Below are 72089 nucleotides of genomic sequence, written 5' to 3'. Positions count from 1 at the left end.
TTTAATGTATTTTTGGATTGTATTAGCTAGGATTTTGTTGAGGATTTTGGAATCCAAATTCATCAGGGATATCGGTCTGAAATTCTCCTTTTTGATGGGGTCTTTGCCTGGTTTGGGGATTAAGGTAATGTTGGCCTCATAGAATGAGTTTGGAAGTTTTCCTTCTGTTTCTCTTTTTTGAAACAGCTTCAGTAGAATAGGTATTATTTCTTCTTTGAATGTTTGATAGAATTCCCCAGGGAATCCATCAGGCCCTTGACTCTTGTTTTTTGGGAGGTTTTTGATCAGTGCTTCAATCTCGTTAGTGGTTATTGGCCTATTCACATTGTCAATGTCTTCCTGTTTCAGTCTTGGCAGCTTATAGGTTTCCAGGAAGGCCTCCATTTCACCCAGATTGCTCAGTTTATTGACATATAGTTGTTGATAATAATTTCTAATAATTGTTTCTATTTCCTTGGTGTTAGTCGTGATCTCTCCCCTTTCATTCATAATTTTATTAATTTGGGTCCTTTCTCTTTTCTTTTGGATAAGTCTGGCCAGTGGTTTATCGATCGTATTAATTCTTTCAAAGAACCAACTTCTAGTTTTGTTCATCTGATGTACTGTGTTTCTGGTTTCTAATTCATTGATTTCTGCTCTAATTTTAATTATTTCTCTTCTAATGCATGGCTTAGGCATCATTTGTTGCTTTTTCTCTAGTTCTTAAAGTGTAGAGTTAGTTGGTGAATTTGGGATTTTTCTATTTTTTTTTTTTAAGATTTTATTTATTTATTTGACAGAGTGAGACACAGTGAGAGAGGGAACACAAGCAGGGGCAGTGCGAGAGGGAGAAGCAGGCCTCCCGCTGAGCAGGGAGCCCGATGTGGGGCTCGATCCCAGGACCCTGAGAACATGACCAGAGCTGAAGGCAGACGCTTAACGACTGAGCCACCCAGGCGCCCCTGGGATTTTTCTATTTTTCTGATTGAGGCTTGGATGGCTATGTATTTCCCCCTTAGGACTGCCTTTGCAGTATCCCATAGGTTTTGGACCGATGTGTTTTTGTTCTCATTGATTTACATGAATTGTTTAAGTTCTTCTTTGATTTCCTGGTTGACCCAAACATTCTTGAGCAGAGTGGTCTTTAGCTTCCAAGTGTTTGAATTTCTACCAAATTTTTTCTTGTGATTGAGTTCCAGTTTTATAGCATTGTGGTCTGAGAATATGCAGGGAATAATCTCAGTCCTTCAGTATCATTTGAGACCTGATTTGTGACCCAGTATGTGGTCTTTTCTGGAGAAAGTTCCATGTGCGCTCGAGAAGAATGAATATTCTGTTTTTTTAGGGTGGAATGTTCTGTCAATATCTATGAGGTCCATCTGGTCCAATGTATCATTCAAAGCACTTGTTTCCTTGAAGATTTTCTGCTTAGATGATCTGTCCACTTCCGAGAGTGGAGTATTGAGGTCTTCTACAATTATCGTATTGTTATCAATATGACTCTTTATTTTGCTTAACAGTTGGCTTATGTAGATGGCTGCTCCTATGTTGGGGGCATAGATATTTACATTTGTTAGATCTTCTTGTTGGATAGACCCTTTAAGAATGATATAGTGTCCTTCTGTGTCTCTAATTACAGACTTTAGTTTAAAATCTCATTTTATGATATAAGAATTGCTACCCCAGCTTTCTTTTGAGGTCCGCTGGCATGGAAGATGAATCTCCATTCCTTCATTTTCAGTCTGGATGTATCTTTAGTTCAAAATGAGTCTCTTGTAGGCAGCATATGGATGAGTCCTGTCTTTTTATCCAATTTGCTACCCTGTGCCATTTTATGGGAGCATTTAGGCCGTTCACGTTGAGAGTGATTATTGAAAGATATGAATTAATTGTCATCATGTTGCCTGTGAAGACGTTGTTTTTATAGATTGTCCCTGTAAATTTCTGCTGTAGATCACTCTTGCGGTCTTTCTCCTTTTATAGAACCCCCCTTAATATTTCTTGCAGGGCCGGCTTAGTGGTCACATATTCTTTCATTTTCTGCTGGTCTTGGAAGCTCTGCATCTCTCCATCCATTCTAAATGACAGCCTTGCCAGATAAAGTATTCTTGGCTGCATGTTCTTCTCGTTTAGTACCCTGAATATGTCTTGCCAGGCCTTTCCGGCTTGCCAGGTCTCTGTGGATAGGTCTGACGTTATTCTGATGTTCCTCCCTCTGTATGGAAGGAATCTCTTCCCCTAACTGCCCTTAAGACGGTTTCCTTGGTTCTAAGATTTGCAAGTGTTACTATTACATGCTGGGGTGTTGGCCTGTTTTCCTTGATCTTGGGAGGGGTCCTCTCTGCCTCTAGGATGCGAAAGTTTGTTTCATTCACCAGAGTAGGGAAGTTCTCAGCTACGATTTGCTCAAATACATCTTCTAGTCCTCTCTCTCCCCACTTCCTCTGGTATTCCAATTATTCTGACATTGGAACGCCTCATGGTGTCACTTATTTCTCTGATTCTATTTTCATGGATTCTGAGTTGTTTTTCCCTGGCCTCCTCTTTTCCCTTTTTATCTATTATATTGTCTTCCAGGTCGCTTATTCGTTCATCTGCCTCACTTACCCTAGCTGTTAGATTATCTAGATTGGATTGGATCTCATTGATAGCATTTTTAAGTTCTGCCAATTCACCTTTTATTTCTGCCCTTAGAGACTCTATGTTGCCACTAATTGATTTCTGCATTCTAGCCATTGTCTTCACAATTGCTAGCCTGAATTCCATCTCTGACATCTTGGTTATGTCTGCATCCATTTGTAAATCTGCAGCATAAGTCATGATCTCTGAGTGTTTTCTATTTTGGGGGGCTCCTCTTCCTAGTCATTCTGTTGATGGGTGTTTGAGAGAATGTATAGAGTCCAAATTATTGACCAGAACCCACGCAAGATGCACCTGTTTTCTTGGGATCTTAGGGTTGCTGGCCTCTTGTTTTCCCAGCCTGTCTTCTGGAGGAGGCGCCTGCCGCACTGTTACTCAGGCAACCCTGTTTGGGCGGAGTTGCCCTGCCCCCTTGTTCCGGGGGATGGTCTCAGCAGGAATCAGTTTTGGGGGCTTTTGTTCTCTGGCAGCTTTCCCTGGCGGCTTTCTGCGTCTCTTCCGTAAGTCAGAGCAGAAGAGACCATTTCCAATCCTCTGCCTCAGAGCAGTTAGACCGCAGTCTGTTCTTCAGTAAGCTCTCCAGGCCACACATTCTCTGTTTCTGCAGCGTCGTGGGTTGTGTGCCCTTCTGCAGTGCTCCCAGTCCTACCTGCAGGTCAGGGCACGTCTCTGCCCTTTGTGCTTCTAAACCGCCAGCTGCTCCCAGTTTGCACGTGCAACCCCTCTGCTTTGGGTTTCTGCCCCGGGGGCTGCCTTAAAGTCCTTTCCCTGCCGCTAGCGGTCTGTGAGTCCATGCCCCGTCCTCAGCGCGGGAAGCTGTCACTCACCAGCGGTGTAGGATCCCCGCTGCCAGACACCCTCCCGCTTCTGTTTATCCTCTGATATCTGTCGCAGAATCACTGCTCCCCGCTTCGTACCTCGAAACCAACCGCCTGCGATATTCTTTTTTAGAGATCCAGATCTTCTTACATCTCAGGCTTGTTTCATGTGTGCTCAGAGTGGTCTGGTAGATATCCAACTCAATTCCGGGGGGCCAGTTGAAGTAGGGTCCCCTACTCCTCCGCCATCTTTCCTTCTCTCTCTTGGGATCTCAATTATTCTAATATTTTTTCATTTTATGGTATCACTTATCTCTCGAATTCGGGCCTTGTGATCCAGTAGTTGTTTATCTTTTTCTCAGCTTCTTTATTCTCCATCATTTGGTCTTCTATTTCACTAATTCTGTCTTCTGCTTCATTTATCCTAGCATTTAGAGCCTCCATTTTTGACTGTACCTCATTAATAGCCTTTTTCATTTCAGCTTGGTTAGATTTTAGTTCTTTTATTTCTCCAGAAAGGGTTTCTCTAGTATCTTCCATGCTTTTTTCAAGCCCAGCTATTATGTTTATAATCGTCATTCTGAACTCTCGTTCTGACATCTTAGTAATGCCTGTATTGATTAGGTCCCTGGCAGTCGGTACTGCCTCTTGTTCTTTTTTTTGAGGTGAGTTTTTCAATCTTGTCATTTTATTCAGAGGAGAATAGATGAATGAGGGAACAAAATGTTAATAAGGTAAAAAGGACCCCAGAAAAATAAACACTAAACAAATCCGAAAAGACCTGAAACCAGGGTAAAAGAAAGGGAAAGAAAGAAAAGAAAAAAAAAATAGAAAAAGAAAAAAAAAGAATATGATCAAATATGATCAGGCTGGTGGACAGATTAGTGCCACCCACTAAGTTTTGGGTGTATTTTGGTCTGTTAGAAGAAACTGCCTTCCAAAATTTTAAAGAAAGAAAAACTTATATACGTACAAAAATAAGGGTAAATAAATACAATGAAGGAATTAAATATGACTGTAAAGATGAATATTATAAAAGATTTTATAAAAGGAATGGATTATATAAGAAGTTGGTTGAAAAAAGAAAGAAGAGAAATTAAAAAAGTGTGGAGAGAATGTGATCAGGTAGGAGAGTAGAACAAAGGCATAAACTAGAGATTTAGGGTATATTTTGGTCTGTTAGAAGAAACTGTATCCCAAAATTTTAAAGAAAGAGAGAACAACTTATATATATACTGAAAATAAGTTTAACTACAATGAAGGGATAGAATATGACTCCAAAAATGAAAAATAAAAAAGATTTTTAAAAAAGAGGTGATAAGATGTTGGTTGAAAAAGGGAATAAGAAAAATTGAAACAAAAATTAAAAAGGAAAATAAGAAAATTAACAATATTAACTTTGAAAGACTAAAGAATCATGGGGAAAAAAGCCATTAATTCATATGCTGTATCCCCCTAGTGCTCGAGTTCTGCCATTCTGTTTGAATGGTAAACTTGGTCTTGGCTGGCTGTTCTTGCTGATCCTCTGGGGGAGGGGCCTGTTGCCGTGGTTCTCAAATGTTTTTGCCTGAGGCAGAATTGCACCACCCTTGCTGGGGGCTGGGCTAAGTCACCTGCTCGGGTTTGTTTTTGGGAGCTTTTGTTCCCTGCAAGTTTTCCTTACAGCTTTGGAGGATGAGGAAGAAAATGGTGGCCTCTCAATCTCCACCCCGGGGGAGCCAAGAACCTGGGGCCCCACTCCTCAGTGTGCCCCCAGAGAAAAGCAGTCAATCACTCCTGTCTCTCTGTTCTCCGTCCGTACTCCGTGCTCACCCAACCTGTGACCGAGCATTTCTATCTCTGGTACCCGATCCCATTTGGAGTCTCCAAACCCAGCAGATTCCTGTGGTGCACTCCCGTGCTGCTTCTCCAGGGGGAGGAAGGGGAGTCTCCCCGGATCTGCCACTTGTTGGGTCCCTGCTGGAAGTGCAGTGGACTGACTGTGCCGCAGATCACAGTTTATGGCAACCCTGAGCTGACAACCCACTCCTTGGCTCCGTCTTTGCAGCTGGCTTCCCTGCTCCAATATCTGGGAGCTCTGCCACCCTCAGCCCCCCCCCCCCCGGTCTTTCTGTGACCCTGAGTGTCCTGAGACCACACTGTTCCAGTGAGGGTTCCACCCCCTGCTTAGCCATTGGAGCAATGTCCCTCAGTGGAGCTGACTTCTAAAAGTTCCAATTTTGTGTTCTGCTGCTCTATCACTTGCCGGTAGCTGGCTGGCGGAGGCTCCCTCCCCCCACAGCCTATACTCCCGTATATTGCCTTGGGTTCACCTCTCTGCACATCCTACCTTCCAGAAAGTGGTCACTTTTCTGTTCAGAGAGTTGCTGCTATTCTTTTCTTCGATCTCCTGTTGATTTCATAGGTGTTCCAAATGGTTTGATACCTATCTAGCTGAATTCCTGGGACCAGATGAAATTTAGGTCTTCTACTCCTCCACCATCTGCTCCTCCTGGGAAGAGGTCTTGAATAGACTATTTCCAAAGAAAACATATAGATCACCAACAGACACATGAAAAGATCCAACATTACTGATCATCACAGAAATGAAAATTAAAACCACAATGTAATGTTACTTTATACATGTCAGAATGGCTTAAAATAATACACACACACAGGCACACACAAGAAATAACAAGTGTTGGCAAAAGTGTGGAGAAAATGAATCTTTATGCACTCCTGGTGGGAATGCAAGCTGAGACAGCCACTGAGGAAAACGGTATGGAGGTTCCTCAAAATATTAAAAATAGAATTATTATGTTATCCAATAATTCCATTCCTGGGTATTTACCCAAAGTAAACTAAAACACTACTTCAAAAAGATATATGCACCCTTGTGTTTATTGCAGCATTATTTACAATAGTCAAGATATGGAAGCAATGCAACCCAAGTGTATATTTATAGATGAATGGATAAATAAAATTATATATATTACTCTGCTATAAAAAAATAAAATCTTGTGATTTGTAACAATATGAATGGACTTGGTTGATGTCATGCTAAGTGAAATCAGTCAGTCAGAGAAAGACAAATGCCATATAATTTCACTTATATGTGGAATTTAAAGTACAAAACAAATGAACAAACAAATATGAAAAGAGACAAAGAGAAAACCAGGGGCAATGGCTGGAGGGATAGATGAAATAGATAAAGGAGTTTAAGAATACATTTATGTTGATGAGCACTGATAAATGTGTGGAATTGTTGAATCATTATATTGTACAGCTGAAAGTAATATAACCCTGTATGTTAATTATACTTGAATTAAGAAAAAACAAACAAAAACCCAAAAAGACAAGACATAACAAGTATTGGTGAGGATGTGGAAAAAAAGGAACTCTTGCACACTGTTGGTGGGAATGTAAATTGCTACAACCATTGTGGAAAACATTATCAAGTTTCCTTAAAAAAATAAAAATTAAAAATCGTATGATCTAGTAATTCCACTACTGGGTATTTACTGAAAGAAAATGAAAATACTAATTTGAAAAGATATATGCACTCCTATGTTTTTTGCAGGATTATATACAATATTCAAGACATGTAAACAACTTTCCTGTCCACTGATAAGACAAATGGTTCAGGAAGATGTGGTATATATATAAAATAAAATATTACACAACCATTAAAAAGGATGAGATCATGCCATTTGTGACAACATAAATGGACCTAGAGGGTATTATACTAAGTGAAATACATCAGACTGAAAAAGAAAAATGCCATATGATTTCACTCATATATGGAATCTAAAAAAAACCCCACATGGAATCTAAAAAAAACCCCACAAACAAGAAGCAAAATTAGACCTATAAATATAGAAAGCAAACTGACGGTTGCTGGAGAGGTTGGGGGTTTGGGCAAAATAGGTGAAGGGAAGTGGGAGATACAGGTTTCCATTTACGGAATAAATAAGTCATGGGAATAAAAGGCACAGAATAGGAATACAATCAGTGATGTTGTAGTACTTTTGTATAGTGACAGATGTTAGCTACACTTGTGGTGAGCAATGCATCATGTATAAACTTGTTGAATCACTATGTTGTACACCTGAAAGTGATCTAACATTGTCAACTATGCTCAAAATAAAAAAAAAATCTAGACAAAATAAAACAAAGCTGCAGATTTCACACTTCTGGATTTCAAACTATATTACAAAGTCATAGTAATAAAAACAGTGTAGTAGAAGTACCAAAAAAGACATGTGGCTAATGGAATACAATAGAGAACCCATAATTAAATCTTAGTATATATGGTCAAACTATATTTAACAAGGGAGCCAAGAACACCAGTGAGGAGTGGATAAACTTTTCAACAAATGGCTTTGGGAAAACTGAAGAAACACTTGGAGAACAATGCAATTTGATCCTTATCTTATTTGATCCCTATCTTATACCCCTCACAAAAATTAACTCAAAATGGATGAAAAACTTAAGACCTGGTAGCATAAAACTTTTAGAAGAAAACATAGGTAAGAAGCTCATCTATATTTGTCTTGGCAGTAAGTTTTTGAACATGGTGCCAGGAGCAGAAACAATAAAAGGAAAAATCAACAACTGGGACTATATCAAACTCAAAAGCTTCTGCATAGCAAAAGGAACAATTAACAGCTAACAACTTACAGAATAAGAAAAAAATTACAAATCATATTTTAGATAAGGGGTTAATATCCAAAACACATAAAGAACTCAGTCAACTTAATACAAACAACAAAAACCAAACAATCCAATTAAAAAATGGGCAGATGAATTAAAATAAGCTTTTTTCCAAAAATGACATCAACATAGCCAATGGGTATATAAAAAGATGCTCAACATCACTAATCATCAAGGACATGTAAAACAAACCAATAATGAAATATTACTTCACATCTTTTAGAATGAATATCATCAAGATGATAAGAGATAAGAGGTGCTAGTGTGAATATATTAAAAAGGGAACCCTTGTATCCTATTGGTGGTATTTAAAATGGTCCAACCACTATGAAAAACAATATGGAGTTTCCTCAAAAAATTAAAGATATATTCATGATATGACACAACAAATCTACTTTTGGGTGTATACCCAAAGGAAATAAAAACATAATTTTTTTTTAAAGATTTTATTTATTTATTTGACAGAGAGAGACATAGTGAGAGAGGGAACACAAGCAAGGGGAGTAGGAGAGGGAGAAGCAGGCTTCCCCGCAGAGCAGGGAGTCTGATGTGGGGCTCGATCCCAGGACCCTGGGATCACGACCTGAGCCGAAGGCAGACGCTTAATGACTGAGCCACCCAAGCACCCCAAAACAGAATTTTGACAAGCTATATGCACTCCCATGTTTATTGCAGCATTACTCACAATAACCAAGACACAGAAACAACCCAAATGCCCATCAACATATGAAGAGATAAAAAAGATGTAGTACGTATACACAATAAAGTATTATTCAGCTCTGAGAAAGGAGGATATCCTGCTATATGCAACAACATGGATGAACCTTGAGCACATTATGCTAAGCAAGATAAGTCAGATAGAGAAAGATAGGTATTGTATGATATCACATATATGTGGAAACTAAAAATAATTACACTTGTTTAAAAACAGAATAAAATGGTTACCAAGGGATTGGGGGGTAAAATATTGGTGGTTATGGGTACAAATTTTTAATGGGTAGTAAATTAACCATAGATATCTAATGCACAACATAATGAATATAGAAAAAATATTATACTATATATGTAATGTGATAAATATCACTACATTGCCAATAATATTACAATATATAAATGTTTCAAAGTAACACACTGTACACCTTTATTTTTTTATTTTTAAAAGATTTTATTTGTTTATTTGAGAGAGAGAAAGAGAGAGAGAGAGCACAAGCAAGGGGAATGGCAGGCAGAGGGAGAAGCAGGCTCCCCACTGAGCAAGGAGCCTAATGTGGGATTCAACCCCAGGACCCTGGGATCATGACCCGAGCCAAAGGCAGATGCTTAACTGACTGAGCCACCCAGGCGACCCACACTGTACACCTTTAATTTACACAGTGTTAGGTATTCAATTATATTTAAACAAAAGCTCCTGCTTGAGGGCTGATTTCCAATCATTCTGAATCTAGATGCTGACTGAGATCCTTCCTTTTGGATACTGACAAGTCTTGGCACACCCTCAACTGCTAGGAGCCAATAAAAATAGATTAGGCTGTTTGGACAAACACAAAGGCCTGAGAGACAAACAAGAGCAAGGACAGGGTTGAACAGTAAGTTTCATGTCCTACACAAGGCCTCCCCTTCAAGACTGGAAGAGGTGAACTGCTTCATTTAATACATAAAAACCAACACAGAGAGTCAAAGAAAATAAAGAAATAATAAAATATGTTCCAAACAAAAGAAGAAAATAGAACATCAAAAAAGATCTTAATGAAATGGAAATACACAATGTACTTGATAAAGAATTTAAAATAATGCTCATAAAGATGGTTATAAGGTCAGAAAAAGAATGGATGAACAAAGTGAGAATTTTAAAAAAGAGAGAAAAGAAAGTACCAAATAGAAGTCACAGAGCTGAAAAGTATGATAATTGAACTGAAAAATATAACAGAGGGGTTCAATATCAGACTAGATGAAGTAGAAGAAAATGTCAGTAAACTCAAAGACAGGGCAGTGAAACTCCTCCAATTGTAGCAGCAAAAAGAAAAAAAATAATTAAAAAGAATAAAAGAGCTTAAGGGACTTATGAACAAACATCAAGCAAACCCTCACATCACAGAAATCTCAGAATAGAAGAGGGAGAAGGGGGCAAGAAACTTATTTTAAAAAAATGGCACCCCCGCAAAAAAAAAAATAATAATAATGGCCCCAAACTCCCCTAACCTGGGAAAGAAAATCCAGGTGCCCAATAAGTTTCAAATAAGATGAACCCAAAGAGACTCACACTAAAACACATTATAATCAAAATGTCAAAATTTAAAGTCATGAAGAGAATCTTAAAAGCTCCAAGAGAACACAAGGTGTTCCATACAAGGGGACCCCCATAAGACTATCAGTAGATTTTTCTGCACCAACTTTGTAGGCCAGAAGGGGGTGGTGCCATATATTAAAAGTACTGAAAGAAAACAAAAACAAAAACAACAAAAACAAAACTGCCTACTTAGAGTACTCTAACTGACAAAGTTTTCCTTCAGAATTGAATAAGAGATGAAGAGTTTTAGGGCAAGCAAAAGCTAAAGTGGTTCATCACTAGACTGGTCTTACAAGAAATAGTAATGGTATTTCTTAAACTGAAATGAAAAGGTGCTAATTACTAACAGGAGAAACCTATGAATGTATAAATATCACTGGTAAGGTAAATATATGTAAAAGCCAGAATAATCTAATGTTGTAAAGGTAGTGGGTTCATCACTTATAAATTTAGTATGAATATTAAAATATACAAGTAGTAAAATAACTATACATTAAGTTGTTAGGGAACATACAAAATAAAAGATGTAAATTTTGACATAAAAATATAAAACTTTTGGGGGGAGTAAAAATGTAGAGCTTTATAATGTATTCAAACTTAAGATGTTATCAACTTAAATAGACTTATGAATTTAAGTTGATTTTTATAAGCCTCATGGTAACCACAAATGAAAAACCTATAGTAGATACACAAAAGATAAAATAATCTAAGCATACCACTACATAAAATCATCAAATCACAAAGGAAGAGAGGAAGAGAAGAAAGAAAAAAAAAAAAAGAGTTACAAAACATCCATAAAATAATTTACAAAATGACAATAGCTCCATACCTATAATAATTACTTTAAATGTATATGGACCACATCCTCCAATCAAAAGACATAGAATGGCTACATGGATTCAAAACAAAAACAACAACAACAGCAACAACAAAAACAAGGTCTATCTATATGCTGCCTACAAGAGTCTCACTTCAGATGTAAAGACACACACAGACTGAAAGAAAGGGAATGGAAAAAGATATCCCATGCCAATGGAAACCAAAAGAAACCTAGGGCAGATATATCAGAAACAAAAGACATTAAGACAAAGACTGTAATAGGAGACAATGAAGGTCAATATATAATGATACAAGTGTTGTTTTTAGGAGAAGATCTAACATTTGTAAATATGCATGTAGCCAATACAGGAGGAACTAAATATATGAAGCAAATATTAAACCTAAAGGGAGAAATGAATAGCTATATAATAGTAAGCAAATTTAATATCCCACTTTCCTCAATAGATAATCATCCATGCAGTAAATTAATAAAGAAGCATAAGCTTTAAAATACCTTAGACCATTTGGACTTAACAGACAACACAGACAGATCATTCCTTCCAAAATCAAGAGAATATATATCTTTCTCAAGTGCACATGGGACATTCTCCAAAATAGATCGTATGTTAGGTCACAAAACAAGTCCTAATACATTTAAGAAGATTGAAATTATATCAAACATCTTTTTTAACCAATTAGAAATCAATTACAAGAGGAAAACTGGAAAATTCATGAATATGTAGAAATTAAACAACATCCTACTGAACAACCAATAGGTTGAAGAAAAAAATCTAAAGGAAATTTAAAAAATGTGTTGAGAGAAATGAAAATGGAAATAGAACATACCGAAATTTATGGGACGCTTTAAAAGCAGTTCTAAGAGGGAACTTGATAGCAATAAATGCCCAGATGTGAAATGGGTGAAGGGGAGAGGGAGAGGGATATACAGGCTTCAAGCTATTGAATGAATAAGTCACAGAAATAAAAGGCACAACATAAGGAATACAGTCAATGTTATTGTAATAGCGATGTAATAGGATGGGTGTTAGCTACACTTGTGGTAAATATAATGTATAAACTTGACAAATCACTGAGTTGTACACATAAGACTAATATAGCATTGTGTGTCAACTATACTCAATTTTTTAAAAAAATGTAAAAAAAATAAATAAATAACTGAACCAGAAAAAAAAAAAAAAGAAACAAAGAGATCTCAAATAAACAGCCTAATTTTACACCTCAAAAAATGAGAAGAATAACAAAGGCCAAAGTTAGTAAAAGGAAGGAAATATCAAAGATCAGAGTGGATATAAATTAAATAGAGACTAAAAAGACAATAGAAAAGATCAATGAAACCAAGGGTTGCTTTTGTTAAAGACTGACAAAATTGATAAACATTTAGTGAGACAGACTCACCTAGAAAGAAAAAGAGAGGACTCAAATAAATAGAATCAGAAATGAAAAAGCAGACATTATAACATACTACAGATGTACAAAGGATCATAAAAAAACTATTATGGACAACTATACACCTACAGATTGTACAACGTAGAACAAATGGGTAAATTTGTAGAAACACACAATCTACAAAAATTGAATCATGAAGAAATAGAAAATCTGAACTGAACAAATCCTTGTAAGGATATTGAATCAATAATCAAAAACCTCCCAAAACATAAAAATCCAGAAACGGACAGCTTCAATGGTAAATTCTAATGAATATTTAAAGAATTTGTACCAATTCTCTCAAAATCTTTCAATAATTAGAAGGGGTTCGGGTGCCTGGGTGGCTCAGTTGGTTAAACTTCTGCCTTCAGCTCAGGTCATGATCCCGGAGTCCTGGGATTGAGCCCTGCACATCAGTCTCCCTGCTCAGTGGAGAGCCTGCTTCTCCCTCTCCCTCTGCCGCTCCCCCTGCTTGTGCTCTCTTACTCTCTCATTCTCTTTCAAATAAATAAATAAATAATCTTAAAAAAATAGAAAGCATTAAGGTCAGGAACAAGATAAGGATTTCCACTCTTATCACTTTTATTTAACATAATACTGGAAGTCCTAGCCACAGCAATCAGACAACAAAAAGAAATAAAAGGCATCCAAATAAGTAAGGAAGAAGCAGAACTTTCAGTATTTGCAGGTGACATGACACTATATATAGAAAACCCAAAAGATACCACCAAAAAAACTACTAGAATTGATAAATGAATTCAGTAAAGTAGCAGGATAAAAAATCAATTTGCAGATACCTGTTGCATTCCTATATGTTAATAATGAAACTTCAAAAAGAGAAATTAAGAAAATAATTCCATTTATAATTCCACCAAAAATAACAAGATACCTAGGAATAAACCTAACCAAAGAGGTGAAAGACCCATAGTCTATAAACTATAAAACACTGATGAAAGAAATTGAAGATGACACAAAAAAATGGAAAGATATCCCATGTTCATGGATTGGAAAAACAAATATTGTTAAAGTGTCTATATTACCCAAACCAATCGACCCGTTTAATGCAATCCCTATCAAAATACCAAAAACATTTTCACAGAACTAGAACAAACAATCCTAAAATTTATATGGAACCTAAAAGATCCCAAATAGCCAAAGCAATTTTGAAAAAGAAAAACAAAGTTGGAGGTATCACAATTCCAGACTTCAAGTTATATTACAAAGCTGTAGTCATAAAAACATTATGGTACTGACACAAAAATAGATACAAAGATCAATGGAACAGATAGAAAGCCCATAAATAAACCTACAATTATATGATCAATTAATCTTTGACAAAACAGGAAATAATATCCAATGGGAAAAAGAAAGTCTCTTCAACAAATGGTGTTAGGAAAATGGGTCAGCTACACATAAAAGAATGAAAGTGGAACACTTTCTTACACCATACATGAAAATATGGATGGATTAAGTACCTAAATGTGAGATAGGAATCCATCAAAATCCTAGAAGAAAGCAGAAGCAGTAATGTTTCTGATATTGGCTGTAGCAGCATTTTTTTAGATATGTCTCTTGAGGCAAGGGCAATAAAATAAAATAAATCTATTGGGACTTCACCAAAATAAAAAGCTTCTGAACAGTGAAGGAAACAATGAACAAGAGTAACATAACATAATAAAATAAAATTAAATTAAAAAAAAAGAAAGTGCCAAATAAATGTCCACATGCATTAAAAAAATTTTAATTTGTTTTCATATTTAACATTTGTGGTTTTATGTAAAATGATCTATCTTCCATTTTGAGTAATACCTTCTAACATTTTCTCAGTGGTATTATGTTTATAGCAGTATAATCTATAATAGCTAAATTATGGAAACAGCCCAAGTGCCCACTGACAGATGAATGAATAAGGAAGATGTAGTATATATATATATATATATATATATATATATATATATACAATAGTATATTCCTCAGCCATGAAAAATAATAAAATCTTTCCTTTTGTAAAGAGATGGATGGAACTAGAGAGTATTATGCTAAGCAAAATAAGTCAGTCAGAAAAAGAAAGATACCATATGAGTTCACTCTTATGTGGAATTTAAGAAACAAAACAAACAAGTAAAGTGAGAAAAAAAGAAATAGAAAGGCAAACCAAGAAACAGACTCTTAACTATGGAGAAAAAAATTGATGGTTAGCAGGGGGTTGGTGGATGGAGGCATAGGTTAAATAGGTGATGGGGATTAAGGAGTGCACTTGTGATGAGCACCAGGTGTTGTATGGAAGTGCTGAATCACTATATTGTACACTTGAAACTAACATTATACTCTATGTAAACTAACTGGAATTTAAATAAAAACTAAAAAAAAGAGATTCTGAAAAAATCCTCAATGAGACCTTATGACCTTAAAGTTTCCATTGAACACTTAAATTCTTCATCCTCCATTTTTTATGACATACTCCTTAGGCAAACAAGTATTGAGAGTGATATGGCTACATCAGAATGAATAATCTCTTGAGAACAATTAATTTTCTGGTATATCTTTTTTATTATATTAATGATATAGGTGTTATTGCTATAATTATCAATGTGAAGTGACTGTGGTTAGAATCATTCTAGAGCTATCTTTTCCTCTCAGCTACTATTTTCCCATGTCCCCATTCCTTTTCTTCATTTGACTGGGTAGTTGAAGATTTGGTTTTCATATAAAAATTCTTTGTGAATCTGAAGTAAATTTAGTTACTTGTAAACACATAATTTTATATTAGATATCCAATTATCTTTCATAATGGTGCCTCAGGGTATCAATATTAATCTAACATGGCCTGAAGTCCAGATGCATAAATGCTTCTGGTATTCTCTGATAAATTCTTCAGCTCTGGGGAGCCTGGGTGGCTCAGTCGGTTAAGCGTCTGCCTTCAGCTCAGGTCATGATCCCAGGGTCCTGGGATCGAGCCCCATATCGGGCTTCATGCTCAGTGGGGAGTCTGCTTCTCCCTCTCCCTCTGTTGCTCACCCTGCTTATGTGCTCGCTCTTTCTCTATATCAAATAAAGAAATAAAATCTTAAAAAAAAAAAAGTCTTTAGCTCTATTTCTTTGTTATTCTCTTAGGCCTTGTATTCAGGCTAGTTTTCCTCCCTGATTGTAGGGGGCAAGTGTATTCTTTATATTTTGATATGGGAAAAAAAAAAGATGGAACATGAATATGGTTGCCAAGAGGTATTTTCTTGTGATCTTAAGAAATGGGTATAGGGGCACCTGGGTGGCTCAGTCCTTAAGCGTCTGCTTTCCGCTCGGGTCATGATCCCAGGGTCCTGGGATCGAGCCCTGCATCAGGCTCCCTGCTCCGCAGGAAGCCTGCTTCTCCCTCTCCCACTCCCCCTGCTGTGTTCCCTCTCTTGCTGTGTCTCTCTCTGTCAAATAAATAAAATCTTAAAAAAAAAAAAAAAGAAATGGGTATAGAAGCAACCTAAGAACTCAGATTACTTCAGGCAGTCCAAACCTAGGAGATTCTTTGACTCTCATCATGGAACCTGCTCCCATATGTTTCATTTGGCCTGGCAAGCATCCTAATTCTTTCTAAGACAAAGGTAATATAAAATGATTTCCATAGATATAAAGTGAAAGACTCCAAGTTTATTTCTAAAAAATAAAATCTCCAAACTTGACATAATTAATTTCCCTATATTATCTTCTTCATCGAGTGCATAGGAAATAACATTTTTGAGACTTTTTATGTATAAAAATGTTTTTATTTTCCTCCCATATTTGATTGATTATTGTCTAGATATAGAATTCTAGGTTGTAAATTAATAATTATGAAGTCATGATTCATAGTCTTCAAGCTTCCAGTGTTGTTGAGAACTCCTTTGTCATTCTTTTTTCTTCTCCTTTGTAATGCGAACTGATTTCAGTGGTGTGTGTTTGTGTGTGTGTGTGTGTGTGTGTGTGTACACTCACACAGTGGAGGGGGGGTAGGAGAGAGGGAGAGAGAATAAAATTGTTAGCTTTTAGGTTATTCTTTTAATCCATAAAGTTCCAAAACTTCCAGATAATATCCCTTGACAGTTTTCTTTTTAATTTATTGTGCTGAGCACTTGATCTTTTTTTTTTTTTAATTTTTGATTTAAATTCAATTTCGTTAACATATAGTGTATTATTAGTTTCAGGGGTAGAATTTAGTGATTCATCAGTTGCATATAACACCCAGTGCTCATTACATCAAGCACCCTCCTTAATGCCCATAACCCAATTACCTCATCCCCCTCTCACATTTCCTCCAGCAACCCTCAGTTTGTTCCCTATAGTTAAGAGTCTCTTATGGTTTGCCTCCCTCTCTGTGTTTATATTATTTTTCCTTCCCTTCCCCTACGTTCATCTATTCTGTTTCTTAAATTCCACATGTGAGTGAAATCATATGGTATTTGTCTTTCTCTGCTTGACTTATTTCACTTAGCATAATACCTTCTAGTTCCATCCACATCATTGCAAATGGCAAGACTTCATTCTTTTTGATGACTGGGTAATATTCCAATGTATATACATACCACATCTTCTTTATCCATTCATCTGTTGATGGACATCTGGGCTCTTTCCTTAGTTTGGCTATTGTGGACATTGCTGCTATAAATACTGGGGGCATGTGCCCCTTCAAATCACTACTTTTGTATTCTTTGGATAAATACCTAGTAGTGCAATTGAGGGGTCATAGGGTAGTTCTATTTTTAACTTTTTGAGGAACCTCCATACTGTTTTCCAGAGTGGCTGCAACAGTTTGCATCTCCACCAACAATGTAAGAGTGTTTCCCTTTCTCCATATCCTCAGCAACATCTGTTTCCTGAGTTGTTCATTTTAGCCATTCTACTGGTGTGAAGTGGTATCTCATTGTGGTTTTGATTTGTATTTCCCTGATGATGTGTGATGTTGAGTATTTTCTCATATGTCTGTTAGTCATTTGTATATCTCCTCTGGAAAAATGTCTGTTTATATCTTCTGCCCATTTCTTGAGTGGGTTCTTTTTTTTAGGGGGGGTGTTGAGTTTGTTAAGTTCTTTATAAATTTTGGATACTAGTCCTTTTTGATAGATCTTTTTATCCATAATTTCAGGTACTTTAGTGCTAAAAATGTTCTTGCATTACTTCTTTGATAACTTATGTTTCATTTACTTCTTATTTTGTAACAAATAGTGCCAAAACTTAATGGCTTAAAATAAAAATTTATTATTATCTTTCAAGATTTTGTGAATTTATAGGGATTGGTCCGAGCACTTCTCATTTGGAGTCCCTGATATGACTGCAGTCGAATGGTAGCCAAAAGTAGAGCGATCTGAAAATTTTACTGGCTGACTATTGAAGGTGGTTTCTTCATTTATGTGTCTGGCACTTCAGCTGGGATGGCTGAAACAATTGAGGATCATTTGGTCATTTCTCTCCATTCATAGGCTTCCTTGTAGCATGGTTATCTCAGGGTGTCAGACTTTTCCCATGGAGGTTGGGTTTCTCTCAAGCACACATTCCAAAAGTGAGTGTTCCAAGATTTAGGAAACAGAACCCACCAATTGGTAGTTCTCAATTGAGCATTATTTTGCCCCTACCCCTGGGGATATTTAGCTATGTCTGAAGACATTTTAGCTTTCACAAGTGGAGGGAGGCTGCAGTTGGCACCCTGCTAGTAGAAACCAGGAATGCTACTAAACATTTTATAATATACAGGATAGCTTCATACAGCAAAGTGTTAGTCAATCTCAAATGTCAATAATGTCAAATTTGAGAAACCCCATCGTAAAATTTAGGCCCAGAAATCACAGTGTCACTTCTGCTGCATGTTATTGGTCAAAGCATCCATAGGCTAGAATTTTAGTTACCAGAGACTATGAAACAAAAAGGCACTGGACTCAGTGATACCAGGCACAAGTAAAGACAGATGTCAGGTGCCTTTTGAAAACATCACAGTAAATTAATTGAAAGTGTACATACTAATCAATGAAACTATAATGGTTAATTATATGTGTCAACTTTGAGAATATTTTGGGATGAGCTTAACATTGAAACTCATGAACTTTGAGTAAGCAGATTGCCCTCTATAATGTTGGTTGTCCTAATACAATTAGTTGAAGGCCTGAATATAACAAAAAGACTGATCTCCTTGAAAAAGAAGTAATTCTGTAGCTGACTGTCTACATCTGCACCATTGGCTTTCCTGGTTCTATAGGCTGCTGGCCTTCAGATTGGAACTTCAGTGTTGGCTCTTCTAGATTTTGAGCCTGATGGCACATACTACAGATTTAGACATGCCGGTTTCCATAGTCATGTAAGTGAATTTCTTACTATCTATCATTTCTCTATCATCTATCTATCTATCTATCTATCTATCTATCTATCTATCTATCTATATCTATCTATCTATCATCTATCATCTATCTATCATCTATCTATCTTTCATCTATCATCTATCTATCATCATCTATCTGTCTGCCTATCATCTGTCTCCTATTGTCTCTGTTTCTCTAGAGAACCCTGAATAATATAGAGGCTCACAGCTCCTCTTGTATCTTGGGTTCTCAGAATATCTGTAGTCAAGGTTATATATCCAGAAAGGAATTTAAATGGCTCTTCTCTAGAGAAACTTAATAACTAGAGAGAAAAGACTCATAGAGATTGACATTGGGAGATACTACTCATTAAATTGCCTCATTCCTAGACATCATTCCATGATGCCATTAGTTCACAAACTCCACCCAATTAGCCTTTTTTTCATTTTTTAAATTTAAATTCAATTAGCCAACATATAGTACATCATTAGTTTCAGATGTAGAGTTCAATAATTCATCAGTTGCGTATAACACTCAATGTTCATTACATCACATGCCCTCCTTAAAACCCATAAACCAATTACCCCATTCCCCAGCCCAACCCCCTCCAACAACCCTCAGTTTGCTTCCTATAGTTAAGACTCTCTCATAGTTTGTCTCACTCTTTGACTTTCTCCCATTCAGTTTTCCCTCCCTTCCCCTGTGATCCTCTGCACTGTTTCTTATATTCCACATATGAGTGAAACCACATAATAATTGTCTTTCTTTGATTGACTTATTTTGCTCAGCATAATATTCTCCAGTTCCATCCATGTCTATGTAAATGGTAAGTATTCACCTTTTCTGATGGCTGAATAATATTCCATTGTATATATATCTCACATCTTTATCCATTCATCTGTCAATGGATATCTTGACTCTTTCCAGAGTTTAGCAATTGTGGACATTACTGCTATAAATGTTGGGCAGCATGTGCCCTGTTGGATCATTACATTTGTAACTTTGGGGTAAATATCTAGTAATGCATTGCTGGGTCCTGGGTAGCTCTATTTTTAACTTCTTGAGGAATCTCCATATTGTTTTCCAGAGTGGCTGTACCAGCTTGCATTCCCACCAACAGTATAAGAAGGTTCCCCTTTCTCTGCATCCTTGCCAACATTTGTTGTTTCCTGACCTATTAATTTTAGCCATTCTGACTGGTGTGAGGGCTATCTCATTGTGGTTTTCATTTGTATTTCCCTGAAGCTAAATGATGTGGAGCATTTTCTCATGAGTCTGTTGGCTATTTGTATGTCTTCTTTGGAGAAATGTCTGTTCATGTCTTCTGTTCATTTCTTGACTGGATTATTTGTTTTTATGGGTGTTGAGTTTGAGAAGTTCTTTATAGATCTTGGATACTAGCCCTTTATCATATGTCATTTGCAAATATCTTCTCCTATTCTGAAGGTTGCCATTCAGTTTTATTGATTGTTTCCTTTGCTGTGCAGAAGCTTTTTATCTTGATGAAGTCCCAATGGGTCATTTTTGCTTTTGTTTCCCTTGCCTTTGGATACATGTCTAGCAAGAAGTTGCTGTGGCTGAGGTCGAAGAGGCTGCAGCCTGTGCTCTCCTCTAGGATTTTTATGGATTCCTGTCTCACATTTAGTTGTTTCATCCATTTTGAGTTTATCTTTGTGTATGGTGTAAGAAAATGGTCCAGTTTCATTCTTTTACATGTGGCTGTCCAATTTTCCCAACACCATTTGTTGAAGAGACTGTCTTCTTTCCATTGGATATTCTTTCCTGCTTTGTTGAAGATTAGTTGACCATAGAATTGAGGGTCCATTTCTGGGTTACTCATTCTGTTCCATTAATCTTTTGTCTATTTTTGCTCTAATACCATACTGTCTTGGTGATTATAGTTTTGTAATATGGCTTGAATTCCAACATTGTAATTCCACCAGCTTTGGTTTTCTTTTTCAAAACTCATGTGGTTATTTGGGGTCTTTTCTGGTTCCATACAAATTTTAGGATTATTTGTTCCAGCTCTGTGAAAAATGTTGATGGTATTTTGATAGGGATTGCATTGAATTTGTAGTTTGCTCTGGGTAGCATAGACATTTTAATAATATTTGTTCTTCCAATCCATGAGCATGGAATATTTTTCCATCTCTTTGTGTCTTCCTCCATTTTTTTCATAAGTGTTTTATAGTATTTAGAGTGCAGATCCTCTACTTCTTTGGTTAGGTTTATTCCTAGGTATTTTATGGTTTTTGGTGCAATTGTAAATGGGATTGATTCCTTAATTTCTCTTTCTTCTGTCAAATTGTTAATGTATAGAAATGCAACTGATTTCTGTACATTGATTTTATATTCTACAACTTTACTGAATTCCTGTATGAGTTCTAGTAATTTGGAGGTGGAGTCTTTTGGGTTTTCCACATAAAGTATCATGTCATCTGCAAAGAGCAAGAATTTGACCTCTTCTTTGTGAATTTGAATGCCCTTTATTTCTTTTTGTTTTCTGATTGCTGAGGCTAGGGCCCTGAACAGACTCATAACAGAAAGAAAATTGAAGCAGTATTCAAAAATTTCCCAACAAACAAGACTCCAGGGCTGGATGACTTCACAGGGTAATTGTACCAAACATTTAAAGAAGAATTAATACCTATTTTTCTGAAGCTGTTTCACAAAATAGAAATGGAAGGAAAACTTCCAAACTCATTCTATGAGGCCAGCATTACCTTGATTCCAAAACCAGACAAAGACCCCACCAAAAGAGAGAATTACAGACCAGTATCCCTGATGAACATGGATGCCAAAATTCTCACCAAGATACTAGCGAATAAGATTCAACAGTACATTAAAAGGATTATTCACCATGACCAAGTGGGATTTATTTCTGGGCTGCAAGGGTGGTTCAACATCTGCAAATCAATCAATGTGATACATCACTTTAATAAAAGAAAGGGCAAGAACCATATGATCCTCTCAATTGATGCAGAAAAAAGCATTTGACAAAGTATAGCAACCTTTCTTGATTAAAACTCTTCACAATGTAGGGGTAGAGGGAGCATACCTCAATATCATAAAAGCCATATATGAAAAGCCCACAGGGAATATCATTCTCAATGAGGAAAAACAGATCTTTTCCTCTACGGTCAGGAACACAACAGGGATGTTCTCTGTCACCACTGTTTTTCAACATAGTAGTAGTAGTCCCAATTAGCTTTTTAGTGTCTCATTCTTAAATATAAATGTAAAATGTCTTAAATCATCAGACATTTGAGGAAAAACTCTAACATTAAATGCAGTTATCAAAACAAGCCAAAATGGGGGTGGGGTGGGGAGGGGAGGACCTTGGAGGAAATATAGCAATCCAGGGAATAGAAGAAAAAACAAACCAAGCAAAAAACAGCAGTAAATTGTTGTAAAATTGATACTGGAGGAGAGAAGAGAGAAAAATGTTACATTAAGAAACAAGCACAGCCTGCTATGAAAAAAAGAAAAGCATAGAACAAAAAGAGCTCATGGAAATTAAAATTTTAAAAAATATATAAAATTCATTAGACATATTAAATATAAGAACAATCCCAGAATGATGAAAAAAGACAGAGAGAAGCAAAATAGGAGAAAAAGATTTTTTACAATTGGAGATTAACCTGGAAGATTCAACTTTGATGTAGTAGGTATTCTGGAAACAAATAACAAGAAAATTGAGAGTCATAGTAGCTAATCTCTAAATATGGCTCCCCAATAGACCATGCCTCCCTATATTTTTGTCCTTATTTATTTTTCTCCTCTCGGATTTGAGCTGACCTTTGGCTCCTTTTGGCCAACAAAATGCAGCAGAAGTAATACATAGTTTTCTAGGCCCAGAAAACCTCAAGTGAGAACTTCCCAGTTGAGTTCAATTAACCTATAGGTCTGGGTGAATGGATCAGACACTATACTACATGAAAATTAACACCTCTAACCTCCTACAAGTGCTAGCTTCGCACCTCTAACCTCCTACAAGTGCTAGCTTCTGTCATTAGCTATCTTACTATTCTTCTGTCTCTGTCATACTGTTTTTTAGCTACCTTACTATTCTTCTATAACATTAAAAAGTTGTAATCATCTAATTATTTATGTGATTAAAATGTGCCTGTTTCCTCTGCACTAAAAGATTTATGACTGCAAAGAAGATCTCTATTTTCTTCACAGATGTAACCTCAGTACCTAGTTGACACATAGTATGTACTCAATAAATATTTATTGATTAAATGAATTAAAGAATCCAAATTGTGGGGTATCTGGGTGGCTCAGTCAGTTAAGTGTCCAACTCGATGTTAGCTCAGGTCTTGATCTCAGGTTTGTGAGTTCATGCCCCACATTGGGTTCCACACTGGCTGTGGAGCCTACTTAAAAAAAAAAAGAGAGAGTCTAAATTGCAACACTGGTTAGTACTTGTCATTTCTCCTTGGATTTCTAAGATTATTTTTGCAAAACAATACAAAAATCCTATTGTTCATAATTGGCTTGTGGGTTAAGCCTATTTGAGAGACAGCATAACCTAGTTCAAATGCCCCAAATTATGAATTTTCTACAAGGAAACTAAACTACTGGACTTGTGCCTTTGTTTCCTTATCTTCAAAATGAGAATAATAATAGAATGTGCCTCATAGGTTTATTATATGTAAATGTGTTTTTCACATATATGTGTAATATATATAAAATGCTTAAGAAAGTGCCTGGCACATAGTAAACAATTTTGTATGTGTGAAATATGTGAAGAAATTATTTAATCTTTGGTCAGAAATCCTAATCTATATGAAAAACTTGCCTTTTAAACTATTAATACTAAAATATTTCAAAATCAACAATTTCACTTTGTAATTACTCCTTTCTCTCTACTCTAGACACACACACACACACAGACACACACACACACCCTTCCCTATTATATAACCTGTAACTCAATTTCTTTAAACACTGGACTTCATTCATATTATTTACTGAAATCCAGAAAGCCTGGACTGCATAATATAGTTGCTAAAGGATTAAATGCATATGTCATCAGGTAACTTATACTAAACCATAGTTTTGTTTCTTAAAGAATATTTAATTTTTCTGGATTTAATGTTTGACTCTTTCAAAGACAGGAAAACCACTCTGAACTACACTATTATGTGATACTTTATATAAATATGTAAAAAAAAAAAAGGTTCATGAGAAAAAATTAAAAAAAAAGATTTTTAAGGGGTGCCTGGGTGGCTCAGTCACTTAAACATCTGACTCTTGGTTTTGGTTCAGGTCATGATCTCATGGGTCGTGGGATCGAGTGGGCAGTCTGCTTAAAGATTCCCTCCCTCTGCCCCTCTCCCCACTCTCTCTCTCTCTAAAGTGAAATAAAATATAAGATTTTTAAAATCTGTAATAAACAATTAGAATGAACAATTCTAGTTAGAGAGATAATAGGTAAGAGAAAATGATTGTTACTCCATATAAAATTAGACTTTTGTCTACTTACTATTTTCCAATTTAAGGAAGTCAATATAATCTGAAAGACTATTGTATTCATGGGACACAAATGAGCATTATTAAAAGTGGGTGATAGTCTTAAATCCATGTATTTTCAGATTAAAAAATTATATCTATTGTATAAATATTACATTAAAAACTTTTCTGTGTTCTGGAGAAGTACCTTTACATAAGTAATTTACCTACTGTCATGAATTTCAGCACAGGAGTTTCTAAATTACAGCTGATTTGGTGGACTTTTTCTCTGTTCTTTACATGTTAACCAACTTGTTCCAACAGTTTTGTTTTGTTTTGTTTTTTTAATTTTGGAAAATTGCTGCGATAACACCTTGAAGAAAAATAATTATTTTAGGACCAAAAAAAAAAAAAAAAAAGTGGTTTCAAGATTTATCTGTGTGATCTTATTAGGTCATCAATAATCCTTATTATATTATGGTTTATGAGTAGACTCCAGATTTGATATGCACTAGTTCTATGTCTCCCTTTGTTGATACAGTCCAAAACATGGGATTTTTATAAAGAGTAATAATGTTCAGCATGAAACATTTTAACTGTTATTAAGGACAAACACTAAGGGCAGGCTTTGCTTTATGTAGCAGATACACACCTTAAGAATTGTGTGTACTTATTCTTTTTCTTATTCTTTTTTATTCTACATCAAAAACCGAATTATACCTTACCATATAATTAGAATATGATTTCAAAGATTATTCATATTAAACATTTTTATTTTGAGACATGCGATCACTAGCCCAAATCATGCTTATTAATGGGGCAAACCCTTTAAAGTCATAATAAAATTTATTAAAACTTCACTATATACTCAGAAAATCAATTCTTGTAATAAATCAGTATATTACAAAAAATGTGTTGCCAATGAGATAGTTAACAAAAGATCTTTCATAATATTATGGAAACTCCAAGTGCACTTGTTTTTTTGTTTTTTGTTTTTTGTTTTTTTAGAGAAAGAGAGAGAAAGTGGGGAGGGACAGTGGGAAAGAATCTTAAGTAGGCTCCATGCCCAGTGCAGAGCCTGATGTGGGGTTTATCTCACAGGCTTGTGAGATCATGACCTGAGCTGAAATCAAGGGTGGAACACTTAACTGACTGAGCCACTAAGGTGCCTCCAAAGTGCACTTCTTAAAAAATTTTTCTCTGTTGTGTTCCCTGAAGAATTTTTTATACCTTTGTCTATTTCTCCACAACTTCATTAAGTATTGTTCTGCTATAGTAGATTTATAATTTATATCCACTTTCACTTACAGGGATGGTATGCTGTCTCTTTAAATTAATACTCCTGTACTTTACTTTTCCCTTCACATTTTACTATTTTTGAAACTTTTAGAAGAGAAATTGTGTGAAACAAAGTTTTAATGGTAAAGGGAAAGTAGGATCCAATTAAAACATCAAGAAATAAAGCAATACAAAACCTACAAGACAGGGTGAAGTGTTTACTTTAGTATCATAGTGTAAAGGAATGATCCTCCTGTAGTATACTATGGCATTCTTGTTATATGAATGCTTTATTATATCATTAAAAATAATGTTGTGAGGTGAAGATGGCTACCTTCTTTATGTAGAGGGTAAAATTTCCCAAGATTAAGATTACTCATTACCAGATTTCTGCCCATCACCTGGAATGTGTTTTTATTTTTTATTTTATTTTTTTAAAAGATTTTATTTATTTGACAGAGAGAGACACAGCGAGAGAAGGAACACAAGCAGAGGGAGTGGGAGAGGAAGAAGCAGGCTTCCCGCGGAGCAGGGAACCCAATGCGGGGCTCGATCCCAGGACCCTGGGATCATGACCTGAGCCGAAGACAGATGCTTAATGACTGAGCCACCCAGGCACCCCACCTGGAATGTGTTTTTAAAGAGAAAACCAGCATTGTTACTTTTATTTTAGCCTTAGCAATGAAGGGGACCAAGGCATTTAAAAGACCAGTTTCTGTATTGGATGTTATGACAGTACATTTTCTGTGGTTGTGGAATATGACTAGGAAGTAGATGAGGTGCCTAGATATTTAACCAGCCTTTTAGGTCAATTTTGATTACTGTAGCATTGTAGTAAATTTTGAGACAGGGTATGAAATGGTGCAGGGCTTGTCAGCCCTGTGAAAGAGGTAGAGACAGAGGTCTAAGCTTCGGAAGCTGAACTTCTGAATTTGTTTATTTCCTTTTTTATTCTTAATATGTGTGAAGTCTTTTGAAAACCAAGGAAATTAAGCAAGAAAAAAGAAAAAGAAAAAGATATCCACGTTGGAAAGAAGTAAAATGACCTCTATTTGCAGATGACATGTTCTTATAAATAGAAATCTCTGAATAATCCTCAAAATATTTAGTAAATCTAATAAATGAGTTCAGCAAAATTACAGGATACAAGATTAATATTCAAAATTCAGTTGTATTTCTATGCACTAACAATGAATAATCCAAAATGGAAATAAAAATCCATTTACAGCATCAAAAATAAAATACTTCAGAATAAATGTAATCAAAGAAGTGCAAGACTTGTATGCTCTAAGAACTACAAAATATTGCTGAAATGAAAGATACCTAAATAAATGAAAGGACATCCCATGTTAATGTATTGAAAGACAATTTTGTTAGTATGGCAATATACCCCAAATTTATTTGCATATTTATTGTGATCCTTATCCAAACTTCAGCTGCCTTTTCTTTTGTAGAAGTGAACAAGATGATCCTAAAGCTTATATGGAATTATAAGGGATCCTGAACAACCAAGAACAAAGTTAAAGGACAAATACTCTGTGACGTAAAAAATTATTACAATGCTACAGTAATCAAAGGTATGGTACTGACATGTAGACATGTAGATCAATGGTATAGAATTGAGAGTCCAGAAATTAATCCATACATCTGTGGTACATTGATTTTTTTAAGAGTGCCAAGACCATTCAATGGAGAAATAGTGTTTTCAAGAAATGGTGCTTGGACAAAGGGATGGTCACATGTAAATGAATCAGATATTTAAATGTAAGAGATAAAGCTATAAAACTCTTCAGATGTACGGGTGTATATCTTTGTGACCTGGGTTTTGGTACCAGATTCTTAGATATGCCACCAAAAACACAAGCAACAGAAGAAAAATACATTAGACTTAAATCAGAATTTAAAACTTGTGTGCATCAAAGGACACTCTCAAGAAAGTTAAAAGACAACCCATAGAATGGGGAAAAATTTGCAAATGATTATAACTGATATGACACTTGTAGATAAAATATGTACACATCTTACAACACAATACTAAAAAGACAACCCAAGAGAGCAATGGGCAAAGGATTTGTTAGACATTTCTCCAAAGATAACAAATGGCTGATAAGCACATAAGAAGATGTTTAACATCATTATGGAAATTCAAATCAAAATCACCATGATTTTAACCACCCCTAAATAACCGCACTAAGATGGTTATAATAAAATATAGACAATAAGAAGTTTTGACAAGGATGTGGCAATATTAGAACCTTCATACATTGCTGGTGAGAGTATGTGATGCTGAAGCCACTTTGGAAAACAGTCCAAAAGTCCCTCAAAAAGTTAAACATACCATTGCTATATAATCCAGTGGTTCTACTCCTAGATATATACCTAGGAGAAATGAAAACATATATGCGCACAAAACTTCTACATGGATATTCATAGCAGCATTATTTATAATTGACAAAAATATGGAAACAACTCAAATGCTCAAGAAACAATGTAGCATATCAATGGAATATAATATTATTCTGCCATAAAAAGAAATGAAGTAATGATACATGCTAATGTGGATGAACCTGAAAACATTATGCTAAGTGAAAGCAGCCAGACACAAAGGCCACATATTGCATGATTCCTTTTATATGAAATATCTAGAATAGGCAAATCTATAGAGACAAACTAAATTAGTGGTTAACAGGTACAGGTGAGGAGAGGATTGGGAATGGAGAGATTGCTAATTGGTATTTTGTTTTTTATTTGGATGAAAATGTTCTGGAATTAGATAGTGGTGGAAGTTGCACAATATTGTGAATGCACTAAAAAACCACTGAATTGGAAATGGTTAAAATGGTAAATTTTATGTTAATTTTATTTCAGTGCAAAAAAAATTAACGCTTTTGTGAACATCACAATAGAAAAAATCAAGCACTATAATATTTCACTAACTATATTTTTAGAGATATAAAAAACTACAATTATTTTTGAAGAGAATTTTTATTAAGATCAATCTAGTAAAATTTTATGGATACACATATAATTAGAACTGCCCTTCTGAAAAAAAAAATTGTAAATCTTTAAAAAATGGAATTGCAATTTTATTTCTTCACAAGCTGATAATAAAGTTATATCTGAGAAAGAATTCTAACTCTTTGCATTACAGAAAATAGTTAACCTTTTTTATAAAAGCAACCTAGAGAACCACAAGAATTTTGGAAGAAACTTTTCTGGATCTCCCCACTTTGTGAAATTATCACATATAGGAGTAAAATTAAAATTCAAAGATTTAACACATAAGTTACACAAAAGGAAATTCACTGACAAAGTTGAAAGCATATTTTTATATATTCTATTATGATCACAAAATGTATAAAGGTTTCATGTTAGCTACTTTGTGACTAATAATCAGTATGAAGATGTTCTGAAATTAAACTGATGCTAAAGAAAAGCTGTGTTTATAAAATATTTGATAAAAATATTTATCTCTATTAACATTACAACATGGAGGCACATATTACCAATTATGAAACTATATAGGGCAGCTTTAAACAATACTCTGAGATTCTTCTTTTTTTTCGTTTTTGACCTCTCCTTTTTCAGCTACTTCTTTTCCCACTTCAGCCTTCCTCTTACTTTCCTTTCCCTTTCCTCCAACTTTCCCATCTCCCTTTCCATTTTCTTCTGTTCCATCTTCCTCTTTTCCATGTTTGCCCTCTTTTCCATCTTCTTCTCCTTTCTCATTTACACCTTCCTCCTTATTTCCAGCTTCCTCCTCATTTCCACCTTTCTCCTCTTTTCCATCTTCATCCTCTTTTCCATCTTCATTCTCTTTTCTGTCTTCTTCCTGTTTTTCTTCTCCTGTGTCTTTTTCATCTTCAAATTCTTTGACATCTTCTCCTTTCCCCTTTCCATCTTCACACTCTTTTTCATCTCCTTTCTCTTTCTCCTTTTCTTCTTCTTCCTCTTTGCTATTTTCTCCCTTCCCTTTTCCATCTTCATTCTTTTTTTCATCTCCTTTTTCTTTTTTCCCTTCTTCTTCCTTTCCATCTTCTTTTTCTTTTCCATCTTCATCTTCTTTTCTATCTCCTTTTCCTTTTCCATCTTTGTTCTCTTTTCCATCTTCTCTTTTCTCCTCTTTTTTGTTTTGGTCTTCTCCATCTCCTTCCTGATCTTTTTCATCTTCTCCTGCTGCTGTCACTACTTCCTTCTTTTCTATTCCCACTTCTTCAACATCTTCATTTTTTTCTTCTTTCATTTCCTCAAGTTCTTTTTCAGGAGCTGGTGCCTATATGTACAGAGAAAATTAAAAAAAGATTATATTTGAAAATTTGAACTATTTTCCTTGAGTATTTAGACAAAATTATATCTATTTTAGAAAAGAATGATACTTCATTTACGAGAAAGTAATTTTCCTGTGAAAAACACCTCCTAAATATCACAAGATAAGGAAAACATTCTCAGAAATAGGATTAACTAAAATATCTCCACACAAACATGTATAAATAGATATTTGGAACAATGAATTCAGGAAAATGTATTCATATACAGAATTTTCATTACAAATATGGGAAACAGAGTAAATACAGAAAAGATGGCATATATTCTATGTCAGCAATTCTCAATGAGTAAACAAAATGCATTCCTTGAGGAAATAATATTTTGTTTCTATAATAGTGAGATTTAGGTTTTCTTTGAAAAAAGTTACTTGAAAAGTCTTTTATTGGGTAGACTATGGGGGAAGAACTAAGATGGCCATGTACTAGGAGGACCTTAGGTTTGCCTCGTCCCTCAAACACAGCTAGATGACTATCAAATCATTCTAAATACCCAAGAAATCTACTTGAGGACTGATAAAACAAACTGCACAAATAGAAGCAGAGGAGAAGCCAAATTGAAAAGCCAGGATTTATGAACACATGGTTTGGGGGAGAAATGGATAGTAGGTGCTATGGAGGGAAGGGAGCCCTGGTCATAGAGAAAGGTGAGAGAGAGTGGTGTGCACAGCAAGACACAGAAGGAGAACACTTCCCCAAAGCCATTGGCTGGGAAAATGAGAAGGGCTGATTTTTGTGACCTTTTGCAACCAATGGGGCTCAAAGACTGGAGTTTTAGAAGTACCCAGGGACAGAGGAGCAGGATGGCACCATTTCCCTCCTTTGTCCCTAAGCATAAACCAATCTTAGTAAACAGCACAACTCCAACACTGGCTTCCTAACCTGCTTACACCAAGATCTGCCCCCCTGTACTCTGCTGGTATTGATTTTCTCAGGGAAGTATGCCTAACAACCAGCACAGTGGTCTCCCTCCCCCAGAAGACCAGCACAAACCCCTGCATGCACCACATCTACTGACCATAGACTTCTGCAAAACTTCAGCTCTAGTGGAATTAGTATCAAGTCTCTTTTAGCAAGCAGACCAGAGCATACCTAGTAAAAACTCACCACACTCTGGCCAAGGTCCAAACACTGCCCACTGCAGGCAAGGAGAACCTCTGCAGACTACTGACCTGGGGATAGAGCAGTCAAAACACAGCAGCAGAGTGCACACAGCACATACAAGAGAAAATTCTGGAAGGGCCAGGCCCTGGATACTATATGACCTCTTCTTCATAAAGCCATTACTGTCAGGAAAAGGAAACACAACAGGCTTTCCTAACACAGAGAAGAAGACAGAGACCTAGACAAAATGCCAAGAGAGGAATTCACTCCAAAAGAAAGAACAAGAAAAGGTCACAGCCAGGGATCTAACAGAAACAAATGTAAGTAATATGCCTGATTCAGAATTTAAAGGAACAATCATAAGGATACTAGCTGGGCTTGAAAAAAGCATGGAAGACATCAGGGAGACCATTACCAGAGAGATAAAAGAGCTAAAAAACAATCAGGCTGAAATGAAAAATGCAATAACTGAGATTTGAAACTAACTATATGTAATGATCACAAGGATAGAAGAAACAGAACAAAAAGTGATACAAAAAATAGAATTGTAGAAAATAATGAAGCTGAACAGAAAAGAGAAAAATTTTGGAACATGAGAGTAGACTTAGGGAACACATTGACTCCATCAAACAAAATAATATTCATGTCATATGAATCCCAGAAGGACAAGAGAGAGAAAAGGGGGCAGGAGGTTTATTTGAGGAAATTATAGCTGAAAACTTCCCTAATTTGGGGAAGGAAACAGACATCCAAATACAGGACACACAGAGAACTCCCATCAAGAGTAAAAAAAAAAAAAAAGGAGGCCAACACCAAGAAATATTGTAGTTAAATTTGCAAAATACAGTGATAAAAAAAAATCTAAAAGCAGCAAGACAGAGGAAGGAGTTAAGATGGCAGAGGAGTAGGGGGACCCTAAGTTGGTCTCATCCCTTGAATAAGGCTAGATAGTTATCAAATCATTCTGAACACTGGAGAAATCAATCAGAGGTCTGAGAGAACAAATACTGCAAGTCTACAAGTAGAAAAGCGACCACTTTTTAGAAGGTAGGAGGTGCAGGGACTTGAATCTGGTGTGATATAGCTGCTGATACAGGAGAGGGGAGGGGGCCTGCTTAAGGAGCCTACCCGCATTGTATTATAAGCAGCGGAGTGCAAAATCAGAATGTTTAGAAGTCTGCTATAGTGGAGGACGTGTCTGGCTTAAAGGTGCTCAGGTGGAAGAGCGGGGCAGAATTCCAGGTGTGACACCATGGTCTGAGGATCCCCTGGGTCCCGTGAATAATGGGTGGTGCCTAAGTGCTGCTCTGTTCCCAGGCATAGGAGCAGGGAAGCTGGCTGAGAACAACGAGTCTAGGTGCCAGCTTTCTGCTCTGTGTCACCATAAACTTTGAACCACTGTGCAGTTGTGGGACCACTTTCCCAGGACAAGTCCAGCAAAAGGCAGAAGTTTGGCAAGACCCTACCCAGGGGGAACAGCAGGGGTCCATGCTATGGGAGTCCCTAAAAGTTAGAGTTTTGAAACTCATTCACATGCCTGAGATAAAAAAAGCTTGGACATAGGCAGGGTGAACACAAGGTTCTGACAGAAACCAGGGAGAGATGATTGATTGCTCTTCAGTGAGGGCTCACTGAAGAGCTGGGGGTGCAAATTTTCAGCTCCATGTCTAGAGAACAGGGCACCGCCCTATTCATTCCACCCCTCAGTGCTGAAAGACTTCAGGGAGCAAAACAGTGCCACCAAAACAGTCCAGAGCCACTTACACTAAGTACTGCCTCCCTGTGCACTGGAGGCACATATTCACTAGGGCAAGTCCACATGAGAATCAGTGCAACAGGCCCCTCTTCCAGAAGACCAGCACAAGCAATTTGCTCACACCAAGTTTATTGATCATAGAGTGCTGCAAAGCTTCAGCTCTAGGGGAAATAGTATCTAGCTTCCTTTGTACTTTTATTTTTATTTATCATTATTTTTTTCATTTATTTTCTTATTTTTTCAACTTTTCTTTTATTCTTTTTAAAATTTTATTTTTATATATACTATATATATTTATACATATATATGTTTTGCTCTTTGTTTCTTTTCATTGAAATTTATTTTAATATATATGTATATATATATGTATATTTTGTTTTGTGTTTCTTTTCATTGAAATTTATTTTAACATATACATATATATTTTTTTTCTTTTGTTCTTATCTTGGGATCTAGTTTCTTTTAACAAGTAGACCAAAACACACCCAGGATTTAGTTCTTTTTTTTGTTTTGTTTTTGTTGTGTTGCTACTGTAGTTATTGTTATTTTTTCTTTCTTTTTCTTTCTTCTTTTTTTTTCTGGACAAAATGATGAGATGGACAAATTCACCAAAAAAAAAAAAAAAAAAAAAAGAACAGGAGGTAGTACTCACAGCTGGGGTTTAATCAATACAGATATAAATAAGATGTCTGAAATAGAGTTTAAAACAAAAATTATAAGGATAATAGCTGGGCTTGAAAAAAGCATTGAAGACATTAGAGACTCCCTTACTGTAGAGATAAAAGAACTGAAATGTAGTCAGGCCAAAATTAAATGCTATAATCAAAATGCAGTCCCAACTGGAGGCCTTAGAAATGAGCATGGATGAATCAGAAGAGAGATTCAGTGATATAGAAGATAAAATTATGGAAAATAAGGAAGCTGAAAAGAAGAGGGAAAGAAAACTATTAGATCACTAAGGTAGACTTAGGGAACTCAACAATAACACAAAGCAAAATAATATCCGTATTACAGGAGTCCCAGAAGAAGAAGAGCAGGAAAAAGGAGCTGAAGGTTTATTTGAACAAATTATACCTGAGAACATCCCTAATCTGGGGAAGGAAACAAGCATTCATGTCCAAGAGGCACAGAGAACTCCCCTCAAAATTAAAAAAAAAAAAAAAAAAAAAGGTCAACTCCATTACATATCACAGTGCAACTTGAAAAATACAAAGATAAAGAGAATTCTGAAAGCAGCTCGAGACTAGAAGTCCTTAACCTACAACGGTAGACATAAGGCTAGTAGCAGAACTGTCCAGAGACTTGGCAGGCCAGAAGGACTGGCATGATAAATTCAATGTGCTAAATGGGAAAAATGCAGCCAAGAATACTTTATACAGCAAGGCTGTCATTCAGAATAGGAGAGATAAATAGTTTCCAAGACAAACAATAACTAAAGGAATTCACAAACACTAAACCAGCCCTACAAGAAATATTAAAGGGGACCTTTTGAGCAGAAAGAGACCAAAAGTAACAAAGATTAGAAAAGAACAGAGACAATCTACAGGAACAGCAACTTTACAGGTAATACAATGGCACTAAATTCATATCTTTCAATAACTACTCTGAATGTAAATGGACTACATGCTCCAATCAAAAGACATAGGGTATCAGAATGGATTAAAAAAAAAAAAAACAAGACCCATCAATATGCTGCTTATAAGAAGCTCATTATAGACCACAAGACACCTCCAGATTGAAAGTGAGTGGGTGATGAACTATTTATCATGCTAATGTACATTAAAAGAAAGCTGGAGTAGCCATACTTATATCAGACAAACTAGATCTTACACCAAAGACTGTAATAAGAGATGAAGAAGGACACTATATCATAATAAAGGAGTATATCCAACAAGAAGATCTAACAATTGTAAATATTTATGCACCCAACATGAGGGAACCCAAATATATAAAACAGTTAATAACAAACATAAAAGAACTCATTGATAATAATACAATAATAGTAAGGGACTTTAACACCCCATTATATCAATGGAAAGATCATCTAAGCAGAAAATCAACAAGGAAACAATGGCTTTGCATAACACACTGAACCCGATGGACTTAACAGATATATTCAGAGCATTTCATCCTAAAGCTGCAGAATACACATTCTTTTCACGTGAACATGGGACATTCTCCTCAATAGATTACATACCAGGTCACAAATCAAGCTTCAAGAAATACAGAAAGATTGAGATCGCACCATGCATATTTTCAGACAAAAATGCTATGAACCTTGAAGTCAAGCACAAGGAAAAAAAAATTTGGAAAGACCACAAATACATGGAAATTAAAGAACATCCTACTAAACAATGAATGGGACAACCAGGATATCAAGAGAAAATAATAAAATATATGGAAACAAATTAAAATGAAAACATCATAGTCCAAATCTTTGTGATGCAGCAAAAGTGGTCCTAAGAGGGAAGCAATAGCAATATAGACCTATCTCAAGAAGCAAGAAAAATCTCAAATATGCAACCTAAACTCACACCTAAAAAAGTTAGAAAAAGAGTAGCAAATGAAGCCTAAATCCAGGAAAAGAAGGGAATTAATAAATATTACAGCAGAAATAAATGATATAGAAACAACAACAACAACACCCAGTAGAACAGATCAATGAAACCAAGTTCTTTGAAAAATTAGTAAAATTGATAAACCCCTAGACAGACTTATCCAAAAGAAAAGAGAAAGGACCCAAATAAGAGAGGAGAAATAAGAATCAATACCACAGAAATACAAATGATTTTAAGAGAATATTATGAAAAATTATATGCCGCAAAATTGGACAATCTAGAAGAAATGGATAAATTCCTAGAAACATACAAACTACAAAAACTGAAACAGGAAGAAATAGAAAATTTGAACAGAACCATAGCCAGCAAAGAAATTGGATCAGTAATGAAAAATTTCCCAAAAAACAAAATTTCAAGGGCAAAATGGCTTCACAGGTGAATTTTACCAAACATTTAAAGAAGAGTTAATACCTATTCTTCTCAAACTATTTCAGAAAATAGAAATGGAAGGAAAACTTCCAAATTCATCTATGAGGCCTGTATTACATGGATACCAAAACTAGATAAAGACTCCACTAAAAAAAGAACTACTGGCCAATATCCCTGTTGAACATGGATGCAAAAATTCTCAATAAAATACCAGCAAGCCTAATCCAACAATACATTGATAAAGTCATTCACCATGATCAAGTGGGATTTATTCCTAGGTTGGAAGGGTGATTCAATATTTGCAAATAAATCAATGTGATATACCACATTAATAAAAGAAAAGATAAGAACCATATCATCCTCTCAGTAGATGCAAAAAAAAAAAAAAGTATTTGACAAAGTACAACACTCATTTTGTAAAAAAAAAAAAAAAAAAAAAAAAAAAAACTCAACAAAGTAGGGGCAGAGGAAACATACCTCAACATCACACACGCCATATATGAAAAACCCACAGCTAATATCATCCTCAATGGAGAAAAACTGAGAGTTCTTCCTCTACAGTCAGAAACAAGACAGGGATGTCCACTCTCATCATTGCTATTTACCATAGTACTGGAAGTCTTAGCCTCAGCAATGAGACAACACGAAGAAATAAATGCACCCAAATCAGCAAGGAAGTAGTCAAACTTTCCCTATTTGCAGATGAGATAATAATATATAGAGAAAACCCAAAATACTCCACCCAAAAACTTCTAGAATTGATAAAGGAATTCAGTAAAGTCGCAGGATATAAAATCAATGTACAGAAATCTGTTGCATTTCTATACACCAATAATGAAGGAGCAGAAAAAGAAATGAAGGAATCAATCCCATCTACAATTGAACAAGAAACCATAAGATACCTAGGAATAAACCTAGTCAAAAAGGTAAAAGATCCGTGCTCTGAAAACTATAAAACACTGATGAAAGAAACTGAATATGGTACAAAGAAATGAAAATCAATTCCATGCTCATGGATCGGAAGAAAAAATACTGTTAAAATATCTATACTACCCAAAGCTTACTACACATTTAATGTAATCCCTATCAAAATATCAGCAGTATTTTTCAAAGAGCTAGAACAATCCTAAATTTGGTATGGAACCACAAAAATCCCGAATAGCCAAAGCAACCTTGCAAAAGAAAGCAAAGCTGGAAGCATCACAATTCCAGACTTGAAGTTATATTACAAAGCTGTAGTGATCAAGACAGTGTGGTACTGGAACAAAAACAGACAAATAGATCAATGGAACAGAATAAAAAACCCAGAAATGGACCCACAACTATATGGTCAACTAATTTTCAATAAAGCAGGAGAGGATATCCTAAAAGACAGTCTCTTCAACAATGGTGTTGTGAAAACTTGACAGCTACATGCAGAAGAATGAAACTGGACCACTTTCTTACACCGGACACAAAAATAAACTCAAAATGATGAAAGACCTAAATGTGAGACAGGAAAACATCAGAATTCTAGAGTAGAACACAGGCTATAACCTCTTTGACATCAGCCAAAGCAACTTCTTACTAGATATGTTTCCCAAGGCAAGGGAACCAAAAGCAAAAATGAACTATTAGGACCTCATCAAGATGAAAAGCTTCTGCACAGCAAAGGAAACAATCAACAAAACTAAAAGGCAACCTACAAAATGGGAGAAGATATTTGCAATTGATGTATGTGATAAAGGGTTAGTATCCAATATATATGAAGAAGTTATGAAACTCAACACCTAAAAAACAAATAATCCAGTTAAGAAATGGGCAAAAGATATGAATAGACATTTTTCTAAAGAAGATATACAGATGGCTAAAGACACATGAAAAGTTGCTCAACATCACTTAATTATCAGGGGAATACAAATCAAAACTACAATGAGATATCACTTCATCCCTGTCAGAATGGCTAAATTTAACAAACAGGAATCAACGGGTGTTGGTATGGATGCAGAGAAAGGGGAACCCTCTTACACTGTTGGTGGGAAAGCAAACTGGTGTAGCCACTGTGGAAAACCTTTCAGAGTTTCCTCAAAAAGTTAAAAGTAGAACTAACTTATGACCCAGCAATTGCACTACTAGGTATTTATCCAAAGGAAACAAAAATACTGATTCAAAGGGTCACATTCACCCTGATGTTTATAGCAACATTATCAAGAATAGCGAAATTATGGAAAGAGCCCAATGTCCATGGACTGATGGATGGATAAAGAAGATGTGGTATATATATACACAATGAAATATTACTCAGCCATCAAAAGGAATGAAATCTTGCCATTTGCAATGATGTGGATGGAGCTAGAGAGTCTTATGCTAAGTGAAATAGGTCAGTGACAAAAAGACAAGTACTATATGATTTCACTCATATGTGGAATTTAAGAAACAAAAGAGATGAACATGGGGGAAAAAAAGAATGAGAGGCAAACCAGAAAACAGACTGTTAACTATAGAGAACAAACTGATGTTTGCTGGAGGGGAGGTAGTTGAGGGGTCAGTTAAATGGGTGATGGGTATGAAGGAGGGCACTGGTTGTGATGAGCACTGGCTGTTGTATGTAAGTGATGAACCACTAAATTCTACACCTGAAATACTATTACACTGCATATTAACCAATTTAAATTAAAAAATAAACAAATAAAGTAAAAATGAAAATTGTTTTACCTTATAACACAGGATTGCTTAGAAAAAAAATTTCCCTAAATGCACAGCTTTGATCTGTAAATTGGGTACTATATCTCACTTTCATTGTTTTGCTACAATACCTAAAAATAAGATATGTATTAAATATGAAAATAGAGACCCATAAGAAACATTTACATAATGATTTTTTTTGCAGTCTGCAGGGAAAAAAGAATCATATGATCTTGGAAAGGGATTTACAAACAGCCCATGTGCCGGCAAAAGTAGTAGAGGATTGCTCTGTATTTAATATAAGTCATGATCCCTGGCATTATTATCTTAATTCTCTTAATAGCATTGCTAATCCACTACTCCCACTACCCATACCTGTAAATTCATGTATTTTAAATTCAGTTTCTTATTTTCCCCTTAGATACCATTATATTATATCCCATAAACTGAATATTTGTGTCCCCTATAATTTATATGATGAAACCTAATCCCCAATGTGATAGTATTTGGAGATAAGACCTATGGGAGGTGATTAGGTCATGAAGGTAGAGCCCTCATGGATGAGATTAGTGCCCTTACAAAAGAGACCCCAGAGAGTTCTCTCTTCCCTTCCATCATGTCAGGACACAGCAAGAAGGCTGCTGTGTAAAAAACAGAAAGTAGGTCCTCACGAGACACCAAAATATATGTTTTGATCTTGGACTTCCCAGCCTCCAGAACTGTAAGAAATAAATTTCTGTTGTTTATAAGTCACCTAGTCTGTGGTATTTGTTATAGCAGCTGGAATGGACTAAGACACTATAGAACCACTACTCGTTTAATGTTTCTCAACTTTTAAAGTACAAGGCAAATAAGATTTCTTTCAGCAGCACCCGTTGATAAACTTTCAAATGGACAGATCTGTTAATATTGTAAAATACCTCCATAATTTTGGCTTCTCCATTTTCAGCATTTTCATCATTACATTCTCCTTTAATAACTTCTTCTTGCTTGTTTTCAGCTATTGCTTTGACACCTGCATCTGTATTTTTTTCCATCAAAGCATTTTTTGTCTTCAGTTTCTGTCCAGCAACACAGAGTAATAAAAATAAATATACAACTTAACTGATGTGTTAATTAAATGGCCCAAGTTACTTTACCAGCTGCTGTAATGAATTACAGAAAGCTTTAAAATATCCATATAAACTTAATATCAACAAAAATATCACTTGACACTTTTAGTTTCATCCTAAACCTAAAGCAGCATTAAAAATGAATAATATTCTGGGACACCTGGGTGGGCTCAGTCAGTTAAGTGTGGGACTCTTGGTTTCAGCTCAGGTCATGATCTTAGGGTCCTGGGATTGAGCCCTGCGTAGGGCTCCACACTCAGCACAGAGTCTGCTTGTCCCTCTCCCTTCCCCTCCCCCCCATCCTCCCCTCCCCCTGCTTGTGCTCTCTCTCTCAAATAAATAAATAAAATCTTTTAAAAAAATGAATAATGGGTTTGATATAAATCAAATAAACTTTCTTTTAGAGAGAAGCAACAAGTTAGAATACTGACCAGTGTCCACTCAGAGCTAATTGCATCAGATTAGACTTTGACAAATTAACTCTTTTTGACTAGAGGGGGAGTTTACCTGTCATGTCTAATAATTAGCAACAGGGTTTTGTTGATAGCAAAGCTTCCAGTGGTAATAATTAAGAGAAATACTATGTTAGCAAGAGCATCGCTTTAGATATATTTGAAAGAGATAACCTGGGGACAGAGGTGACTCAATATATGTATCTACAAGTTTGAAATGACTTGAATCATGACCAAGAAAGCTCTTTGCCTATGTGTGTAAAGAGCACTGGATTAAGGGCCAGAAAACCTGTGTTTGAATTCTGGATCTGCTACTTACTTGATGTGATCTTGAGCAAAAGTATAAATCTCTTTGTGCATGTCTTTTATATGTAAAAAAGTGTAATAACACCTACCTCATAGGGATGTTATAAGGAGCAAATGATAAAATATATGTAAAATTGCTTTAGAAACTATAAAATACAATATAGGTATATTATTACTATTTTAACACATAAGAAACTGAGAGCCAAGTAAGTTAATGCATTTTAAAGTCCATTATTATATAGTATTTGTTTTATCATAGCATTATCTTCTATTTTTATTTTTTAAATTTTTTTTTATTTTTAAGGATTTTATTTATTTGACAGAGAGAGAGAGAGAGACAGCGAGAGAGGGAACACAAGCAGGGGGAGTGGGGGAGAGAGAAGCAGGCTTCCCGCAGAGCAGGGAGCCCGATGTGGGGCTCGATCCCAGGACCCTGAGATCATGACCTGAGCCAAAGGCAGTCGCTTAACAACTGAGCCACCCAGGCGCCCCTATCTTCTATTTTTAAAGGAAATAAAGTGTTTAAGATCTTTTTTAAAAAGATTGTATTTATTTATTTGAGATAGAGAGAGAGCATGGGGGGGGGGAAGGGGCAGAGGGAGAGGGAGAAGCAGATTCCCCCACTGAGCAGGGAGCCAGATGCAGGGCTCGATTCTAGGACCCTGAGATCATGACCTTAGCCTAAGGCAGACACTTAACCCACTGAGCCACCCAGGTGCCCCAACTATCTTAATAACCTATAAATTGGGTACCTAATTTTACAGAATAGTGACCTTGAAATGTGAAATAGAGAAAAAAAATTTAAAAACCTTTCTCTTCTGTTGTCACTTATTGTTGCTAAAACTTCACTTGCCCTAGTTTTAGCAGTTTTTTAATGAAGGAATTCAAAGCATTTTATAAATATGACTACAATTTACAGTTTCTCCAATCACAAAATGATGGGATTTGATGATTTTAATGTTCCTCCTAGCTTTAACCTTTTATGATTTTAGGAATTTAACCAATCTTTAAAATATTATCCATACCTCAATAAAGCAATTTAAAAAATTAAGTGTATTATATTTACACATAATTACACATAAATAAATAAATATAAATATAGGGGGGAAAGTGAAGTTAATATTGAGGCTATTTCTATTTTTCATGTTGTTAGCCACAACATCAGAGTATATAATTCTATAGGAAATCAATTGTGTTCATTTAAAAATAATGTATGTGAAAACACTGCAAACTGTGCAAACTGTAAAGTATTATCAAATGTTAGTTACTCCTATTATTACTTTGGTTACTACAGTTTACACCTTTTGTTTTCACAGGAATATTGGTGTTGTGACTATATGATGTCAAAGGCATGTACATTTTACAGGTCTACCCAACTAAATTTTTGTTTTGTTTCTTCCTAATGAAAATGCCAAAACACAGAACATGAACAAATATCCTTACTCAAAAAGCCTACATGTACCATATGGTATAATGTAATATATTACTAACTAAACAGAAAATAAAGAAAGCAAAATGATCAGCTGCATGCCTTTCCAAAAAAATTATTTCTGAAGTAAAGCAATTTTCTCTCAGCATTGCATGTTGAATATTTACCTTTGGAGTTGATGTTCTTTTGGGCTTCAACTCTGGTGTAATGGGCACAGGCATCTGCATCAAAAAACACAAGTCATGGGGGGGGCAGGAAATCATAATTGAAGAAAGATCACTAATAATGAAATCCAACCTTTTAATTTAAATAAATGGGTGTTTATTTAGGAAACAATTTATTGAGGAAATAATATTTATTTAGCATTAGGAAAAAAAAAACAAAAAAATCAAACATTTCCTTGGTGTAAAAGTTATTTACTAAGACATCCAAAATAGGGGTGCCTGGGTGGCTCAGTCGTTAAGCTTCTGCCTTCGGCTCAGGTCATGGTCCTGGGATTGAGCCCCGCATGGGGCTCCCTGCTCAGCGGAGAGCCTGCTTCTCCCTCTCCCCCTCCCTCTGCTTGTGTTCCCTCTCTCGCTGTGTCTCTCTCTGTCAAAATAAATAAAATCTTTAAAAAAAAAAAAGACATCCAAAATAAATCTTGTATAAAATAACTAGTATTGTCCAGAATTCCCTGAATTTTAACATTTTACAATGCATGAGAAGCTTTTTTTAAACGACCGCTTACAGCAGACAGTCTGGCTGATCTTCTCTTTGGCTATAAGTAAAAAAATAATAATAATTAGTTAATAGAATTATGGATATACAAAACTAGATTTATTATATTGTGAAAATATTTAGTATAACACTACATGAACATTGTTTTTACAGAAGAAGTTTTGAACTTGAGTAGAAAATGTAGTAGAAATATAAATTTTTATTTTCCCTCCCCTGTACCCTTTACATAGATAAGAAAAAAAAAATCCCAAATTAAACTTCAATGAACACAATGGCTAATAACAAGGAAATAAAAATATAGCCCCTTCTTGCAAACTGACAAAGCAATTTTTTTTTTCAAAAGGAAGAAGCTCTCTCCATATCTTAAGCATAAGGTCCTAAATTCCAAGAAGTTTGGAATTTTCAATACCTGCTATACTTCTGAAAGAGCTCACAGGCATACCATATTGGTTCTTATATGGTACAAACATACAAACCGGCGTCAATTTTTTAGCTGTTTATGTGTCTCAAATTCATAAAGCAAGTGGATTTTTTCAGACAGATTCTAAAACTAAAAAAGAAAACAACAAAAAAAACCTCACCTCCTGCCTCATATCACCTTGACCGGCAGCCTATACAAATGAGAAAACCACACAGGAATAAGATGATTGATATAAACACATAGATCAGAAAATATTGCATGAATTACAGTCGTAACATAAACACTTATGATTTTTTTCCTGGATTCTGGCTCAAGTAGCCACGTGTTATTTCCTAGTAGCATGCTACATACTGCTGTCCACTAACGTGCAAATGTGCACCAAGATGCAAATCCATTCTCAAGACATAAATTTACACAACTGATAGTCAATTCCATCCTTTTGTGTAAATTGCATCTCCTAAAAACAAACCTTTTAAATTTTAAAATCCACCTGCTGTAGCCAGTGTTAAAGCCAAAAAAAAAAAAAAAAAAAAAAAGTGTGGAGGCCAGCAGAATGAAGGCGGAACTTCATGTAATTTCCCTGTTTTGCCTTATGTTTTATATGCAATTTTACTTATTGGATTCTCTCTACTGACTGGACAATTCTTTCCAAGTTTTTCATACAAGAACTACAACCCCAACAATGCTTCAATGCTTTTTTCTCTTCTCTCTTCTTCCTTTCTCTTTCTTTCTTTCTTTTTCTTTCGTTCTTTCTTTCTTTTTCTTTCGTTCTTTCTTTTTCTTTCTTTCTTTCTTTCTTCTCGCTCTCTCTCTTTTTCTTTTGTCTGCCTCCCTCTCTCTCTCTTTCTTTTTCTTTTTTTTGGAAGGAACCTTTGCAATGTCAATGCGTTATTCTGAGGAGCCGGCCACTGATTTTAAAACTTCCCGCCACTACCTGCTACAAGGTTGCTCTCAGCTCCGTAAAATAGCACGACCCATTGCACAAACCTAGAAAAGCTCAGCGGCGGGAATCTCAGGAAGGGGGATGGTTATTAAAAACCATTGCTTTCTGTATCTGAGCAGCCCTTCAGCCTGGGAATTATCAAGCTATTACATGATTCATACTCACAGCCCCAGAGCATGGGGGAATTTCGGTCTTACTCCTATGTTCTAGAAATAGGGATGGTAGACAGATAAATAGGAATAATATCAAAACAGTCACAATGCTTTACATCAGCGCAGTGTTTTACAATTTTGTCAAGCAAGGAAACAGCATTTGATTTCACTTCTAAGGGACCCTCCCCCCAAAAAACAACAACAAACAAACATTCAAACAAACACCTGGCGTGAATTTATCTCCTGTCCAAGAGAGGAGTCACAAATTTTGAAGTGAGGGTTTGCAGAATACCTGTAGCCCTGGAATAGCTCAGATCAATTCTGCATGTCTAAAAGGGAACAAATCCATGCTACCCCAACATCAGTAATAGTTTATCTTACTCAGTTCTCTTGCCATCTCTCCACCTTTACGCACAGAGTTTGGTGAACCCCAGATGTCTTAGCCCTAAAGTTACTAATTGCAGAGGTGAATCTCTCCCTTCTCTAGGACAGTTTGAAGTCTGCGCCGCCTAATGGCACAGGATTACCATTGCATAGCCATCTGGCATGACAAGAAGTGGAGGAGGGAAGGAGAAAAAAAAAGGAAAAAGAAAACGGGAAGAACAAAGGCGAATACGGGAGAAAGCCGTGGCTTAAGTTACCCCAAACGGGACGGTTCCTGGAGAAAAGCCCGAGGCTGAGGAGGAAACTGGTGCCTGGAAGTGCGGTTGAGAGAAGTGTTCTCCAATAGGGTAAGCGGAGGAAGGGGGGTGGGGTAGGAAGCGACAGCACAGCGCTATGGCTGTTTATAATTCAGCATGGAGACACCTCTTAAACGATTTATTTCCCTTAAACAAAACAAGCCGAAAGTGAACTACTAGTTGCATGCAAGACCATCCTAAATCTTACACCGATCTTTCTTTGCCCTTCCTTTCCCTTCCATTCAGTACATCACAAAATCTAACTAGAAGCGAAAATGCTTTTAAAAAAAAAAAATCTCTGCGGATTAAGAAATATGTATTTCAGTCGCTAATCCCCTTTCTATCTTCCCATTTCGCTTACCTTTCTTTTGGGCATTGTTGCAGCTCTCTATAGGAGATCTTAACAATCAGCAGAAAAAAAGCCGAAAGCAGTCTCTGTCCAAGCGCTCAGAGAGCAACTGAGTTTTCAATGAACTAATTGCAGCACGACCTGTACTCGGCTCGAAAAAAAAAAAAAAAAAAAAAAAAATCCCTCGTTATTGGCAACATTAAATACACCAAGACGCAACCAAACTACGTGAATGGTTAGCAGGAGTGGGAGCCAGATTTGAGTGACAGGCTGTCAGACCAATAAAGGAAATTGATCTGCCCAAGGGGCGTGGCCCACGGACTTGCCAGAAGCCCTCTTAATGCTGGCGTTTCAGACCGCTTGTGTGGTGGAAGAGCACGCGGACTTGATAAATGTAAAATGTTCAAGCTTAAGACCGGCGGGAAAGCCAGAGTTGTCTTGGTTTTTTTTCTTTTATGTTGTAATGGCAGGCGAAAGTCACTGCAGTTGCTTTCTCCACAATCTCCAAAACCTCCACTTTTACTTATTTCCAGGGTGAAAGTGTTTTTGAGACCAGGTTGAGTCTAGGCTCCAGTCTTTACATTCTACCTCTGGCAGGAGGATGAAAATGAACTGAGGGGAGCATTCACTCAGAAAGTAGAAAAGGCTGGAGCTCTTTCTCTGGTTGTGGGAACTTCCCGCCAAAGTAGTGTTGCAGTCCTGGCAGAGGAGGGTGCCAAAATGGTGTGTCTCCTGCAGGTGGAGAATCGAAAAAAAAACTGGGAGCTGGAAGAGCAGAAGAGCCTGAAGGTGCAGACACCTGATAAACAGTTATCCCACTTGGCAAGAGTGCACCAAGAATGGGACCTCGAGTGAAGTTTGTAATACCAAAGGTCTATCCAGAGGAAAAGTGTTGATACGATAGGTTTTGAATCCAAAGGTGGCATTTAGTGAAGGGTCTCAGAAAGGGGCCACACGAAAAAGTGTTTAGGACTCAGAGCCTGGCTATGATCAGTCAATTAAGGCACTCAATTATTTTTATTATGTTATGTTAATAAGGCACTCAATTTAAGGATGAACCAAAAACTCAGATTAGGGGCGCCTGGGTGGCTCAGTTGGTTAAGCAACTGCCTTCGGCTCAGGTCATGATCCTGGAGTCCCGGGATCGAGTCCCGCATCGGGCTCCCTGCTCTGCAGGGAGTCTGCTCCTCCCTCTGACCCTCCTCCCTCTCATGCTCTCTGTCTCTCATTCTCTCTCTCTCAAATAAATAAATAAAATCTTAAAAAAAAAAAAAAAATGTTCAAAAACTCAGATTAGGGTGAGTAGGGTGAGGCGATTGAGGTGAGTCATGCAAGTGCAAGGTAGGATCCTGTCGGTTTTCTGTTTTGTTTTGTTTTTATTTTTGTTTTTGTTTGAATTTTGATATTTTGTTCATCATAGACTTTTTTACATTAATTTAGATATTTAAAATAGTACATTAAATATTTAACTTCATTACTGAGTTTTGGGGTTCTCCTTATATTTTATGCACTCCTTAGGAGAGTGCCTCTTTAACCTCACCATAGTTTAACCCATCCGTAGGTGGATTTCTACTCTAAAAGAGGCTTCTAGGGGAGCCTGGGTGGCTCAGTCAGTTAAGTCTGCTTTCCTCCCGGGATCGAGCTCTGCGCTGGTCTCCCTGCTCAGCAGGGGAGTCTGCTTCTCCCACTCCTTCTCCCTCTGCCCTGCTCCTGTGCACGTTCTCTCTCTCTGTCTCTCTCTCTCTCACATTCTCTCAAATAAATAAATAAAATCTTTTAAAAAATAGAAAAAAAAATAAAAGAGGCTTTTATCTGCCTTCCAAAGTTAGTTCCTGAGACCTAAATTGGTGGGAGTGGGGGTGGGAATTGGCAAATAATGTACTTGGGGATAATTATGGAGGATCCAGGTCGCAAAGCATTTCTCAGAGTACCTTGCTTTGGTTGTTGTAACAGCTAATTGGGTTTAAAAGTGCTCCAACAACAGCCCAAATCCCTATTCTAGAAGGTTAATTTAAAAAGGATATTAATATTAATTGCCTGGATGGATTGGTCAGTTGAGACTATACAACTCTTGCTTTCTGCTCAGGTCGTGATCTCAGGGTGGTGAGATGGAGCCCAGTGCCAGGCTCCACAGTCAGTGGGGAATCTGCTTGGGATGCTTTCCCTCTTCCTCTCCCTCCCCCTCTGCCCTTCCCTCCGCTTGAGTGCTCTCTCTCTCTCTCTGTCAAATAAATAAATCTTTAAAAAATTAAAAAAAAACAAAATGAAATTAATATTTTCAACAGTTACTCAAAGGAAAAATTTCATCTGTGTTCATATGGACTAAAAAATTGGAATTGCCAGTTTAAAAACTAAATAGTCATAGCTTTTACATAATGCTAAAGCATCCCTTCAAACTAAAATACAGCCTAACAGAGGAACCCATCATTTTTATTTTTGCCCATTCTTCCCCAGACACCTACATTGTGGAATTAAACAGATTAGGTAGTATAAGACTGTTTGACTACAGCTCAACTTCCCTTTTCTAATCTCATTGTTTTCTGATTCAAGTAGGTAAATTAAAAAAGACATTTAAATTGCTTCCTTTGCCCACAGTTGTTGGGATCATCCCTAGATGCTCTAGATGCCTGTTTTTGCCCTTATAACATAAAGTGAAAGCATTATCGGGTAAGCCTAGATATGTTTCAATCATTTTATTTTCCAAGAGTTAGAATGCAAACATAAAAACTGGGTTCAAGATGAGGATTGCCTCATAAGGATAAGAAAAAAAAATATGAAGAGAATGAAAAAATGTGTCAACACTGGAACACATATACTCACCAAATTCGTATCTAGCATATATTTGGTTTTGTAGACTAACCTGTAAAAATGCAAAACCCTGTGGCATGCAAATTTATATTACATGGTTTCTGCCCTTAAGGCTTTTTATAATTTTGTAGGATAGAGCAAACAGTTGCATACATATTTATAAATCAGGATTGCTTATATCATATGAGTGGTGCAAACCTGCCCTAGACTCTGCATTTGCTATATTATTACCTCTGACTACAGCCCCATTCTCTTATATCTTCGCCTATCAAATGTCTACCAAACTGTTCATAACCAAGTCTAATATCACCTCTTTGACAAAAGCCTTCTCCAATCATTTCAACCCTAAAAGATCCTACTTTCTTATTATGTTATAGAATTTAAATTGTACTACTCATATGACACAGGCAAACCTGATATTTTACAGTTTCTCTCCAACCATTCAGTCCTACAATTTCACATTGATTTAAAATTTTATATACTTATTTCCTCTTGCCTAAATATTTTCTCAGCACATCAAATTCTACATACTTTCTATGAATTTACTAACTTTAAAAACTATTTTTCTAAAGATTGATAAATTCTTTTTTTTAAAGATTTTACTTATCTATTTGTCAGAGAGAGAGAGCGCATACAAGCAGGTGCAGCAGCAGGCTTCTCACTCAGCAGGGAGCCTGATGTGGGACTCGATCCCAGGACCCTGGGATCATGACCTGAGCCAAAGGCAGGCACTTAACCGACTGAGCCACCCAGGCATCCCTGATAAATTATTTCTTAAGTTGAGCTTTAATCTTTGTATAACTGTCAAATTGTGGGGTGCCTGGGTGGTTCAGTCTGTTAGGTAGCCAGCTCTTGTCATGGACTCAGAGTCCTGGGATGGAGTCCCTTGTCAGGCTCCTCACTCAGCAAGGAATCTGTCTCCCTCTCTCTCTGTCTCTCCCACTGCTCACTTGCGCACACATGCACACGTGTGCTCTCTCACTCTCTCTAAAATAAATAAATAAATCTTTAAACAAAATACTTGTCAAATTGAGACTTTTTATTGACTCATTTTTTTTCTAAAATTAAGTTGGCTTATTTCTCTTTTAAAATTGTTTATTAATGACTATAAAGGTTCATTGTCAGACAACTCTCCACTGGACTCTCTAATTTCCTCTGAGTATTAAGTATACTTACTACCACTCTCAAAATTTACAGGAACTGTAGCATGTCCACTGGGCAACCACTGGGAAATGACACAGGAAGATATGAAAAATTACAGAGGAAAGACACCAACATTAACTGTTTGACACAGGGAATCCAAAAGAAAATATTAAGATTATGTGTTTATGAGAAAAGGGATGTTAGACAGTTAATATAAAAGAGGTCTTCAAATGTTCTGTTTATTTGTAGTTTAGAATGATGTAATAATACATAATTAAAAGTATTTCTTATACACCACTTTACATGCAATGGGATCTCAAAAATACTGATTCATTAGTAAAAAATATTTTCTTTGCTCTGTTAAATTATCTTTCATTTTGGCTTCATCCATTACCATTATTGTTTCCATTATATTTAGAAAAAACTGGAAAAAAATCAGAAAATACCTACTGTTGCTAGCAAATAATGATGTAAGACTTCTAGTATATATTAAATTTTTGTGTTTTAAATATATTGTTGGTTGGTATTTTCAGTGGAAAAAATAAATGGTAAGTCTAGAGTGATCCAAATATATTAATGCACTTATTTTTGAGTCTTTTCGAAGATTGATCTGAGGCATTGTTTGGATTAATTACAGCACTTAGCTGAGACTCTGGAATAACTTTTAGCTCATCTATAATTTTACTGGAAAACTTTTCTGGTTGGCTAAAGTTATTTGAAAATTTTCAACTTCTAGTATGTATCCTCATTTACTTGAAAAGAGTTTCAAAGTTTCTCATTTAGGTCATACAAACATCTAGTTCCTTTAAATTTACTAAATTTTATCTATTAATTTGTGTTTTTGCATGAAATATAAGAGATTTAAATCTTATTTTTTTCTAATATTTTACCATCAGCCTTATCTTATAGAAGGATACATATTAGTCCATGGCTAATGGACTAATAACCATCCTAACTACTAGGATGTAGACTGGGACAATTCTACAAGTTGTGTGAATATTACGGCACACTAAGACAATGGCATCTTTACTTCAAAACAATTATATTTTGGCTTTTTATATTTTAAATTATTTTAATGCTTCCGGCTTTTTCTATCTCCTTATCAGAGAGAAAGGGATCCCAAAGAGTAGAAGAGAGGAAAAGAGCCATACCAAAGAAGACTGAATTTTCCTTAAGGCAGAGGAGGTGATGGGGGAATGGGTTAGCAAGACCAGTGTACCTATTTGCACATAGTGTCCAGATTAAAATGTATCTGAAGGATTTCAAATCAGATAGTAGGAATACTGTAAGAGGGGTATCTGAGAAGGATTGGAGCATCCTTCAGAGACAGCAAGAATTAGCACTGGAGAGCAGCACCACTTTACACTCTTACCAACACAGAAGCATGCCTACTTCCTTTACCTTGGCCAGCATTTAGTATTTTAAAATGTATTGATTTTTACCAGTTGGATAGATTAAAATATCTCTTTTTGATTTGTGTGTCTTTAATTATGAGGAAGTTGAACAACATTTTATATGTCTGATAGCTATTTGTATTTTTTCCTGTGAATTATTTGACCATAACCTTTATTTTTCTATATGATTTTTCTTTCATCTTTTGAGCTTTTTATAGAAGTGTGTTTTTCCAGAAAAGGATTTAAATTTTTATGTAGCTGTATCACTTTCTATTTATGACTTCTTGGTTGTGTTTTCTTTTAGAAGAACTTCCCCATTCCAAAATTATAAACACATCCATTAACACTTCTCTCTAGAAATTATGTAGTTTCACTTTTTATAGTTAAATATTTGTGCAGTCCTCTGGACTTTATATTCTAAGGAGTGAGTGGAGATACCGCTTTATTGTTTTCCAAACTATGAGCCAGTTGTCTCAGCATAGAATTTATCATCTACAAGTGAGGAAGTTGAGGCCTAGAGCAATAAAACAACTCACCTAACATTTCTAAGTAAGTTATTAGCAAAGTTGAGAATAGAAATTAAGTCTCCTATTTTAATTTTTGGCCTGTAATTTTCCAACAAAGTACACGGACTCATTGTCACCTCCTCTGCCTAATTAATTTCCTGGCTTGATGGTATTGTGATTTAGTCTAACCCAGGAGAAATTGGATGAAAAAGCTTTTTAATTATAAACAATTATCTCCCTGCCACCAGAAAAGTGTGAATTAGAAAATGATTTATTTTCTTGTATAGGAAAGATCTATACCAGGAACTTCAGGGAGAGAGAACAGCTGTGCTTTAGACTGGTTCTTGGCATAAGTTGGAAAGGTAATGATCACAATGCTATCGTGAGAGGGAGTGGGGTGAGAATGGGAAGGAGAAAAGAAGGGGAACTGGACCTCTTTATATTTTTCTCTTGGGTCTGACGTTCACAGAGTCACTCTTTGGTGATTATTAGTAAAATATTTCCTGTTTTTCTCTAGATTAAATTAGTTATAACAGCTACTATTTATTGGTAGTTTACTGCATGTCTGGAATTATTTAGGCTTTAAGTGAATTATTTTTGGTGATCATTTTACAAGTGATATAGCTAATAATTGTTGACCCAGAATTCAAACTCAGATGAGTTTGATTCCAGAGCCTATGCTCCTTTAATTACATTTCAGTTCTTTTAATTTTTATTTTATCAATTGTTTCTGCTTTTAAATCTTAGTTCAGAAATTCCTTACCAAAATCTCAACATACAAATTTTTACTAATACAATTAATTAGATAAAGAATTAATTATGTTTGCTTTCCTATTTTTGCAGTTTTAAATTTTCAGTTCTTCCTTGGACATAGTGCCATCTTGCCTCCAACTGTGAAGTAGCTACCAAATCAATGCTAGTGGAATGCAATTATTCTGACCACAGCTATAATTCACATTCATTTATTCCACAAATATTCACTGAACACTTGTCAGGGCCCAGCCACTGCATTAGGCACTGAAGATACAAGTATTTGACTCTGGTTTCTGAGGAATTCATAATCTAGTAGAGAAATAGGTGTCCCTACAAAAATTACAATGTAATTTGAGATGTGATATAACTGAGATATGTGCAAAATAATATGGAAATCAGAATAAGAAGCAACTAATACTGTTTAAAAGTGGGGTGGTGAGGAAAGGCTTTACTAAGGATGTAAAGAGAATATAGGGGAGATGGGCATTCCAAGTAAGGAATTATTAATAATTCTATTTTTGTTACTCATCCTAAAGAAGTAATTGTTAAAATACAGTTCTTGTGCTAATTATTTTTCATAGTATACATAAAAACAAATACATAACTATTAGAATACTTGCCAATGTAACGTCTCAGCTTATCTTATGGACCACCTATAGTAGTTTGTCTGCACTTTGAAAAACATTCCTCTGTTAGAGACACTGGCTTTGTTCCCAGGGCTCAACGCAACTGTCTGGGTTTTTAATATAACTGGGCATTCTAATGACAATTTGAGCCATGTATTTCTCAGGCAGTGCTGAATGGATAGCATTTCTTTTTTCTTGCTTGACTAGAGAGAAGTAGGACTCTACCTTGAGTACAGCCAGGTAAATCCAAGCAATGGAACTGTGCTGAAATTGAGAAGGACTATATAAGTGTCCAGCCAAACTAGAAACTCTGATATTGACCATCTACCATTTAGGTAAGAAGGGGCAGTTGTGGATCAATGAGCTAATCTGTGGAATAATTCAGCCTTCTTGCATAAAATATGGGCTAGATGAGACTGGCAAACATGTGGCATGTATATCATTATGTGTATACCACATAATTTCACTGACATAAATATTAAAACCACTATCTTTTGAATTTAATAATTTTGTTTATTGTTTTTGTTGTCAATTCACTTCAATATGTCAATTAAAATTTTAATTATAAAAGGGTTTGACTTTAGTAAATTGGATTTCCATTAGAATTTTTTATTATAATGAGCATGAAAATACCTGGTGGTTTTCAATGAGTACCAAAGAAATGAATGAATCTATTAATGATGAATCTATGAATAGATTTATATCTGTTAAACAAGGGTGACACTAAAAAAAGCCACAGTGTTTAAGCATATTATAAAATTTGTCTAATATATACATAGCGGCTGTCTAAATATTAAACTTAACTTGTTAGAAATCATGTTATGTGCTGTAATGCCATTTCTCAATTGTGTTATTGTGCTTTTTGGTTACAAGCATTGATTACAGGCAGTTTATGACCTTCACATTCAGTTGGAACAATATTATTAGATTTCATATTGAACTAGGATGTTGCAGTGAGTTTTGGATTTATATTTGGCTTCCTTAATATTTTAAATTTGTTATGACCAAATTTTATAACTAGACTTATTTTTTCTTTCATTAAACAGCTTTTTGAGATACAATTCATATACCATAAAATTCACCCACTTAAAGTGTACAATTCAATGTATTTTGGAAATTAACAGAGTTGTGAAACCACCACTACAGTCAATTTTAATGTATTTAAATCACCCCCAAAAGAACACTGTACCCATTAGCAGTCACTTCCCATTTTCCCCTAAACCCCCCACCCTGCAACTGATCTGCATATTTAACACAATCCTTAAATTCATGTGAAAACTAAAGGGACTTAGAATAGCCAAAGTAAACTTAGAAAAGAATAATAAAGTTGGGGGACTTACAGTTCCCAATTTCAAAACTTATTACAAAGCAGCATTAATTAAGACAATGGCATAAGGGTAAACATATAGATCAATAGAATCAAATTGAGAATCTAGAAAGTAATCATTATCATACGTGATTAACTGATTTTTGACAAGGATGCAAAGAAGATTCAGTAGAATAAAAGGGTTTTTTTGCCCATCTTGCCTGTGTCTGCCACAAACCAGCAGTTCTCCATTCACCCCACATTCAGTGAGACCTGCTGAGCACCAATGCGGAGGGACCAGACATGGGCAGAGGAATGGTGGCCAGGCTCAGACTGAGGCTGTGGCTTCTGGTGCTGCTCCTACCCACACAGATTTATTCAAATCAAACAACTGTTGTAACAATTTCAAGTAACTCCTCCCAGAATACCTCCACTGCCCCAAATCCAGCTAATGCCACCAAGCCCCATGGCAACTGGCGGTGCTCTGTAGTCAACAGCCATTCTCTTTGTGATTTCATTCTCCCTTTTACATCTCTACTGTTTAGAGATTCAGACCAAGAAACATCTATACCTCCCCATCTTCTAAACCCAATCGAAATGGCATCTAGACATCCAATGTGACAAGTTAAAAAACAGGTTTCCATTGAATCTGCTAATTCCACATCTTATTTTATTGACGCAAAAAAATGTTGAGGAACCCATATTTGATTGGTTTGAAGAACATGTGAAGGGTTTGACTAGACAATGAATGTCTATTAAATCTACTGGAGTTTCCTGTATAAGATGAAGAGACAACATCCAAGATTAATTAAGAGATGATTTCTTTAAATGTGGCTTAAGAAGTATTGACATGTAAAATTCTACCTTGCAAATGAGAATAGGTTTTTTTTTTTAATTTGTTTTATTATGTGCTCGCTTTGGCAGCACATATATTAAATTTTATTTTATTATGTTATGTTAGTCACCATACAATACATCATTAGTTTTTGATGTAGTGAGAGAGAATAGGTTTTTATCTTACTTAGATATAGAGGATGGGATGTGGACAGAATCAGTTTTCATTTGGTTCATTAAATCTTTAAGGACATGAAACAGTTAGGTAATACAAAAATCTTCCATGATTCCATTTATATGTACATTAGAAGGAACTTCCAGGTGTTACTGTAAATCCTCAGTGCATTGTTTCAGCAGTACTAATTTAATGCCTATGTACTCTAGATAAGGTTTTACATTGTTAAGATATTACTGTTCCTTGGAAACTGAACTTTTTCTTCTGAGGCTTTGGATTGAACATTGCATTTGATTTTTTATATAGTAATTGACATGGATTGGAATCTACCTCATATTGAAGCATAATGAGTAAATTTTGCTTATATACTTACCACCTGTACCTATTCAACAAGAGTGCCAGATTCATTTCGCTAAACTGATCCCAAGGAGTAGAAGTACATTGACCTCAACTATTTTCAAAATAATTTTTATTTCTGCATATATTGAATACTTTTTTAAAAAGATTTTATTTATTTGAAAGAGAGAGAGAGAAAGTGAGAGATCATGAGCAGGGAGGGGGGGAGGGGTAGAGGGAGAAGGAGAAACAGACTCCTTGCTCAGCAGGGAGCCCGATGCCAGGCTTGATCCCAGGACCATGAGATCGTGACCTGAGCCAAAGGCAGATGTTTAATGGACTGAGCCACCCAGACCCCCTTGTTGAATGGTCTGTTTTGAAGGTGAAGTTTACAAATCTTGAAATTAAAAAGGCAAAATGCATACAGGAGCCAAAATTGTAAATCAAGTATTTGGGAAAGGAAAACTGGAAACTTACTTAAATTAAATTCGGAAAAACTTCTTTAATTTTTCTGTAAACATTTTTTGTTTGTTTGTTTGTTTATTATGTTATGTTAATCACCATACATGTAAATATTTTTTTAACTCTCAATCAGAATAGCCACCTTTGGAACATTTTCTGTTAGTCAATATTTTTAGATAGTTAGAACATGGTCCTAAGCCTAAAGTGGGCTTGATTCTGGAAAGTAAATCTTTTCACAACTGCCTCAATGCACAGAAAGTTTTGTTGTTGTTGTTGTTGTTGTTGTTTTTAAATAAACATTCCAAGGTTTTTGGTTCACATGATCACACACACTGATGCTTAGATATTCCAATATCTAATATGGCCACAGTAGTCCTGATAACCAGTCATTTTTTCTCATCTTTAGGAACCTATACCAGAACAACCATATCCAGCACATCTCAAGCCATTGTGTCTGTGAATGAACATTCCTTTTTGTTTCATACCCGAATACTATACATCTATTTTGGATTATATATTGTGTCTTTGTATTTATGCTTTGATTCATAGTAACGTCTCATGTTACAGGATTGATTTGCATTGAACATAAACTGTAAATAAAAAGAAATGACTGAAAGAGAAAAAAAAAAACTTTTCAACAAATGGCACTGGAAAGAGGGGATATACACATGTGAAAAAATGAAGTTGGACTCCACATCGTACACAAAAATCAACTCAAAATGGATCAGATACCTGAATGTAAGAGACAAAATAAGGTCATGAATATTTACTTTTATGTTTTCTTCCAAAAACATTATTGTTTTATCTCTTACACCCTTGTCAAAAATTTGCAACTTCATTCAAGTTGACTTTGAATAGTGGAAACAATATTTCCATTGAGGGCCCTTTACCTTCCTTCACTTTTTAAATGCCATTGTCTTGAATATTTGATAGTGATAATTTTTTTCTACTCATAAAATATGATGTGTACATTTCATGAAGAAAAGGATAATCTATTGTATATACCCATATTTCTTTTTTAACAACTTTACTAAGATATTATTCAGATACCATGTAGTTCACCAATTCAAAGTATACAATTCAATTTATTTCAGTATAACAGGATTGTGCACTAATCATCATAATCAATTTCAGAATAATTTTTTTCTCTAGAAGAAAACTCTGTACCCATTAGCAGTCACTGTTCATTCCCCCCAAATTCTTCCAGCCTGGCTATCCCCAAGAAATCACCAGTTTATTCATTTTCTGTCTCTATAGATTTGCCTTGTCTGGACATTCCACATAAATAAAATTATATCATATGTAGTCTTTTTGTTACTGGCTTTCACTTAATATAATGTTTTCAAAGTTCATCCATGTTGTAGCATGAATCACTACTTCATTCCTTTTTTTTAAGATTTTATTTATTTATTCATGAGAGACAGAGAGAGAGAGAGAGAAGCAGAGGGAGAAGCAGGCTCCCAAGGAGCAGGGAGCCCAATGTGGGACTCGATCCCAGGACCCTGGGATCATGACCTGAGCCGAAGGCAGACGCTTAACCATCTGAGCCGCCCAGGTGCCCACTACTTCATTCCTTTTTATTGCTGAGCAATATTTCATTGTATGGATATACCATGTTGTACTTACCCATTTATCAGTTGGGGGACATTTTAGTTTTTTTTATTTGTTGCCTATAATTAATAATGCTGCTATGAACATTTGTGTACAAGTTTCTGTGTGGATGTATGTTTCTATTTCTCTTTGATATATGTCTAGGAGTGGAATTGCAGAGTCATATTAGATCCTTTGCCCATTCTTAAACTGGGTCATTTATTGTATTATTATTGATCTTTAAGAGCCCTTTACATATTCTGAATAAAAGTCCCTTATAAGATGAATGATTTGCAAATAATTTTTTCTCATTGTTTCAGTTATATATTCACTTTCTTGATGACATTTTTTGCAGCTTAAAATATTTTAATTTTGATGAAGTCAAATTTATCTGTTTTTCTTTGCTTGTTTGTTCTCTTGCTGGCATATCTAAGAAACCATTGCAATATTGAATATACTGGTGGTTGTCTGGGCCTGGCAGGGGTGACGGAGTTTTGGGGAATGAACAATGACTGCTAATGGGCACAGGGTTTTCTTCTAGAGGGAACAATGTATTCTAAAATTGATTTGATGATTGTTGCACAACCCTGTTATACAAAAAATATTGAATTGTACACTTTGAATCAGGGAATTATATGGTATCTGATTGATATCTTAATAAAGCTGTTAATAAAGAAGTATAGGTACATACAATAGATTTTCCTTTCCTTCTCTTCATGTGTTTTATACATCATATTTTATGATCAGAACAAAAATTATTACAGAATCAAATATTCAAGACAATGACATTTAAAAAATGGAGAAAATGGATGAAAGACCTAAATGTGAAACACAAAACCATCAAAATCCTAGAGGAGAACACAGGCAGTAACCTCTTTGACATGGGCCATACCAGCTTCTTACTAGATATGTCTCTTGAGGCAAGGGAACCAAAAGCAAAAATAACCTACAGGGACTTCATTAAGATAAAAAGCTTCTGCATAGTGAAGGAAACAATCAACAAAGCCATCTATGGAATGGGAGAAGATATTTGCAAATGACATACTTGATAAAGGGTTAGTATCCAAAATATATAAAGAATTTATAAAACTCAACACCCAAAAATGAATAATCCACTTAAAAATTGAGAAGAAGACATGAATAGACATTTTTCCAAAGAAGACATACAAATGGCTAACCGACACATGAAAAGATGTTCAACATCACTCATCATCAGGGGATACAAATCAAAACTACAATGAGAAAACACCTCGCTCCAGTTAGAATGGCTTAAATTAACAACACAAAAAACAACAGGTGTTGTCAAGGATGCAGTTTTCTTGGGAATGCAAACTGTTGTAGCCACTCCGGAAAACAATATGGAGTTTCCTCAAAAAGTTAAAAATAGAATTATCCTATGACCCAGCAATTGCACTACTAGATATTTACCCAAAGGATAAAAAAATATATTGATTTAAAGGGATACATGAACTGCAATGTTTATAGCAGCATTATCAGTAATAGTCAAATTATGGAAAGAGCTCAAATGTCCATAGACTGATTAATGGATAAGGAAGATGTGGTATATATATGGAATATTACTCATTCATAAAAAAGAATGAAATCTTGGGAGATAGGTAAGATGGCAGAGGAGTAGGGCAACCCTAAGCTTGCCTCTTCCCTTGAACACAGCTAGATAAATAACAAATCATTCTGAATACCCAAGAAATCAACCATAACTCTAAGAAAACAAAGCTGCATATCTACAAACCAGAAAAACGGCCCATGGAAGGAAGGAAGTGCAGAGAGTTTGTGGGAGAAAAGAGCTGTGGGCACTGCCCAGGGGAAGGAGGCACTTGTCCAAAGAGGGAGTTCCAAAAGAGAAGGAAGAGAGAGAGATAAAGTGGGGGGGGGGGGGGAAGAGTGAAAACACACACAGGGGACTGCACAAGAAAACTATTTCCCAAAATCATTGACCAGGAAAAAGGAGAGGGTTACAATACCACCAGTTTTCTATAAACTGTGGAGCACAGATTCTGAAGGTTCAAAGTTTCAGAGGTCTGCTAAATTGCAAGGTTCATGCCTAGGGAGCTGAGCAGTGCTCCAGTGGGAAAGCAGAGCTGAGCCCCGGCAGTGAGCAGCCTAAGGATCCAAAGGGTCACATTGAGAGACAAGCAGTTCCCCTGCTTGGAGTGCATTTGGTAGAGGTGATATGACCTTTCCATGGGCAGAGGATCCTCCTGGCACCATCAAGCTGTCCCACTAACCAGTATAGGAACAAAGACACCAGTGGAGGGCTGCAAACCCTGGTGCTGGCTATGTGTTGCAATTTACCATAAACTCCAAACCGCTACACAGTCACACATCTGTCTTCTGTGACAAGACAGCACTGAACACAATGCAGGGAGAACCTCGATCAGTGTGGTTCAGTGCCACGGGGGTCTCTGAAGTGTGGGGTTTTGAAACCCAGTCATGCCTGAGATAAAACACAGGAGTACTGCACCCTTTGGCAGGTGGACAGCTTGGACACAGACAGGGTAAAGGTGGGGATCTGATGGAAACCAGCGACACAGGTAGGGTTCCTGTTTGCGCGTTTCTGAGGGCTTCCTGAAGACGGGTGGTGCGCATTTTCTACTGGGAGAAGAGAGAATGGGGAAAAGCCATTTTAGCCATTTTCTCCTTATGCCCACCAGCTTAAACCACATCGGTAAACTAAACAGCGCCACCAAGTGGAGAACAGAGCCTGTCTACCAAACTTTGCCCCCCTGAGACCTACCTGCTCACCTATACTAGGGCAATTTCACCTGAGAATCAGAGCAGAAGGCTACTGCCCCAGAAGACCAGCACAAATCCCCACCCACACCATTTACTGATCATAGGGTACTGCAAAGCTTCAGCTCTAGCAGAAACAGGATCTAGCATCCGTTGGGTTTTTGCTTCTTTCTTTCTTATTTTCTTTTTTTTTAATATGTTCAATTAGCCAACATACAGTACATCATTAGTTTTTGATGTAGTGTTTAATGATTCATTAGTTGCATATAATACCCAGTGTCCATGCCCTCCTTAATACCCATCACCCAGGTTACCCCATCCCCCCACCCCCCTCCCTTCTGTAACCCTCAGTTTGTTTCCCAGAGTCCAGAGTCTCTCATGGTTTGCCTCCCTCTCTGATATTCTCTCATTCAGTTTTCCCTCCCTTCCCCTGTGGTGCTCTGCACTATTCCTTATGTTCCACATATGAGTGAAACCATATGATAAATGTCTTTCTCAGCTTGACTTATTTCACCATAATCTCCTCCAGTTCCATCTATGTCGATGCACATGGTGGGTATTCATCCTCTCTGATGCCTGAGTAATATTCCATTGCATATATGAACCACATCTTCTTTATCCATTCATCTGTTGAAGGGCATTTCGGCTCCTTCCACAGTTTGGCTATTGTGGACATTGCTGTTATGAACAAGTGCCCTTTCTTATCACTACATCTGAATCTTTGGGGTAAATACCTAGTAGTGCAATTGCTGGATCATAAGGTAGCTCTATTTTTAACTTTGTGAGGAACCTCCATACTGTTTTCCAAAGTGGCTGTACCAACTTGCACTCCCACCAACAGTGTAAGAGGGTTCCCCTTTCTCCACATCTTCGCCAACACTTGTTGTTTCCTGCCTTGTTAATTTTAGCCATTCTAAATTGTGTCAGGTGGTATCTCATTGTGGTTTTGATTTGAATTTCCCTGATGGTTAGTGATATTGAACATTTTTTTCATGTGTCTGTTAGCCATTTGTATGTCTTCTTCAGAGAAGTGTCTTTTCATATCTTCTGCCCACTTTTTGACTTGATTATTTGTTTTTTGGGTATGAGTTTGAGAAGTTCTTTATAGATCTTGGATACCAGCCCTTTATCTGTAGTGTCCTTTGTAAATATCTTCTCCCATTCTGTGGGTTGCCTTTTTGTTTTATTGACTGTTTCCTTTGCTGTGCAGAAGCTTTTTATCTTGATGAAGTCCCAAAAGTTCATTTTTGCTTTTGTTTCACTAGCTTTTGGAGATGTATCTTGAAAGAAGTGGCTGTGGCCAATGTCAAAGAGGTTACTGCCTATGTTCTCCTCTAGGATTTTGATGGATTCCTGTCTCACATTGAGGTCTTTCAACCACTTTGAGTTTATCTTTGTGAATGGTGTTAGAGAATGGTCGAGTTTCATTCTTCTGCATGTGGCTGTCCAATTTTCCCAGCACCATTTATTGAAGAGACTGTCTTTTTTCCATTGCATGTTTTTTCCTGCTTTGTCAAAGATTATTTGACCATAGAGTTGAGGGTCCATATCTGGGTTCTCTATTCTGTTCCATTGGTCTGTATGTCTGTTTTTGTGCCAGTACCATGTTGTCTTGGTGATCACAGCTTTGTAATATAGCTTGAAATCGGGCAACGTGATGCCCCCAGCTTTGTTTTTCTTTTTCAACATTTCCTTGGCGATTTGGGGTCTTTTCTGATTCCATACAAATTTTAGGATTGTTTGTCCCAGCACTTTGATAAATGTCATTGGAATTTTGATCGGGATGGAATTGAAGGTATAGATTGCTCTGGGTAGCATAGACATTTTAACAATGTTTATTCTTCCGATCCATGAGCATGGAATATTTTTCCATCTTTTTGTGTCTTCTTCAATTTCTTTCATGAGTGTTGTGTAGTTCCTAGAGTATAGATCCTTTACCTCTTTGATTAGGTTTATTCCGAGGTATCTTATGGTTTTTGGTGCTATTGTAAATGCAATCGTTTCTCTAATTTCTCTTTCTACAATTGCATTGTTAGTGTATAAGAAAGCAACTGATTTCTGTGCATTGATTTTGTATCCTGCCACATTACTGAATTGCTGGATGAGTTCTAGTAATTTGGGGGTGGAGTCTTTTGGGTTTTCCACATAAAGTATCATGTCGTCTGTGAAAAGAGAGAGTTTGACTTCCTCTTTGCCAGTTTGAATACCTTTTATTTCTTTTTGTTGTCTGATTGCTGTTGCTAGGATTTCTAGTACTATGTTGAATAATAGTGGCAAGAGTGGGCATCCTTGACGTGTTCCTGATCTTAAGGGAAAGGCTCTCATCTTTTCCCCATTGAGGATGATATTTGCTGTGGGATTTTCATAGATGGATTTTATGAACTTGAGGAATGTTCCCTCTATCCCTATACTCTGAAGAGTTTTAATCGGGAAAGGATGTTGTATTTTGTCAAATGTTTTTTCTGCATCAATTGAGAGGACCATATGGTTCTTCTCCCTCCTCTTATTAATGTGTTCTATCACATTGATTGATTTGCGAATGTTGAACCACCCTTGCATCCCAGAGATAAATCCCACTTGGTCATGGTGGATGATCCTTTTAATGTATTGTTGGATTCTATTAGCTAGGATTTTGTTGAGGATTTTGGAATCCATATTCATCAGGGATATCAGTCTGAAATTCTCCTTTTTGATGGGGTCTTTGCCTCATTTGGGGATTAAGGTAATGCTGGCCTCATAGAATGAGTTTGGAAGTTTTCCTTCTGTTTCTCTTTTTTGAAACAGCTTCAGGAGAATAGGTATTATTTCTTCTTTGAATGTTTGGTAGAATTCCCCAGGGAATCCATCAGGCCCTGGACTCTTGGTTTTTCGCAGGTTTTTGATCACTGCTTCAATCTTGTTAGTGGTTATTGGTCTATTCAGGTTGTCAATTTCTTCCTGTTTCAGTCTTGGCAGCTTATTGGTTTCCAGGAAGGCCTCCATTTCATCCAGATTGCTCAGTTTATTGACATATAGTTGTTGATAATAATTTCTAATAATTGTTTCTATTTCCTTGGTGTTAGTCGTGATCTCTCCTCTCATTCATCATTTTATTAATTTGGGTCCTTTCTCTTTTCTTTTGGATAAGTCTGGCCAGTGGTTTATTGATCTTATGAATTCTTTCAAAGAACCAACTTCTATTTTTGTTGATCTGATCTACTGTGTTTCTGGTTTCTAATTCATTGATTTCTGCTTTAATCTTAATTATTTCTCTTCTAATGCATGGCTTAGGCATCGTTTGTTGCTTTTTCTCTAGTTGTTTAAGGTGTAGAGTTAGTTGGTGAATTTGGGATTTTTCTATTTTTTTGAGTGAGGCTTAGATGGCTATGTATTTCCCCCTTAGGATTGCCTTTGCAGCATCCCATAGGTTTTGGATCGATGTGTTTTTGTTCTCATTGATTTCCATGAATTGTTTAAGTTCTTCTTTGATTTCCTGGTTGACCCAAACATTCTTGAGCAGAGTGATCTTTAGCTTCCAAGTGTTTGAATTTCTGCCAAATTTTTTCTTGTGATTGAGTTCCAGGTTTAAAGCACTGTGGTCTGAGAATATGCAGAGAATAATCTCAATCTTTTGGTATCAGTTGAGACCTGATTTGTGACCCAGTATGTGGTCTAATCTGGAGAAAGTTCCATGTGCACTCGAGAAGAATGAGTATTCTGTTGTTTTAGGGTGGAATGTTCTGTAAATATCTATGAGGTCCATCTGGTCCAGTGTATCATTCAAAGCTCTTGTTTTCTTGTTGATTTTCTGCTTAGATGATCTGTCCATAGTTGAGAGTGGAGTATTGAGGTCTCCTACAATTTACGTATTGTTATCACTATGACTCTTTATTTTGGTTAACAGTTGGCTTATGTAGATGGCTGCTCCCATGTTGGGAGCATAGATATTTACATTTGTTAGATCTTCTTGTTGGATAGACCCTTTAAGAATGATATAGTGTCTTTCTGTGTCTCTAATTACAGACTTTAGTTTAAAATCTAATTTGTCTGATATAAGAATTGCTACCCCAGCTTTCTTTTGAGGTCCGCTGGCATGGAAGATGGATCTCCATCCCTTCACTTTCAGTCTGGATGTATCTTTAGGTTCAAAATGAGTCTCTTGTAGGCAGCATATGGATGGGTCCTGTCTTTTTATCCAATCTGCAGCCCTGTGCCGTTTTATGGGAGCATTTAGGCCATTCATGTTGAGAGTGATTATTGAAAGATATGAATTAATTGTCATCATGGTGCCTGTGAAGACCTTGTTTTTATAGATTGTCCCTGTAAATTTCTGCTGTATATCACTCTTGCGGTCTTTCTCCTTTTATAGAACCCCCCTTAATATTTCTTGCAGGGCCGGCTTAGTGGTCACATATTCTTTCAGTTCCTGCTGGTCATGGAAGCTCTGCATCTCTCCATCCTTTCTAAATGACAGCCTTGCCAGATAAATTATTCTTGGCTGCATGTTCTTCTCATTTAGTACCCTGAATATGTCTTGCTTATTATAAGAATTTACTATTATGAATTTCTCTCAGCACTACTTTAAGTATAACCTTCATTTTTTTTTAAAGATTTTATTTATTTATTTGACAGAGAGAAACACAGCGATAGAGGGAACACAAGCAGAGGGCATAGGAGAGGGAGAAGCAGGCTCTCCGCTGAGCAGGGAGCCTGATGCGGGGCTGGATCCCAGGACCCTGAGATCATGACCTGAGCCGAAGGCAGACACTTAACGATTGAGCCACCCAGGCGCCCCAATATATCCTTCATGTTTTGATATGCTTATTTTTATTTCACTTAGTTCTATGTATTTTTTCATCTCCCTAAAGAGTTATTGTCTAATGGATTATGTAAAAAATTGAGTTGTTTAATTTTCATGTATTTTGAAATTTTCCTCTTTTCCTATTTCTAATTTGATTTCATTATGATCAGAGAACATATCTGTATCACTTCAATCCTTCCACATTTTTTGAGATTTATCTGATGGCCCTGATACAGTTTATCTTGGTGAATGTTCAATGGGTGCTTGGAAAAAATGTGTTTTCTACTATTGTTCAGTGGAGTACTCAGTATATACCAATTAGATCCTGTTGATTTGGTTTGCTTTTATCTTCATTTTTGCTTGTTTTTTTTTTATGTTTGTTTTTCGGATACAGAAAGAGCAATTTTTTTTATTATTTTATTATATATATATATTTTAAATTTCCAATTTTTTTCTTCTTTTTCTTTTATTTTCTGTCTTTCTACCTTTTTTTTTCTATCAAGCTTCTCATAACAAGCAGACCAAAACACACCTAGGATCTAGATACCTTTATGCATTTAATTTTATTTAATTTTTTTCTTTCTTCAATTTTTCAAATTTATTTTGTTTTATTTTGCTTTTTTTCTCTCCAAAATGACAAGATGGTGGAATTCACTCCAAAAGAAAGAACAGGAAGAAATTATGGCCAGAGATTTAATCAATGTAGCTATAAGTAAGACGACTAAACAAGAATTTAAAACAATTACAAGGATACTAGCTGGGCTTGAAAAAAACATACAAGGCACTGGAGAGTCCCTTATTGCAGAGATAAAAGAACTAAAAACTAGTCAGGCCAAAACTGAAAATGTTTTAACCAAGATGCCATCCCAAATGGAGACCATAATAATGAAAGGACGAAGCAGTGGACTGAATCAGTGATAGAGAAGATAAACTTATGGAAGATAATGAACCTGAAAAGAAGAGGGAAAGAAAGGTAATGGACTAGGAAGGTAGATGTAGAGAACTCACTAACATATTAAAACATAATAACATTTATATCATAAAAGTCCCAGAAGATGAAGAGAGAGAAAAAGGAGAAAGTTTATTAAAACAAATTATACCTGAAAAATTCCTTAAACTCTAGAAGGATACAGACATGAATATCCAAGAAGCACAGAGGACTCCCATTAAATTCACAAAAGCTGACCATCTCCAAGATGCATCATACTCAAATTCACAAAATACACAGACAAGGAAAGAATCCTAAAAACAGCAAGGGAAAAAAGCCTTTAAACTACAAGTGTAGGGACGCCCGGGTGGCTCAGTCGGTTAATGTCTGCCTTCAGCTCAGGTTATGATCTCAGGGTCCTGGGATCGAGTCCCGGATCAGGCTCCCTGCTCAGTGGAGAGTCTGCTTCTCCCTCTGCCTCTGCTGCTCCCCCTGCTTCTGTGCCCTCTCTCTCTCTCATAAACAAATAAATAAAATCTTAAAAAAATATATAAGGGAAGACAGGTCAGGTTCACAGCAGATCTGTCTACAGAAACGAAGCAGACCAGAAGACAATAATGGCAGGAAATACTCAACTTGCTGATTGGGAAAAAAATATGCAGGCAAGAATTATTTAACCAGCAAGGCTGTCATTCATAATAGAAGGTGAGATAAAGAGTTCACCAGACAAAACATTAAAGGAGTTCATGACAAATAAAGGAGCCATGCAGGAAACATTAAAAGGGACTCTGAATGGGGAAAAAAGACCAAAAGCAACAGAGAATAAAAAGGATCAGAGAACATCACCAGAAACACCAACTTTACAGATAACACAGCGACAATAATTTCATATCTACCAATAATCACTCTGAATGTAAATGGACTAAATGCTTCAATCAAAAGACATAGAGAATCAGAATGAATAAATAAACAAGATCTATATGCAGCCTATAAGAGACTCATTATAGACCTAAAGACACTTGCAGGTTGAAAGTGAGGGGATGCAGAAACATCTATCATGCAAATGGATGTCAAAAAAAAGCCGTAGTAAAAGAAGTCAAACTCTCACTCTTGGCAGGTGACATGACACTGTATGTGGAAAACTCAAAAGACTGCAGCCCAAATTTGCTAGAACTCATACAGGAAGTCAGCTGCATGGCAGGATATAAAATCAAGGCATAGAAATCTATTGCATTGCTATACACTAACAATGTGACTGAAGAAAGAAATTGAAGAATTGATCCCATTTACAACTGCACCCAAAACCATAAGATAACTAGGGATAAATCTAACCAAAGAGGTAAGCGATCTGTACTCTAAAAACTACAGAACACTTATGAAAGAATTGAGGAAGACACAAAGAAATAGAAAAATATTCCATGCTCATGGATTGGAAGAATAAATATTGTTAAAATGTCTATGCTACCCAGAGCAAACAGTATCCATTCTTGATAAAAACCCTCAAGAAAGTAAGGATAGGTAGAACATATCTCAACATCATAAAGGCCATAAATGAAAGCCACACAGCTAATATCCTCAATGAGGAAAAACTGACAGCTTTCCCCCTAAGGTCAGAAACAGAAAAAGAATGTCCACTCTCACCATTACTATTTAACATAGTAATGGAAGTCGTAGCCTCAGCAATCAGACAACAAAGAGAAATAAAAGGCACCCAAATCAGCAAAAAAGAAGTCAAACTTTCACTATTTGTAGAAAACATGATACTCTATGTAGAAAACCTGAACGACTCTAGCAAAAATTTGCTAGAACTCATACATGAATTCAGTAAAGTTGTAGGATATAAAATCAATGTGCAGAAATCTGTTGCATTTCTATACACCAATAATGAAGCAACAGAAAAAGAAATGAAGGAATCTATTCCATTTGCAATTGGACCCAAACCATTAAGGTACATAGGAATAACCCTAACTAAAGAGGTAAAAGATCTGTACTCTGAAAACTACAGAAAACTTATGAAAGAAATTGAAGAGGACACAAAAAAATGGAAAAGCATCCCATGCTCATCAATTGATAGAAAATCATCGTTAAAATGTCTATACTACCCAAAGTAATCTACACATTAAAGGCAATCCCTATCAAAAAACTAGTATTATACTGTATGTTAACTAACTGGAATTTAAATAAAAACTTGAAATAAAAGTAAGCAACTTGGAAAAAAAAGTGGGGAAAGTAAAGGTGCCTCAATGAAAATATTGTTTTCACACTTCAAAATGGTAAAATATTGAAATCAGTAAACTGTGATAAGTCACATATGTATATTGCAATACCCAGAGGAACCTCTACGAAACTATACAAAGATATACTCAAAAACACTATAAATAATTCATGTTAAAATCCTGAAAAATGTTCAACTAATAAACAGGAAGCCATAAAAAGAGAGACAGAGGGCGCCTGGGTGGCTCAGTTGGTTTAGTGTCTGCCTTTGGCTCAGGTTATGATCTCAGGGTCCTGAGATTGACACATCAGGTTCTCTGCTCAGCAAGGAGTCTGCTTCTCCCTCTGGGGTCTCCCTCTCTCTCTCTCTCAAATAAATGACTCAGATCTTTAAAAAAGAGAGAGAGAGAGAGAGACGGAGGAATGACACCCAGAAGTAACAAACAGAAAACAAATTAAAAAATGGCAGACTTAAACTCTAACATATCCAAAATGTTAAATATAAATGGAAAATACATTTCAAAAGATAGATTGGAAGAGTGGGTTAAAGAAATGAGCCAATTATATGCCATTAACAACAGGCTCATTTCACCGCATTCAATGAGTGTGTCAAAAGTAAAAGGGTGGGAAAATATATACCATGCAAATATTTATTGTGTTTTATTAGAGTAAGGTGTTTTCTCTACTACCTCTTCACATCTGAAAAATTCAAAGACATGGGAGGATAAAATTATTTTTATATTGGGTCAATAAAAAAGTACTTGAGATATTACATTTTATACATATTGGAAATATTTATACAAATTGCCTCCAATTCATAAGAGATTCTTAGAATCACAACCGAACATCTAACTGGAAATTCTTTCCAGATTTTAAAATATTGTTTGGTGTTATGGACACCTGAACTTATTTTGCAACTCAACATATCTTGTGAATATTATTATTTAATTAGGTAAGTATTTGCTTCTCTATAACTGGATGTAGTGCATCTCAGTTCCAGCAAGATTCTTAATCTTTAGGCATCTATTCTATAGTGAATATATTTAAGCAGTTTGCACTAATCACTCTTTTAAAAGTATGATCCAAGATGGTCATCACTGCTATGCGCTTAGAAATTTAAGACTAAGGATGCCTGGGTGGCTCAGTTGGTTAAGCATCTGCCTTTGGCTTAGGTCATGATCCTAGGGCCCTGGGACCAAGTCCCACATCATGCTCCTTGCTCAGCGGGGAGCCTGCTTCTCCCCCTGCTTGTGCTCTCTCTCTCTCTCTGACAAATAAATAAATAAATAAATAAATCTTAAAAAACAATGCTTTAAAAAAGAATTTAAGACTAGAAAATTCTAAAATAAAATGAAAATACCTTGATTAAAAAATGAGTCCATCTGTATTTGCATTCCATTTTTCTTTTATTTTTATGAAATATAACTGACATACAATATTCTATTAGTTTCATGTGTATCACATACTGACTCAACATTTGTATACATTGTGAATTGATCACCACAATACGTCTAATTCCCATCTGTCATCATAAAAAGTTAATAAAATATTGATTGCATACCCTGTGTTGTACATTATATCTTCATGACTTATTAATTTTTTAACTAGAAGTTAGTACCTTTTGATCCCCTTCACTGAACCCCCTTCCCCTCTGGCAATCACCACTCTGCTGTCTGTATCTTTGAGTCTGGGTTTTGTTTGTTTGTTTGTTTTTAGATTGTACTTATAAGTGAAATTATGAGGTATGTGTCTAACTTCATCTGACTTATTATTCACTTAGAGTAATATCCTCAAGGTAAATCCATGGATTGTAGCAAATGACAGATTTCAGGTGTTTTATGGATGAGTAGAGTTTTATTATATATATAATATATATATAATAAATATATATATAATAAATATATATATATGTATATATATACCACATCCTCTTTATCCATTTCTTTACTGATGGACCCTTAGGTTGTTTCCATATCTTGGCTATTATAAATAATACTGCAATAAACATAGGGGTGCATGTGTCTTTTGGAATTAGTGTTCATTTCTTGGGATAGATACTCAGAAGTTGAATTGCTGGATCATATGGTAGTTCTATTTTTAATTTTTTGAGGAACTTCTATCCTGTTTTACATAAGGATTGCACTAATTTACATTCCCACCAATAGTGCACTAAGGTTCCCTTTTCTCCACATCCTTACCAACTCTTATTATTTCTTGTCTTCTTGACAATAACCATTCTGACAGGTGTGAGATGATATCTCATTAAGGTTTTGATTTGCATTAACCTGATGATTAGTGATATTGAGCATCTTTTCATCTGCCTGTTGAACATCTATGTGATTTATTTGGAAAAAAAAAATGTCTATTCATTTCCTCTGCCCATTTTTTTTAAAGATTTTATTTATTAGAGAGAGAATGAGTGAGTGAGAGAGTAAAATCAGGGGGAGCAGCAGGGAGAGGGAGAAGCAGGCTCCCCGTGGAGCAGGGAGCCAATGTGGGACTTGATCCCAGGACCCTGAGATCATGACCTGAGCCGAAGACAGCTGCTTAACTGACTGAGCCATGCAGGCATCCCGCTCTGACCATTTTTTATCACATTTTTTTAAATAATTGAGTTGTATGAGTTATTTATATATTTTGGATATTAACCCCTTTTGGATATATGTCTTGCAATATCATCTTCCATTCAGATGGTTGTGTTCTCATTTTGTTGATGGTTCCCTTTGCCATGCAGAAGCTATTTAGTTTAATGTGGTCCCCTTTGTTTATTTTTGTTTTTATTGCCCTGGCCTTTGGAGTCTGATAAAAAAAAAGTCACTAAGACTGATGTTGAGGGAGCTTTTTGCCTACGTTCTCTTCTAGGAGTTTCATGGCTTCAGGTCTTACATTCAAGTCATTAATCCATTTCAAGTTATTTTTTGCATCTGGTGTTAAGAGTGATCTAGTTTCATTCTTTTGCATGTAGTTGCCCAGTTTTCTTAATACCATTTATTTTTTATGTGTATGCTTTTACTTATTTATTTATTTCATTAGTTTTAATTTAAATTCCAGTTAGTTAACATACACTGTAGTATTACTTTCAGGTGTACAATTTAGTGATTCAACACTTTCATACAACACCTTGTGCTCATCACAACAAGTGCACTCCTTAATCCCCAACACCTATTTAACCCATTCCCCCCTCCCACTTCCCCTCTAGTAATCATCAGTTTTCAACACCACTTATTGAAGAGACTGTTTTTTTCTCATTCTGTATTCTTGCTTCTTTTGTCATAAAGAATTGACCACATATATATAAGTTTATTTCTGGGCTTTCTCTTCTGTTTAATTGATCTCTCTGTCTATTTCTATGCCAATACCATACTGTTTTAATTACTATAGCTTTATAGTACAGTTTGAATAAGAGAGTGTGATACCTCCAACTTTGCTCTTCTTTCTCAACATTGCTTTGGATATTTGGGGTCTTTTGAGGTTACATACAAATTTTAGAATTATTTGTTCTAGTTCTGTGAAAAATGCCACTGCGATTTTAATAGGGATTGCATTGAATCTGTAGATTGCTTTGGGTAGTATGGACATTTTAATAATACTGATTCTTCATGGGCGCCTGGGTGGCTCAGTTGGTTAAGTGACTGCCTTCAGCTCAGGTCATGATCCCAGGGTCCTGGGATCGAGTCCCACATCGGGCTCCCTGCTCTGCGGGGAGCCTGCTTCTCCCTCTCCCACTCCCGCTGCTTGTGTTCCCTCTCTCGCTATGTCTCTCTCTGTCAAATAAATAAATAAAATCTTAAAAAAAAAAATAATAATAATACTGATTCTTCTAACCCATACATATGGAATGACTTTCCATTTGTGTCTTCAATTTCTTTCATCCAAGTCTTATGGTTTTCAGTGTATAAGTCTTTCACTGCCTTAGTTAAATTTATTCCTAGGTATTTTATTCTTTTTGAAAGAGGTTGTAAATGGGATTGGGGTGTTTTTGTTTTTGTTTTTTTTTTAATCTTTCTGATAGTTCATTATTAATGTATAAAAACACAATGAATTTTTATTTATTAATTTTGTATCCTGAAACTTTACTGAATTTATTTATTAGTTCTATCAGTTTTGTAGTGAAGTATTTAAGGTTTTTAAGGTTTTTTATATATATCATATGCAAATAATGACAATTTTATTTCTTCCTTTCCAATTTGGATGTTTTTATTTCTTTTACTTGCCTAATTGCTCTGGCTAGGACTTCCAGTACTATATGGAATAAACAGAGGGCAACAGTGGGGATCATTGTCTTGTTCCTGTTCTTAAGGGAAAAACCGTTTTTTCAATATTGAGTATGATATTAGCTGTGCGTTTGTCATATAT

The 72089-nt window shown here is 35.9% G+C and overlaps 1 protein-coding gene across 1 annotated transcript; it reads right to left on the bottom strand.

Moving 5' to 3' along the window:
* Positions 1 to 29853: 29853 nt before the first annotated feature.
* On the bottom strand, positions 29854 to 45327 carry HMGN5 (high mobility group nucleosome binding domain 5; the record flags this gene model as incomplete). Its single annotated transcript, XM_032387911.1, has 6 exons — positions 45140 to 45327; positions 43164 to 43193; positions 42593 to 42622; positions 42030 to 42083; positions 39484 to 39624; positions 29854 to 30003 (listed from the first exon to the last, which is right to left on the bottom strand). Coding segments are annotated over exons 1-6 (420 nt in total), but the record flags the coding sequence as incomplete, so codon positions are not given.
* Positions 45328 to 72089: the final 26762 nt, after the last annotated feature.

Source organism: Phoca vitulina, unplaced genomic scaffold (genome assembly GCF_004348235.1).
Source record: "Phoca vitulina isolate PV1807 unplaced genomic scaffold, GSC_HSeal_1.0 scaffold51, whole genome shotgun sequence".
Lineage (NCBI taxonomy): Eukaryota > Metazoa > Chordata > Mammalia > Carnivora > Phocidae > Phoca > Phoca vitulina.
The sequence above is the reverse complement of the archived record's forward strand: the minus strand, read 5'-3'. Positions and strand labels throughout refer to the sequence as shown.